General features: G+C 33.9%; 3 protein-coding genes across 5 annotated transcripts; 2 read left to right on the plus strand and 1 right to left on the minus strand.

Annotated features, from left to right (window-relative positions):
- Positions 1 to 11,494: 11,494 nt before the first annotated feature.
- Positions 11,495 to 21,754, plus strand: LOC132546862 (aquaporin-10-like). Its single transcript, XM_060210589.1, has 7 exons — positions 11,495 to 11,557; positions 14,412 to 14,538; positions 15,450 to 15,587; positions 17,128 to 17,246; positions 17,440 to 17,657; positions 21,125 to 21,300; positions 21,699 to 21,754. The coding sequence occupies exons 1-7, from the start codon at positions 11,495 to 11,497 to the stop codon at positions 21,752 to 21,754; spliced, it is 897 nt and encodes a 298-aa protein (XP_060066572.1).
- A 3,141-nt stretch (positions 21,755 to 24,895) lies between these two features.
- Positions 24,896 to 41,106, plus strand: LOC132546842 (aquaporin-10-like). 2 transcript variants are annotated; one of them, XM_060210563.1, is made up of 8 exons: positions 24,896 to 25,117; positions 30,796 to 30,922; positions 31,346 to 31,483; positions 32,319 to 32,437; positions 35,560 to 35,777; positions 36,169 to 36,356; positions 37,597 to 37,656; positions 40,186 to 41,106. In XM_060210563.1, exons 1-7 carry the CDS (start codon positions 25,028 to 25,030, stop codon positions 37,635 to 37,637), a joined length of 921 nt encoding a protein of 306 aa, XP_060066546.1. In that variant the 5' UTR covers positions 24,896 to 25,027; the 3' UTR covers positions 37,638 to 37,656; positions 40,186 to 41,106. The 2 variants fall into 2 exon arrangements, with proteins under 2 accessions (XP_060066546.1, XP_060066547.1); XM_060210564.1 differs by lacking the exon at positions 37,597 to 37,656 and having other exon boundaries at positions 24,897 to 25,117.
- A 5,065-nt stretch (positions 41,107 to 46,171) lies between these two features.
- Positions 46,172 to 63,247, minus strand: LOC132546867 (secretory carrier-associated membrane protein 1-like). 2 transcript variants are annotated; one of them, XM_060210594.1, is made up of 9 exons: positions 63,082 to 63,247; positions 61,173 to 61,283; positions 58,537 to 58,683; positions 58,082 to 58,148; positions 57,081 to 57,209; positions 56,710 to 56,869; positions 56,038 to 56,136; positions 53,438 to 53,555; positions 46,172 to 51,476 (listed from the first exon to the last, which is right to left on the minus strand). In XM_060210594.1, the coding sequence occupies exons 1-9, from the start codon at positions 63,136 to 63,138 to the stop codon at positions 51,312 to 51,314; spliced, it is 1,053 nt and encodes a 350-aa protein (XP_060066577.1). In that variant the 5' UTR covers positions 63,139 to 63,247; the 3' UTR covers positions 46,172 to 51,311. The 2 variants fall into 2 exon arrangements, with proteins under 2 accessions (XP_060066577.1, XP_060066578.1); XM_060210595.1 differs by lacking the exon at positions 53,438 to 53,555 and adding an exon at positions 55,083 to 55,200.
- Positions 63,248 to 72,089: the final 8,842 nt, after the last annotated feature.

Here is a 72,089-nt window from a genome sequence, read left to right on the forward strand (position 1 = left end):
ATAACTCACTGGTCTACATGTACTGAATCCTGCCTTATATCACTTGGTTCATGACATCTTTTCAAACTTGAGATGACGGTCTGTTCTTCATTTCTGACCTTATCTACACACTTAATTCTTGAAGAACAGGGAGCTAGCTGTCATTGGTATTATTATAAATCACTTCTAGGGACAATTTAATGTAAATGTGCTTTTGTAACATATTAAATATCTTAAAAAGATACTGCTTCATTTTTCATTAAGAAAATAAAATCCTTGATCGTCTGACTGAATGGTTTAAACTTATTTACAAATTATAGTTTTGTAAAGATTGACTAAAACCTCACTAAGATTGATTTACTCATGTCAGCATCCTAAAAATATGTTGTCAGCACAAACCCTTCATTTACGTGTTGTTTGTTGACATAAACACATTTGTGTGTGCTATTAAAAAGTAAAAATAAAACTGATGACATTGGCTATACAAGGTACCTTGGTATTACCAGCTCACACGTTTTATGATATGTGATGGATTTTCATTTCCTGATCAAAGTGAAATATGTAGTTTGACTTTACTAAGTGTACACCAGTTTCCTTTCGGAACGTTTCTGGAGGAAAGCATGTATATCTATAAAGGTGTGCTGTAGATTTTCAATCCAAACAAAATATTGGCTTCAAATATTGAATTATTATTGCAATTTACATTGTCTCATAATAGAAAATATAGAGGCATATCTCATCATACATAGATCAGTGAGATATACAATGCACCATTACTACCCTGATATAAGTGATGACAACTGTACACTGACTAACATATCAATCATACTGAATCATTTCATCACATTTTGTATCCTATAGATTCTTTCTTTGTACCATAGAGTTCAAAATATTCTTCACCATTGAAGTACATTTAGTATATATTTTGGAAATGTGTCTGAAATATTCAGAACGTAAGTGTGACTTCTATACACTATTAAATTTTGACAGTAGATTTTGTTATAGTGTTGTAAAAGAAACTTTATTGCACACTGTTCTAGAAAAGAATGGCTAAAAATACTTTAAAATGTATCTAATTCTGTTACCCCTATTTATAAAGTGTTAAGTGTTTATCATCATTTCTTGTTGTGTTCTGATCCTGTGTAATGTAGCTCTTTTAACCTTGTCAATCGTGTTTGGAATTTAGGCTCATCGGTCGTAAATTAGCAGGAAATCAGGTAAATTAGATTTAACGTGTGAAATTAGCACGCCTGTGTAATGTTTATTATTTCTTTATTTCTAAGCTTTTGATATTGAATGATTTGTAGAATTCTTATATTCTGTATATCAACACACCAATTGGTACCAGGAGAATTTTATCTACCTTAAAAAACAATAAGGCTTCGATAAATATTTCATATTTCCTTCATCCATCCTCGATCCTCGGGGAATTTCGATCACTATCAGTCTCTGCACCCATGGAACATTTCATGGCGAAACTAAAGGCACAAGCGAAGTAATTTGATTGGTCTAGAGCAGAATTCAGGAGAAAAAACATGACCAATCACAGACTGATACACTCCATGGAAGGTTACAAAGGAGCAACACCCAACTTCAAAGCCAACATTTAATTCATTTAGAGAGAGGCATGGTTCAGAATAGGCACATGTACTTGGCTTTTCTCTATAGTTATCAGATTTGTAAAACAATCCAAATTTATTTAAGCATTTGGCTAGTGCACCTCACCATCAAGATTTTGATACTGAATATGATCACTTTGGAATTACTGCCTTTGCCTTCTAGTTTTCAAAATTTAAACCTTAAGCATCATTGCAGAGTCATAGAAGCATGACATGAAAGTATGATGCACGTTCATTCATTTTTTGACTCTATCTATTTGTATTAATCGATGCTCTTCACTGGTGTATCTTTTATACAATCTTCTGTATGCAAAATAGTTTGAGTGCATGCTTTATATTTTCTGCTCTGACGATTTTCTATGGCCAAATTTCGTCATTCTTCTATACTCATCTCTCCTTACATGTTAATTATACTGTCAATTTGAAATAATAGCTGCCAGGATTTTTTTCTTTACAATGTTGTATATGAAGAAGCCTTTTGAATGATTAGAAAATTTCATTTAGTTAGCAAATATTTGCTGTAAAATTATATGAAGCAACATGCTGCTTTATGGAAAAATTAAAACCTTGGATCATATTGATCAAACCTTTCTGCCTGTTTTGATATGTTGAGTGACAACTTATTTCTGACTTTGAATTCAGAGATCTGTTTATTACTATTTTCATAGGAGAAAGTCAATGTTGTATATGTAAAAGATTAATATTTAACTTATCCATATATACATATCTTATCATTTTCCATATGAATCAACTTTTCTGTTAATGCAAAATAACATATGTTCAAATTAATCCTTATATCTCCAATGTAAGCCAATTCAACATATTCCTTATTATCAATATGTTAAGATTTCTTTGATAACAGTACAACTACTACTATAGTGATGATAATATTGACAGAAGACAACTTTATTAATGAATGTGTTTTAGATAACCACTTCTTTGCTCCTATAAAAGAATGCACCGCTATATTGTACGATGCCAATGAAACACCAGTGTAGGATGATACAGTGAAACCCATGATAAAGTGAACTGCTGTTCATTTCATCATTATGGTGAAATAAACACACACCCACCCCATAGTAAGGTGAAGAAGCATTATAGTTTGTTTTCAATTGCTGTTTCTTCACCTAATTTTTTATCAGTTTACTTAATTATGTTCCTCAATACATGATAAAACAAAAACAAAGCAGGGGTAGGAAAATTAAGGGTGGGGCAGGAGGCTTCACATTATCATGGCCACGGTAAAGTGGCGGGGGGTGGGGTGGGGGGGGGGGCTTCACATTATAATGGCCAGGGTAAAGTGAAGCATAACACTATTTTCTTACTTGTTAAATTTTTGTCACTTTTTTTACCATGAATTGCCCCCATTTATTTAAACACACATGGATCAAAAAAATGTCTGGGTAGGGGAAATTTAGGATGAGGCAGTGATCATCAATGATTTCAACGTGGCCAAAATCAAAATTGCAATTTATCTGATAACAATTAATCATAAAACTTTTTCAAGAGATTTCATATTAGTTACTAAATAAAAACATAACTAATTAATTATTTGATACTTATTCATTTTATTGTATGTTATCAAGCACCATTTTGTATTTATATAATATCATAAACAGAAACAAACTTTTTAAATTTAGCGTAGATATTTGAGTGATGTTCCACTTCAACAAATGGCTGATGATGTACAGCAATATAAGGGTAAAAATTCCAGGGCACAAAATCTTTAGCAGAGTGAATGATTTCAGGGGTTCATGATACTCGCTCTATGGACATAATGTTATACACTCTATGGACATGTTATACACTCTATGGACATGTTATTCACTCTATGGACATGTTATACACTCTACGGACATGTTATACACTCTATGGGCATGTTATACACTCTATGGACATGTTATACACTCTATGGGCATGTTATACACTCTATGGACATGTTATACACTCTATGGACATGTTATTCACTCTATGGGCATGTTATACACTCTATGGACATGTTATACACTCTATGGACATGTTATTCACTCTATGGGCATGTTATTCACTCTATGGACATGTTATTCACTCTATGGGCATGTTATTCACTCTATGGACATGTTATACACTCTATGGACATGTTATTCACTCTTTGGACATGTTATACACTCTATGGGCATGTTGTTATATCTGATATTGGTGTCCATTGAGAAGTACTTAAAATATAGAACCGTTTTAAAGTTATCTGATCTTGATGAAGAAACATCTTTTTGTCTTTCACAAGTCAGCCAAGATCAGTCCTTCCCTCACATGCTGTCTATACTTTGTTAACATGACATTGCTAATGATTGAAGGATTTTTCTTTAATAAGACTACAGCAGCATTCTGAATCAAAGAATGAAATTGGAAATAATATATCTTGTGCATCAACATAATCTTACAATTTTTTTATAAATCTATTACAATTATTAAAGTTTTCTGTGAACTTGTGTAATAGATGAAGACAGATATAACATTGTATATTAACATATTGTATGCGAATGGTATCCAGAAATCATACAAAATTATACAAATTAAAGGAAAAACAGCTATTCCACCAGTGAAGTGAAACAAATTGTTGCTATGTCACTCAACTAAAATCAATGAAGACAATTCAAAGCACTTCATACTTAATGAAGGTATGGTCATTTATACTGAGATAAAGTCTGAAGAATATCATTTTAACCTTATAAAGTACTGATCATGATAACATGTGTCATTAATTTTCCAATAAATGGAGGGGTTGAATGTTCTCTTTGAAAAAAATGGGGGGAAAAAAAACTATTTTTACAACAACTGCCTAACCAGCTGTCAACTTTAAATGTTATATAATCATTCTTGCTGTCCCCAAGTAGGTGACAGAGAATGGTATTGAATTCAAACTGTTCTAGTAAGTATGAAACATGACTTAATGCCAGGGCTATTTTGATGAGGTGTCATTGACATATTTAGTTAGTTATTTATCAGTTTCATTGAGATCCTACCATCATCACAACAAAGACTCCATACAAATGACCGCCTACTTGCTGTGAACAAGGGGTTTCCACCTTTGTCAACATCTCTGGTGGCACTCCAGGAGCTTGGTTATGAGCAATCAAGGAATTGTCTGAATTGAAAAGATATTTCACTTAAATTATAGGGAAAATTTTGATTATTTTGTAACATCCTTATGGTGCCTGTAGGATTTCTCTTACCTTTTCACATCCATACCTGCTTAATAGCACTTGGATCCTGATAAGTAAAATAAACCGTGATATTTAATATTTCTCTCACAAAATAAAACAGCTAGGATTTCTTCTTTCTTGAATAGATTACAATAAAGGTTTCAAAATGATCAGAAATTCGAATGTATATAGATACTTGGTCTATCATTACCTAACATTTTATTGATTGTGAATTCAAGACAGAACCCATATCTGACTACGGTGAAATGAACCCTGATTAGTTAGAAAATGGTAAAATGCTTCACTTCACTATGAGCTGCCCCTACCCTAAATTACCCCACCCTTGTTATTGTTCAGTTTTGTTATGTATGGTTGAATTTGATTAATCGAAGAAATGATGAAAAAAGGGGGGGTTGGGGGTGGGGGTTGGGGGTTGTGGGTTGGGGGTGGGGGTTGGGGGTGGGGGATGGGGGTTGGGGGTGGGGGGTGGGGGGTGGTGAATGAACTGGGGTCGATATACCATAATCCATAAAGGTTTACTTCACCATGCTTCACAATACCATGCTACACTGGTATGGTTTTCAATGCAAAACATAAATTGATATGTCTATTTATATTATTATGTTTATATAGAAAACACAAAAACAATGTTATGATATAAAACAATGTTATCTTAGATATCACATTTGTATAACAACACACTTGATCAAGACTAAAGACCCAAGAGTAGTCTTGCCCCTCACAATAATTATGTTGATTTGCTTGGATATATAGTAATAGACTTAAAATATAACTGTATTTCTGACAATGGAAACAAATAATGTTAAACATGAAGATATGATGATTTAATAAAAAATGACAAAGAAATTGTAATTTTTCAATGTAGATAATTCAAGCTCAAGCAGAACATTATCAACATCCATATTTTATTGTGAAAAATGCAAAATGTACGAGTAAAAATACCCTATCAGAATAACCATAAGCTATAGATTTAACCAATGTGTCACTCCTGTTTATTATTAATTCCATTTACAGTTTTTTGTTTTCTTTTGCTGCAGACAAAATACGACTATTGAGGGATGGAAAGAAATGCTGGGAACTGGTGCTGGATTAGCTTGTTGTGTACAAAATAGTGAACAAAGACCAGATTTTATCAAAACGTATGTTTAAATGATGTTATACAGGAATCATAACATAATCCACTTTTGTTGTGTAATGTACAAAAACTTTGTTTGTGATATTTCAGTTGTGTATCCAAAGTCTGTACACATATAGTTACTTCTTTAAAGATGTAAAGTACTTATTTATCAGAACCTGTTTTACACTTTTTCATGGTACTTTTCAGAATTGTTATTCACAATGCATGTTAAGGCAGATGTGATTATGAACCTTTCATCCTTTAAATTTATTCCAAGCATAAATGTACCTGTTGACTTGTGTAATCTATGTTTAATTTCAGAATAACATCTAGATTTAACAATAAGTGAGAAAATCTCTGCAGTATAACCATGTATATATAAAACAGCTGTTGGTTATAATTTGTAATTGCTTGACAAACGTTCATGACTTACTAATCATGTTTTCTGATACTATGTCAATCCACTAACTTCCTCACTTATATAGGCACAAACGTGTTTTAAACACATAGGTTGTCTTGAAATTTTCTATTGATTAGTGTGTGAAATATATGGATGTCTGTTATAAATCAAAATGTGTTCGTTTGTGTAGGTGACAACTTTATGCTTTATTTACATGACTTTTAATGCAACAAGTTCAGTTCTGTTTGGATAATATAGATACTCGATTTATAGAACATTTATGAAAATTAATCCACAATCTATAGTATCCAAAATGGCTTTGTCTTGTATGAATTAGGTTTTTGTGTTGAAGCTTTTTGTGTGGTTTTTAAATAAATGTACAAATACAACATATATTTCAATTAACTCACTGTGAAATATATAATGAAAATTTCACTTTCATTGATGTTACAGAGTATCTCAACATACAAACTTGTATTTATATTTAAAACTAGAACTTACATCTACAGTTGTTGATTTCATTCCTGACAAGTTTAAATGATTTTCCAATTTAAACATGCCTGGAAATATCTTAAGTCATTTATAAAATTATATGTGACATTTTGTCAAAGTGCATGTTTTCTTCCATATTGAATATAGTATACATTTTTCATGATAACATATAGAGATATGTACTATAAATTTTATTGTTTTGTGTTACAAACAGCTCATCATTGCTGTGATAAGATCAATTAAAATGACAAATTATCATTGGACAAAGGCTAGTTTTTAATATCATGTATGACACTTGTAATTCACTTACGTATAAACTAGATGAGAATGTGACAGGGGACTAGAGTAAACTGGAATAAACCTTGTTTTAGTAGAGTCAAAGTTTCACTAGATTGTGTGGTGAGAGTTAGTGGAGTAAAATTAACCTACTGTAAGATTATATCACAGGAACAAATAATGAGATGGAGAAAAATAATCATGTTTTACCGAGGAATTCATACCTTTTCAATTTGGTACCTTCACCTCATTAAGACTTTTTAGGTATGGAAACTTGTTTTTAAATTTTAAGATTTTTGATTGAATTGAATTACATGTTACTAAAAATACTGCTCTTTTTGAGGATTAATTTCTAGATAGTTTGTTTAATTGATATTCGGATCACTCTTTCAAATAGAATGCATGTCTAATAGTTGACCAACGATGAAGAAATAAAATAGATAAAATATTGATGTTAAATAAAAAGTTGTACTGTTTAAAAAGACAATTTTAATATACATGTACCAGTATTGTCGCTGGGACTAGATACATCAACGAAACCATTGCCCATTATCATGTTTATTCTAACAAATGTACTTTACATTATACAATACAACAACGAAACCATTGTCCATTATCATGTTTATTCTAACAAATGTACTTTACATTATAGGTGCTTATTTTGATATCACTGTTTACATATTTAGTACATCAAAAAAGAATTATCTTTGAGACTTACCGTTAATACTCTTCAAAGCATAATAGGTGTTTACAAACAGAATACTCGTCTGTCTTTAAAGACGTTAAATATGGATGTCAGCATATAAAAATCTAATTTGTTATCAAACATATAACACAATGTGTTACTTTCTCTTTGTGTGTAGTTCCTCGAGTAAACCAGATTGCAAAGCCATGTCGGGGATATCAGTCTTTAAGTAGATTAACAGGAGTAGATTTTTAGTGAGATTAAATTGCTGGATCCTCAAAGAAGTTGGTCGTACTGCTTGAGAAATGTGGGTCGTTACTAGATTTATAAGGAGAGTAGATTGTTACTAAACTATGTGAGAAAAGTATGTTACTACTAGGTTATTAATAGATCTGTAAGTAAAGTATGTTGTTGCTATATTGTTACTAGATTTGTGAAGAAAGAGTAGATCACAAATACATGTTCAAAACATAACTTTCAGTTTTATGGAACAAATTCTAATTATTATGTTTCAAAAGTAATATTTGTAAAGAGTTTTATAGTAAATGAATCGACATAAATGTGCATGTAACTGACTTAGACAAAAACAAAGGAAAGAAATAAAATGGCAGTTATGTATTGTTGCTGAGGGTTTGATGTCTTTACCTCAGAATTCTGTCCGTCTTTTTATGTTAAATTCCTGGTTCATTATGTAATTAGCATTTGTGAATTTCCTGTGTTATAATCATAATATGATATTTACTAGAGGAAACAAATAGACGTTATTTATAATATCACCACAAATTTTACCTTCGGCTCAGACTGTTAAGTTACGTTTCTAGTGATACCAGTTGATGAAAATTACAAGGAGGTTTTCATGGTCATGGTAGTGATCTCATTGAGAAATATTTTATTCTTCGTGGGATATAAAGATGGAAGTGTTTGATACTCGTTAGGACACCTGTTGATGTTTTCGTTGTTGTAAATTGTTATTGTGTATATCCCCTATTGAAGTTGTGTTTGGTGAATGATTCTGATCATATATTGGTATTTCCTTGGGTTTTTTTTGGTCCAGGTATGATTTCTTTGTTTGTTTGATGTGTTTTTGTGAGTAACAAGTGTCATCCTATAACAGAAAAAGGAGAAAATCACATGGAGATTTATTAAAACATAATTCAAAGACTTCTTCAGCCACAGATACATGTTGTCACAGACAGTGACAGAAGTATGAATTTTGTTCACATATATTTGTGCAACTTAATATAAAGTTATTTGTGAATATATATCAATATGTATATATTTTGTCAGAGACATTTTCATTTAATGATGGAAAGAAAGGAGCCATTATTACATTGATTTCTTTATCTCTTTATTCACTATGTAATATATTATATAAGTAAAACTTTGTATTGTTTTTCATGGCTGTTTATATTCCATTAGATATCCTTGTATTCTTATATAAGACTATATATTGAGATTTGCTTGTTTTCATATCAGCATAATATGATCTTGCACTTGTGTCTGTAGTTATAACAGGGTATTGATGATAATCCTACCTTTTGTATAAAGTCGTAGTTTGAAAATAATTTCTATTATTATATAAGCAATTCCAATCAAATCAAATCAAACGGAAAGAAATTAGAGAAATTTTCTGATGGTACTAAAAATCACGGAAAATATATTGTTTCATGTCTTATAGATTATGTATCATAATCAAGGAACATGTCCCATATAAAGTTCCATTTTTTTAGAAACTTTTTTTATCAATACTAAGGATTCTTACCTAATTATGTGTCATTGTTACACGATAAAGGTGATACAACTGATTTAACAAGTGTTTGCTCAGGTTAGCTTGCATTTTTGATGTGACAATTTTCAGCAACGAAATCCACAAAATAACGCTAATTCACTATGCCAAAATCCCGGAAAGTGATGTTGACTCAAAGTGATTTTTACTGTTGTTTTTATATCAGAAGATTTTATCATTAGAAGACGTCATATCTGTTAACTGTGTATCTTGTATGTATAGTATTTTGTTGAAATTGCATAATAAATTCATGAGTAAATTTTCGTCTTATTTTCACTATTCTGTTGTATATCTACACGTAAGAATAACATTTCTTTGGTTTGCCAGTTTTGGGATTTAAAGTGAATGTTTTCAACGAAAGTGCATCTCCTTAAAAAACCGAGTAAAGCGTAGAGCAGATTCGTTAGTTTTATACTAATTATAATTATACATGTATCAAATTTCATTTCTCTGTAAAATGCTGAAATTTTGAAAGATCTAACGTTAATGAAGAATATTTAAATAAATAGATTGCAGTGTTTTTCTTGGGGAAAAACGTCATTGGAATTAGATCAATGTGAGAGAAAAGATATTGACAAACTCAATTCCAGATTCCGTTGTTGACTGACATATGTAAAGAAATGAACTCTTCTTTGTGTAGTGCACTGAATGTTGATATGTGTGCCAGGTTTGGACTTACACATCCAGCTGAGCTCTACTTGTCGATGACATCGAGCAAATATTTCGCTATAAATGTCCCCGATGTTCCTATTACTTCGCTGTGATTGCTTTAAGTAATCTTCCTCAATGCTCTGGATGTGAAGAAGACTCTTTCGGAAGTAATGTACGTTAATAAACAGGACGCTGAAATAAACTGCAGATGGAGCGATCTCCCACAGTTCGGTGTTTTATACAACGTACTTCGCAAACTATCAAATGTCATTGTAAACTATAGTCAGAGATGTAAACAAAACCCTATATATTAAACCCAGGAAACAAAATAATTTTATTTAAAAAGAAGCGAGAAAATACAAGAGGTGTGTCTGCCAGTCATGCCTGTTTTAGCTGCAGCAACATACCTTTCATGTAAATCTTAGTTAAGTGAGATCGATTTACGTTTTGAAAATGAGAGATATGGTAGTGAGAATGAAACTACTACACAACCTAACAAGCATTGCATACACTGCAGTTACATTGTAGGAGCAGATATGTTTTCTGTGTATTTGTCCCTAACATTGGAGCTAAATGTTGATGTTCACAGATATCATGGGATTGACTTAGATTTTTCTCAATCAACGTAATTTATTTGTTTTTTTTTTTCGCTATTTTTGAAATCCATTTCCGAAAATATAAAAAAAAATGTCACCATTCAAAGCCGTTAAAGCCGTTACTGTATTTTCCAGGGATGGCAGTCATAAAACTAACCCTTTATTCATTCACATCTATATCTCGAAACTTTATGTCGGGAAGATATTCGTCATACTGAGTATTATGTATTTCGTATGTGACAGCTAACAACTGTTAAAATCCCATTTCGTTTCTGTTTGTAGGGGTTGACAATACTTAAAGTTAGCTGAGGATATATCGTGATAATAATAAGGGATCTCTGTCGAGGATAAACTAACTGACATGTAAAGATAACACCTGTAATCTCGACAATCTTCAGGGTGGCGTGCTTACTTTTGCAGCAGCTATAATGCTATTTTGATATTTGTTTGAAGAGTCGTTCGCACATCTCATATTGAAATATTACACATAAATACATATCTATTGTTCCTTCTCGTATTTAATTAATTTGCTTTGATCGTTAAATGTTTCTTTGTTTATTTATATAAAGCTACTTTACCTTTCTGATTTCAAAATAATCGGATCACACACAAAAATGAAAACCCTCGCTCATGGTGTTGTTGCCAACCGAAACATGTGTTTAGGATAGACGCTCGTATATTGATACAAATATGTTGGCAAAATCGATCAGAAGGGAAGCTTTAGCCGAATTTCTTGGCACGTTCATGTTGATGGTAAGTCATTAAATCAATCTTCATATTACGTAAGCAGGCATCGTTGTTTATGTATATAAAAAAGAGAATAACATAAATTGTGCAGATTTTATCATCCCTATGACGTCACTTCTTTGACCTAGTTGGAAAGGTAAATACAAAACACAATAATTGTACATCAGATATCAACTTAAGAAAGAGTGTGTTAAATTTTAAAATAAAATCTTGTATATGTAAATACACTTTGCCTGAATAATATATTGATTTGTTTAACATTTATTTTCAGCAAATAAATTTATTCATACCTAAACGCTGGGAGCAAAAAAAAAAGGGGGATTTCTTACCTGAAAACAGGAAACGGACTATGGTTTTCTCAACATATCTTATTGGGGCTTTTCACCATTTGGTGAAAAGACCTATTGTTTTTGTTCTGTTTCTTATTATTATTATTATTTTTTTTCTTCCGAACTTTGTGGGTTCGTAATCTTTTAAACGGTAAAGATCACACCTAATATGTATTGACTATGTTATAGGTACATACTGGAAGGTGACGATGCAGATTTTTTAAGTAGGTCAAAAATCCAATATGGCCACTATGACGTCATAAGTTAAAAACTTTAAAACGGCCGTAACTCGAAAACCGTTGAGTGTACAGAGTTTGTCCAATTATGTTATTTGTAGACAATTTCCTTATCTAACTTTCCCCCGTGCCATTATAATACAAAATATGTCTAATAAAAAAGCTCGCTGTGGGGTTAATATTTGAAAATTTGAAAACAAATTTTTTTTTTTCAATTTTGATTTTTCATGAAAATTTCTTTAACACATCGATGCAGAATGTCCTTCCGATGAATTTAGTGATTTTAGTTTTTCTGTAACGTTTACCACTTCCGTTGTATGCCATTTTGAAAATTTCCTTCGATCTTTTAAAAATGCCGACAATTTGGAAAAACTCGATCTAGATCTTTACCAACGGGCTTTTTTTGGAATAATTTATATCAGAAAGGTTTCCCCAGATGTCCTCTACCATTTAGTGTCATTTACAAAATCATCAGAAAAACGAAATGGCCGCCATGACGTCATATCCGATTTTACCTAAAATGCCGTAACTCAAGAACTGTTTCAGCTAGTGACCTCAGTTTTAATCATATTAAGTAAAATAATAAAAAAACACTTTTCACAAGAAAAAAACTGGGATCAAAGGTCAACTTCCGGCCTTTGGTAGGGGTCAAAGTTCAAAAGTGTTATTTTAAGTTACCAACTTTGACAAACTTCTTCTCAAGTTCTGCAAAGCCTTGAGTCTTGATATTTCGTGTGTAAGATGTCTGATCAATTATCTATCAAGTTTGTTAATATAAATGACCTTGACCCACTTTCAAGGTCACAGGGGTCAATTATGTAAAAATCGTTAAATGATAATTTCTCCATTGTTAAGCTGCCCAAAGTCTTCAACTTTGAACACAAATATTCTGTGGACATTCCTGTCGAGTGATATAAGAGAAACATACCTCAAAATTCAACTTCCGGTTTGCAGTAGGGGGTCAAAGTTGAAAATTGCTATTAAGGGTACCAATCTTTGAAAAACTTCTTCTCAAATTCTGAAAGGCCTAGAGGCTCTATATTTCACACATATGAAGCATATGTAACTGGCAACGAAGTTTGATAATATAAATGACCTGGACCCACTTTCAAGGTCACAGATGTAAATTAACTCAAAATTGTTAAATGCAAGTTTCTCAATTTCTAGAAGGCATACAATGATGAAAATTGATTATAAACCTTCTGTGGAGACTTCCTAGTGATTGTCATAAGGAAAACTTCCCTCAAAATGTTGACTTTCGGTTTCCCAAAGGGGTCAAAGTTCAAATATACAAAATAGGGTACCAGTGTTCAACAATCTTCTTGTCAAGTCTCACAAGGTCTAGAGAACTAATATTGGTGATATATTGATTATCAGATGTTACATTATAAGGCTTGCAAATATGAATAACCTTGACCGACATTCAAGGTCACAGGGGTCAAATATGTTTGAACCTTTAAAAAGTGTATTTCTTCGTTATTATGTAGTTATATCTCCTTAACGTTTCATGATTCAAAGTTCATCTTTGGATATGTTGTAGAGACTAACAAACAAGGAATCTTTCTCATATATTGTTATCAGGATAAATGTCAATTTCCGGTCAATTTGTCGCCAAAGAAGTGAAAAGCCCGCCAAATTGTTAACAACAATTTCTAGTTTTATATGTTTTCATTTTTAGCCATTTTTTTTCATCCATGAGGAAAAAGTGAAAATCAGACTTTTATCAACCCTTGTTTGATAGTCCAAGTATCCATCACAATATGTTACTGTAGTATTGGCTGAGTGAAAGCGTCATCCTAACGATAGCATTGAACTATCCCTGTCGTATACACTTTATGGGCTATAATTTGTCATATGCACGGGGAAAAATAAATCATATTGTATATATTATTTTTTCGTTATACATCGCGTTTCAAAACCGAGAAATCTATTAATGATTAACATGAATATCATGTATCCTGAATACAAACACGTTTCAAATGTCCTTAGATGTACGGTTACAATGCTAAACATACCTGTATTTTTTCACGTATTGGGTTTCCTGACATTATACTTAGTTTCAATTTTATTCAGAAAAATAGAACAAGTTTGCAAAACAGTTATGTAAACGACTGTATGAAAATAAGTACTGACAGGCTTATGCACTGTCTTCCGCAGCATTCTAATGTATTGTCAATCCCCAAACCACACACACACACATATATATATATACTGAGAATTCAACTTTTATATTTGAATATATATATATTTCTTGGAAATGTGAACATGTATTCATTTTTAACTGGTGGTACCCAGGCGCTAAGTGACGGTGCGAATGCCCAGTTGGTGTTAAGTGGTGGGACCCAAGGATCTGCTCTTTCTGTCCACATTTCTCAGGGGATCGGTGTGATGATGGGTGTGTACATATCTGGAGGGGTATCAGGTATGTAATTTATAAAGTTAAATTGAGAACCTTTGATTGAAAATTTACCCATGATTTTGTTCTAACTTTTATATGCTTTCGTCATAACTGGGAGATACGAAGTGGCATTCAGCCTACTGTGTGAATATGAAACATATTAATGAATTTCCAATTTTGAGATATTTCATCTATACGAAATCGAGTCAATATAATTGGACATCAGGTAATTTGTATAACGTGTCTTCTCGTAATTCTTCTAAAACCAAAAAAAATAGGACATGATTTATCGACTTCGGGAACGTGATCTTATGTATGCTGACTGATTACATATAATGTTTAATATATTCAGTTTCCATTTTACAGTAAGAATAATCAAGCAGTACGTTATTATTTATCGGTGAATAAAAGATAAATACAATGTATTAAAGCATGCCAAATTGTTAACGTCATCAACAGGTAGTCATGTGACAAAATCCCTATACACAATACATGGGCCATCCAATTTCTATAACCGTAATTCTAGATTAACATCAATATTGAAATTACTCTGTTTGTAATTTTCATCATTGATTGTTACGTCAACTTTTCATCATAAACATATGCTGTCTCAGGTGTCCAGATCTATAGCTATACAAATGATCCACAACTGATCGGCGCATTTAATATAAAACTGGATACAGTTGAGCCAAGCAATGTTTTAAACTGTATCATACAGATGTTTCGTCCTTCTATGGCTCGTCAGTGATGCTAGGGACTTAACTGTTAAAGCAAGGGGGCGAATGAGGGAAATTCAAAGTGATCGAAAAAAAATATAAAAATATTTACTGGTGCACTAGTCCCGTAATTCAGTAAATTTAACAAATTTCATCCTAAATAACGATAATGAAAATATGGCAATGCAAAGTTGTTGTATGAAAAAATACCTGTTTCAGGTGGGCATATAAACCCAGCAGTGACCGTAGCACAAGCTGTCAGAGGGAGACTGGCCTGGACTAAAGTTCCGTTCTATTTGGCAGGACAATACGGAGGAAGTTTCCTTGCCTCTGTGTTACTGTATCTCGTTTATAACGGTTAGTATGTAAAAAAACAAATATCCTTTACCTGTCACACGTACAGAGGAATTAAACGCGCAGTTTCTTCATTTCCTTGAAGGGTTAGAATGTTAAATATTTTGCGTCTGTAAATTTTGTTTGGTAATGAAAAAGATGGTACCAAAAACACACAAGTGGACCACACATATACAAGGTTAGAATTAGATTCACTTGAGCTAAATAGGCATACAAATATTTCGTCCCTCTATGACTGGTCAGTACTGCCACGGGCAAATGTTAAAACCTATGGGGCAACTGAAGGATGATCAAAAGTGATTGAAAGAAATGTCAAAACGGGTAGGTGCACCAGCCCAGTCATTCAATACGTTATGAAGAAAAGTCTTGTTCGACCTCTTCTGGGTGCCTTTATATTCACCGAAGTTTATCATTTAGGTGAAAGATCCTTGCTGTCAGATAAATTTTCTTCAATGACGTTATTCGGTTCATGATTCTCCAATGTCCATCCATTTTCCCTTACGATGAAATGGAAGTGTTACCAACAAATTGGAAATATCTATAATATATTTTTCCTGCTGGTAGACTAGTTAGATTTTATAATTGAGTCAGGTGTATAGAATTTCTCAATCTTTCTTTGGTATCTGACCAGTAATACTTTGTTGCTCTTTGGGTCGCTTAAGACCGATATGTTTTCGTCACCTTTGTTTGTAACACATGTTTCAGTAATTATTCCAAGAGTAAAAACATATTATATTCAACAAAAAAGTGCAGATTGCTGCATTCTTGAATAAGGAATTTCAAAACGATGCCAAACATCGTGAAGTAACACACTCGTCTCGACAAAGATATCTGTCTCTATTCTTTCTGCTTTAGAGATTGGCTGTCGGGGTTTACGACATCACATAAAGCAGTGACTTACTGACATATAAGTTATAGCGAGACCGAGGGAAAGCCGTATTTTACCAAACCACCACCCACTGACACTGTCAAATAATTGTAAACACTCATTAATATTCATATTTTGTAAAGGGCCAGAATCCTTTTTTGAATATTTTTGTCATTCCAGGAGCAAAGGTCTTCTCCTGATGTCAAGTTACACTTGTTTCTTGATAAATCATATTAGCGTTACGGCATTAAATGTGTACATAGAAAGGTCAGACCACTCATCTCAGCTATTTTTTCAAATACAGTCTGTCAACATAACCACATATCGTACATAATAGAATCACCATTGAGCGAAAGCTGTGTCACATAACATGGAATTAAAACATTAGGTCAAATGTGATATGATAAGTATATAACAGGTTAAAAAACAAATGTACAAAATATTGAAATATGGGATTGATTTTGCGTGTTAGCTCTACTGGACGTTATTGTCATTCTTACTTAAAGCTTCTTGTTTCCTAACTGTTGCAAACTACACGTGACATGATAACGTCAGACACGAACAGTTTTGGTTTGATATTTTTAGAAACCCATTCATACATATATGTATATTTTGTTCTTTATACTTATATCAAATGAGAGAGAACATGGGCCATGTCCTATGTGTTATTTGTAGATGCCCTGTATCACTATGACGACGGCGTTCGATCCACAACTGGACTGACCAGTACTGCTAGAATATGGGCGACATATCCACAGACTTTCCTATCTGTCACCAATGGCATGGTGGATCAGGTCTGTGAAAACTACATAAACTAAAATCAATCCTTAAATCTTCTAAATATTTGTATTTTTTCGAAAGCCATAATCAAATATTTTCTTTAATAAGAACATTTCTTTTTGTATAAATCTGAACTGATTATATTTTCACAAACATGAATTTACAGTAACAAGCAAACAGAGATATCAATATTTCGTTTCCTTCCAGATATTTGGCTCTGCAATCTTACTGATATGTGTGTCTGCATTGTCAGATAAAAATAACTTAAATCCGCCTTCTGGACTGATACCTGTGTGTACCGGACTTCTTGTCTTCGTTATAAACTCCACTTTCTGTTTTAACTGCGGTTGTGCAGTGAACCCAGCCCGTGACTTATCACCTAGATTGTTTACCGCAATGGCTGGCTGGGGAAGTCAACCTTTTAGGTTAGTAACATTAGGGCACTTGATGACACTTGTACATTGTATTTAAGTTTAATGTTTTTCATATTTTCTATCTTATTTTATGGTCTTTATAAGACCATAACTGCCATTCAGTTTGTATGTTATCAATGAATTCGGTAAAAACTGTCATAGACGGAATAAAAATATTGTCGATTTGAACAAATTAACGTAAAAGTACTTATTTATGCAATGGGAGTAGCATATGCACACACACGTACAAAAAGTTCATTTTGGAATTCAGGACATCAGATTCTTCCACATAAATGAAACCATTGTCTGTTTCTTCTGATTGACCAAACAATTTAAAATTACTATATTTTGCTGCTACATGTAGGTTTTCTAAGAAGACTGATGCGGTTATCGTCGATGAATCAAAAGACGTTTACCCTTCCGGAACACATGATCTTATTCTCGCTGTAATTTTTCATGAGTCTCCGTGTAAATCTCACCTTTGTACACTTTGTGCCCTAATTTTATGGAATTGGAGTTTGGATAATGATATGTTCACATGTTGGTATTTTGTTTCTGTTTTAATACACATCTGGGATTAACAGTATTATGTCAAATGGTCAAATTTGTCAAAAATATTGCGAAAATAAATTACCTTAACTCATGGCATAGGAGTTGAAACACTCAAACGGCTTCATCTAATTAATCAAAAGGTCTCGGTCCATTGTATTTGGGTGAAAAGTTTCTGTGATATGTAAACTGCGAGCAGAACCCCTTGACCCCAGTCCAAGGTTACCTAAATAAGATTTGATAAAATACTAATAGTTTCTACTTTTGCTTAACCAATTAACCTAGATAGTTTTTATAAGACAGCAGTTTAATTTGTTTGTATAGCGTTATATTATCTGTTAAAATATATCATAAGTTATATTAATTACACTTCTTCAGAAGAGGATCAGTTAGTGGAATTTAGGAACACTTTGATTGGCAGGGGCGAGGAATTTTAACATGGTCGTAAAAGACATTGAATATCAGTTGAGCTATACAGGCCCGTTAGACCCCTTGATTTGAATACGTATTCAAGTGCCTCACTCAACCTCCGTGTGTCTGTCAATGTAATAACCAGCTATTTGTGCACTACACAACGTATACATGTAAACAGATGCATAAATATACATGTAGTGTGGTGAATGAGTGTATTTTATTGGAGACATATTCTCACGTCGTCCATAATGTATCATAATATATCTATGTTGAGCAACCACATTGAAAAATATCCTGTTGGGCTGATAAAGTGTTTTTTCCTGTATCATATCAATTGGTTAACTATGAGGAATTTGGACCCGGATGTTGTCGAACATGTTTACAGTTAAATGTCTTTATACTTTCTGATAACCATTATCTCATAAACGATGAGATAGCTTAACCTCTCCCATACTTCACCATTAGCAAACGGTATTGGGGAAATTGGGAAATTTCCTAACCATTGTAGCCAGCCTTAAATCTATTATTGGAAGCCAATAAGTTCAAACAGATTGCATATTATGTCAATTATATATATGTATATTATAAAGACAAAGAAACACTCTGTAGAATCATATTAAATTGTATTTATATATTGACATTATCTCGAGCTAATTAAAAATTCGTTCATCACCAACTGGTTTTCACTGATGAGTCCTGTAAGGACGAAACAACCGTATGATGTTACATCAATTACTAGTTCTACAAGGACGAAATAGCCGTATGATGTAGCATCACTGTTGAGTCCTATAAGGACGAAATAGCTGTAAGCTGTTGCATCACTTATGCGTCCTACAAGGACGAAACAGTATATGTTGTAACATCACTGATGAGTCGTATGAGGATGAAATATCCGTATGATCTAACATCACTAATGATTCCTACAGGGACGAACAGCGTATAATGTAACATCACTAATGAGTCATATAAGGTCGAAATAACCATAAGATGTATTTATTAAGTTTGGTTTATTGTCTCATTCTAATTATGTTTCGTTTGGTGTCTTTTGTCCACTTCTTAGATATAGAGCAATGCTTTATCATTAAAACTATTATCTAGATATTTCTACTGCTGAACGAAGTTATAGATTTTATCTTTTACACTCGTAAAGATATGCTCAAATTAGAACAAACCTCAGTAGTCATTGTGTACAGTATTCCTATTGTCTTTAGCCTTTATCTATCACAACATATTTTATAGCATGTTATTGTGTGTATATTGAGGAAATATGATATCAGATTTCCTCATGGTGTGTTTTCACATTCACAGATTATTATCTGGGAGGTTTATGAAGATCATGTTTACTATTTTGGCTAGCCAACAAAAATGCTGATAACTTGGCTATCTTCTTCTTAGTAATAGTGATTATGTAATTCGTTGGTTTCTCGAACGTCATACTATAGTCAAATAACTTTTCATCGATGCCTGCTTTATCCAAGCATTAATACCATCCTCTGTTTTCGTTTTTCATTACACATGTGATTCATGACAGTTGATTAAAATCTGCGATTAGATTAAGAACTCCCTATCATAGTTATGTTCTTACATCGGTTTTCTAGTTTTGTAATTGGCTATACATTGAAGCTCCATATAGCGCTCAGATCAAAATTTTTCTCCTTCATCATTTCATATTTTGTAATATACTGTCTAATGCATACTATGATATAATGGTCTTCCGAGGTTGGGATAAACTTGCGAAAATTAGGTACCCTAAAATGAAACTTCCATGCAAAAGACATCTTTAAATCCCACCACGCAAGGTGTTGTGGGTACGTTATATTGGTTAGAATTCGTCAGTCCTGTCTCATTGTTATCGTTGTAAATTTATATATATGCTTTTAGAACCTCCTCACCGATCGCTCAATCAAGTTCTAAATCTAATCTTATTAAGATGGCCATTGTTCAAAATTTTTGTTTTTTATTTTTATGGACATTGCTCTACTAAAACTTTTGCTTAAGCCATATAACATTGAACCATATAAGTGCCTTCACAATGTTTGTGTTGCGTGTAGCAGAATTTTTCGAAGAAGAGTTTATGATTTTTATGCTCTCCCTTATCAGGAGAGCATATAGTCGCCGCTTTGTCCGTCCGTCTGTCCGTCATAATTCTGCCCTAAACTATAAGAGGTATCAACATAAAACTTCATAGGTCGATAAATCTCAACAACAAGAAGTGCAATGCACTAGAACCATCACTCTCCTTTTGCATAATTTAGGAGTTACAGCCCTTTGTTATTTTTTCATACTTACATTTTGTTCGGAGCATTACACTAAAACTATAAGAGGTATTAACATGAAACGTCATAGGTAGATATATATTAGCGATAAGGAATGTAGTGCACAAGAATCATAGCTCATTTATTGCCCTTTGTTATTTTTCATACTAAAAGTTTAGCATAACTCGTCTTTAACGGCCCTTGTTTTTTCAGTTTTGCATAATTAGAATGGTAAGATATAATTTATTTCGCCTTTTTCAGTTATAATGGTTACTCCTACTTTTGGATACCAGTCCTCGGGCCTCACATAGGAGCTGTTCTTGGTACCGTTGTGTATGACCTCTGTATTGGTTTTCATTGGCCAGATGATGACAGAGAAAATATTGATCAGAACTCTGTTTGGATTCCACGAAAATATCACAACATCAAACAGAAACGTAAGTAACTATTTATGATTTATGTCATGTAAAACTTGTAAACATGTAAACAAATGAGATTGAGTTATGGAAAAATTGACATCAATCTGTGTATTACACGGGTGATATTCATCTGCAAAATAAAAAATTCCTGAAATTTGAACCCAACAAATATAACAGAGTATTCTCATGTTTTCATTAAATTGGAATCTATTAGGATTGATAGCAATTGTTTTAACAGCTATAAACACAATAGCACTGACAGAAAAATGAAACGAAGTAATTTATCGGATTTGATATTTCTGCAGTTTGAGAAATCATATATGAATACTATAAACCTTGATAGGTGGATTGTAAATTTATATGGAAATTTCATCTTATCACAATAATTCATAACAAACTCAATGTGACATTTTCAGAAAGCTACAAAGACAAATGCGGTGATCTTGACCATCTCTTAGAAACTTCTGTATGACCAGCTATGAAATTGTCATGTGGACCTGCACGTAACAAAACGATACGTTGCACAGCAGCATGGGTAATTAATGAAAAGCCTTGTCATATCCTGCTGGATAACATTGTAACAGTATTACCGTGGAATATTGACCAGAAGATATTGTGACATTGCAGACAGAGCGTTTGAGCACAGGACTAAGTGTGTTATAAAATACAACCTACCATACAAACCTTGATACAAATTGCTACTATTTCAACGAACACATTACCAAGTTTATTTAGAATATAGAATACAACACAAGAAAAATAAAAATACTAAATAAGCAATATTACGATATATAGGACAGAGAACAGACAATAAAATACAGGATTCAATGCATGTGATTTATTGAACTCAGAATACAAGAAACAGAGTAAATAATACAGCAGACAGTGAATACAGACTACAACGCAGTAGATATAGGGAAACAGAAAGCGACAAAGACAATCTGTTATAGAATATAATGTATATCATATTGTAGAATAGAGTATGCAACCAAGATCATCGTGTGGAATATAGAATAGAACAAAGAAAATATAGAATACAAAAACAATGGAATACTGAATACTACGCGGAAATTATAGTGAAATAAAACAATAAGCATTAAGACAATGCCATAGAATACAATCCAGAGCATAGTGTGGAATACTGGATACTTAAAAGACGGTATGTTGTGGAATACAGAATACAATCCAGAGCATAGTGTGGAATACAGAATACAATCCAGAGCATAGTGTGGAATACAGAATACAATCCAGAGCATAGTGTGGAATACTGGATACAATCCAGAGCATAGTGTGGAATACAGAATACAATCCAGAGCATAGTGTGGAATACAGAATACAATCCAGAGCATAGTGTGGAATACTGGATACTTAAAAGACGGTATGTTGTGGAATACAGAATACAATCCAGAGCATAGTGTGGAATACTGGTTACAATCCAGAGCATAGTGTGGAATACTGGATACAATCCAGAGCATAGTGTGGAATACAGAATACAATCCAGAGCATAGTGTGGAATACAGAATACAATCCAGAGCATAGTGTGGAATACTGGATACAATCCAGAGCATAGTGTGGAATACAGAATACAATCCAGAGCATAGTGTGGAATACTGGATACAATCCAGAGCATAGTGTGGAATACTGGATACTTAAAAGACGGTATGTTGTGGAATATGCATCTATCCTGATCATATTGTGGAGTACGGAACACAACACATAAAGTGGAATACAGAATACAATCCAGAGCATAGTGTGGAATACTGGATACTGAAAAGACGGTATGTTGTGGAATATGCATCTATCCTGATCATATTGTGGAGTACGGAACACAACACATAAAGTGGAATACAGAATACAATCCAGAGCATAGTGTGGAATACTGGATACAATCCAGAGCATAGTGTGGAATACTGGATACTTAAAAGACGGTATGTTGTGGAATATGCATCTATCCTGATCATATTGTGGAGTACGGAACACAACACATAAAGTGGAATACAGAATACAATCCAGAGCATAGTGTGGAATACTGGATACTTAAAAGACGGTATGTTGTGGAATATGCATCTATCCTGATCATATTGTGGAGTACGGAACACAACACATAAAGTGGAATACAGATTACTGTAAAGACGATATAATGTGGAATACAGAATACAATCCAGATCATAATGTGGAATACAACATATAGATTAGGACAATGATGCTGTGTCTAGAACAATATCATTGATGTATATCTCGTTACCATTCTCCAACAATAGCTACCTTGCCATACTATTGTTTAAAAGACGATTCAATACCCACCATTGATATCATTTGATATTAATCGGAAATTGGTTTGAGGATCATGATCACTGCGCAATTCAGAAAGCGCACGAATTCGTATACACAATATAGAATTGAGCCATTTATTAAACGATTTTAACGCTGGTTTGTTTTCATGTATTTATGCCATAGAAGAACATTCATATTCTTGGAAATATTGCAAAACAAGCCATTAGAACGAGTAACTATACAGCACCTCACGGTCTAGATTTCGGCTTTTCTTTGAATCAGGAAAACTGACAGAACGAAACAGCTGTATGATGCAGTTTAATTCATTGTTCGGCGCTACTGTATCTAACTTGACATTTGTATGAAAATGTCACTTATGTCTTTCTGCAATCTTTTGAAACTGGTGTTAGACACTGCTGGTGGCCTTTAAGTCTTCGAGGTTTGCCTGAACCTGCACGGCACGTTTCATTTCTTTAATGGTTCAGAATATACACATGTACTTGACGTTATTCAATAGTTATCTGTATGTATTAAAATTAAGAAATTTATTCGATTATGTGGCTAGTGCACCTCCCCATTTAGACTATGACTTTCTTTTTTCGACCACATGGGATTTTCCTCAGTCGCCTCCTAGGCTTCAAAAGTGAGGTCCTTAGCATCACTAATGAGTCCTAGAAGGACGACCAACAATGAACAATTGTATGATGCAGTTTAATTTATTGTTTGGCACTGTTATATCTAAGTTTGTATTAAAAGGTGCTATTCCCTTGTGTGTCTGTTGTACAATTGTACAATATTCCCTTATAAATACAGTTAATTTGTATATTTTCCCATTTCTGTTAGGAAGAAACCATGAATTTCAGCTATGTTGATATCAGGTCCGCTTCCGAAATTCATTTCAGACAAGAAGACCATATTTGCTTTGGATACGCTAAAGGAAAGTTGAATGCATATGTGCTCTTCTCTCTGCGATTTTTACAAAAATGTAGTTTCAATATATGTTAATGGTATACAGAATGATCCCTGTCCCATCAAGATGGTATTAACTGAATTTAAAACATTGATACCTATTTGTACCCTATTGTGCCAATCAGTGTTGTTTATTATTAAGGAAATAGCTAAAAATGCTGGTTCACCATCCGCTCGACATACGATTCGTAAATTTACTACCGCCTACTTCGATCAGTGTATTAAAGTATATAACTAACAAGAGCAAACAGTACATAAGGTGAAATCTTCTTATTTGTTCAGGTAATCGTGGCACTGATATATATATAGACTCCACTGTGCTGACCCAGTCTATAAACAACACACTGCCGCTATTTGTCGTTGAGCACACACGTACTACGACCGCAAGGCAGTGTCGTTCTATACCTCATCAGCAATTCATAACAAAGGCTCATTTTCACATAGTGCAGATATGTGTGCATGTCTTGGATAGAGAGAAGATAGCTTAAGGAAAGTAGGCAGAATGACAGAACGGATGAGAAGGAAGCTGAAAATAAAAAATGACTTGGTGCGAGAATTCCTGGCAGAGTTTCTCGGTACTTTCATTTTAATGGTAAGTGTTAGTGTATATACGCATGTGTTTTCTGTGTGAAGGTTTATAGCTGCTGATGTTTCAACACACTTGTCTGGTATACCAATCAGAGAGGATATAACTGTACTCGACCATTGACTTGCCCATGTGTGTTATGTATTTGCACATATACAAACTACTAGTTCAGCCTTATCTACTAATATACTATTTCAGTAATGTATGGTCTACACAGGTTAATTAAATCTGGTATATTTAAACCATTTACAACAGATGTGTATGCCACGAGGATGTGTACAATGCACCGACATGGCAACTTACATTTTTGCCAACATTTCAGATCTTGAAATACACTTTTATATTGGATTTAGGTATGTTTACAGTTGTGATTCGGGGTTGATGAATAATTTCCAACATAATTTAAACGTTTGTTTTTAGAGCCTGTATCTGTATATTTACCATGCCATAGTAGTTAGCATATTATCAAATGTAACCGAGTATTCTTTACACTAACCCTAACTCCTATGTATGCTATGACATTTGATTTCTATATTGCTACATAAACCACACGGAGACACGTTACAGATTATTCAAAGTAGCACACGCGGTATTCAGACCCATAGCGTGTATTGTTATTTGTGTGAACTCTACGATCGACAAATACAACGGTTTAAATGTTTGGTCATCCAGGCTATTGATGTTCATTGAAATGTGCGAAACACAACACTCTGAGTAGGGAAACAAGGTTACACCACTGAGCGAAGCATTATGTAGGTCTTACAATGAAATAAAGTCAGATGGCTGTGATTGTTAGGTACCTTGTAAGTTTTTAGACTATCTGAAACTAATTCGAAATCTTTTTAAACAAAAACAAATAAAATATAATGTATCTAAATCAAGTTTTATTTCCTCGACATTAAAACCAAGTACTTGTCCACTCAACCTTACACTGTCATATTATATAAATTAATTAATCGGACTACAAAACCGAAATAACAAAGCGTTTCATATAGATAAGTTATAGCGAAGTGTTCGTGTTAACATGATTGACTTACTTGTATTATATATAAACAATTGCGTATAATTGAATTATTTACGTATTACAGGTGTAGAGCGGACGTAATGATGTGATACTTTGATAACATTTAACAAGGATGATTGTAAAATAATACGGAAAAAGAAAACAGGGATACTGAAATGGAACGGTCGCACGAGCCACCTAATTGGTGGAACAAGTCTTCAGAGACATGACGAGAGACACAAGCACTATTAGACAAGACAGATAGTGCATGTACGAAACACCTGATGGGTGGAACAAGTCTTCAGAGACATGACGAGAGACACAAGCACTATTAGACATGACAGATAGTACATGTATCAGACATCTGATTGGTAGAACAAATCGTCAGAGACATGACGAGAGACACAAGCACTATTAGACATGACAGATAGTACATGTATCAGACATCTGATTGGTAGAACAAATCGTCAGAGACATGACGAGAGACACAAGCACTATTAGACATGACAGATAGTACATGTATCAGACATCTGATTGGTAGAACAAATCGTCAGAGACATGACGAGAGACACAAGCACTATTAGACAAGACAGATAGTACATGTACGAAACACCTGATGGGTGGAACAAGTCTTCAGAGACATGACGAGAGACACAAGCACTATTAGACCAGACAGACAGTACATGTATCAGACATCTGATTGGTAGAACAAATCGTCAGAGACATGACGAGAGACACAAGCACTATTAGACAAGACAGATAGTACATGTACGGAACACCTGATGGGTGGAACAAGTCTTCAGAGACATGACGAGAGACACAAGCACTATTAGACATGACAGATAGTACATGTATCAGACATCTGATTGGTAGAACAAATCGTTAGAGACATGACGAGAGACACAGGCACTATTAGACAAGACAGATAGTACATGTACGAAACACCTGATGGGTGGAACAAGTCTTCAGAGACATGACGAGAGACACAAGCACTATTAGACCAGACAGACAGTACATGTATCAGACATCTGATTGGTAGAACAAATCGTCAGAGACATGACGAGAGACACAAGCAATACAAGACAAGACAGATAGTACATGTATCAGACACCTGATTGGTGGAGAAATCGTCAGAGACATGACGAGTGACACAAGCACTATTAGTCAAGACAGATAGTACATGTATAAGACACCTGATTGGTGGAGAAATCGTCAGAGACATGACGAGTGACACAAGCAATACTAAACCAGATGAATGGTACATGTACAAGACATCTGATTAGTAGAACAAATCTTCAGAGACATGACGAGCGAAACAAACAATATTAGACCAGACGGATGTTACATGTAGGAGACACGTGATGGATGGAACAAGTCTTCAGAGACATGACGAATGACTCAAGGAAAACTAGACATGACGGATAGTACATATAAGAGACACCTGATTTGTAAAACAAGTCTTCAGAGATATGATGACTGATACATGCAATACTAGATCTGTTAGGTGGTACATTTCGTACGAGACCGAATTGTTAGAACTTTAAAAGACATTGCGAGTGGCACATATTGCACTAGATATGTCAGGAATGGTTTTAAAAAACTACTTTTATCCTGAATACTTATTTTCACATCTAACCTCTGGGATCTATACCGCCTTTTAAATTGTTTGGGGCCTGTAGATAAGTTTCCTTTTAAACTATTGTACTTAAATACGCTTTCTCGGTCCTTTCTTCTGGTAACTGTGAATGACATTTCAGTCCTCCGCAGAGAGAGAACACCATACAAAACTGTCCCTTAAAAAATCACATGTATGCACTTTTTCGAAGACAGGTTTTAAATTATATCTGAATTAAAAGTCATGCATATTCGCAAATGTAAATTGATATTAGATTGGTTTACATTAGCATGTTCATATGTATTTTGGTCAAAGTTGTAAGGATTATATGTCGTAAACGTAGAAGTTTGACTTTGCTGCGGCCTACGTAACGTCTGTTTGTAAAGCATGTATGTTAAAATGCTGTCAGATGTTTATGCTGTAATTAATGAACATACAGACAATGTAGGTCACTTATGTTAAGCTTGGTTAGTATACTATGTCCACACCACAGTATATAAATTAACGTTCATTGATAAATGATCCTGTTTTGTTTCAATTCATAAAGATGTAATTGATAATTTATATCGTGTATATATATATGTGTGAGTGTGTGTTATTCTTTCTTATTGTTCATGGTTGAAACATTGCCTTTCTCATTTTCTCCACATGTACTCACAAAGGGTTCAGGTGAGGATATGGTTCACTTTAAACCCATTAGATGGAGTTTTTAAAGTTTTCTTTCAATTTGTCCCGGTGTAGCCTTTCATGAATTGACCTTGATTTAACCGCTCTGTTATAATTACACACTTATGCTGTATTACGGCTCCACATATTTCAGACTAACTATGTTTCACAAAACCGAAACAATCCACATTTTCTTTTTTTTCAACATGATAGATTGTAGTCTAGATTATATGGGCTTGCTATTACTTCAGAAGATTCACGCGACTCCGACTGAATGTTTCCCATGTGTTATTTTAAATATAAGTGCTGAGTTGTATGTATGTTTGATATCAGGTCAAATACACACATGTTGAGGATTGGACAGTTACGACGGAATATTCAGAGAGTTCTTAAAGCAAAATGACACATAATATGCATATTAAAGTTGGTGATAAGGTTCCTGTTGCACAGCAGTTTTTTTTAATTTACATTTTTTGTTCATGGTAACGACTTAAATGAACCCATTACTGCAATACAAACGTAATTATACGTCACGATGAATAAGAATTAAAATTCATTACATTATAAATTCATAGATTAGTTTTGTTTTGACATAGCATTAGGCATTATACAGTGTCCAAACAAACAATATTGTATGCATTGATTCAAAACGTTTTTTGACTGTTAGAAACGTCATATTTGCATACCTAATATTAAAGTGCATGTTGTTGTATTTAAATGTGTCTTACGGTATACAGCGTTTACATATATAAATATAAATCTAACCAAAATTGTTTAACAACTAGATAACATGTTAGATTATCCAATCTCGTGTATGTATCAAAACAAACCGGTCTTCGTCCTGTTAATTATATAGTTCATAATATCTTCACTTTTCCTGCTCTGGTTTACTACTGATAATTGGTTTCAGTTCTGTGTATATTGACGTAGTGGTTAAAGCGGTATACCAAATGTTGATGACAAATTGATAACAATTGTTGTATAGTTCTCAATGTTTACATTAACTATTTAGCTAACTTAATATCGCGAATAAATGTTTTTAGTTTGGATGGTAAATGAACACTGAACTGAAGTACAAAACACACCAGAAAACACTAACATGTCAACATAATCATAATCCAAACCCAAAATTCCATCAAACTAGGGCAAAATATGAACAAAAGAAAGATTTACTCCCGTCATGTAAACCTTGGTGATTCCAAGTAAGTAATGTCACGTTCACAAAATGAGAACCAGGTATACAACATGAAGCTTTATGAATTATAATATTCATACGATAAGTAATATATTTGAAATTGATACAAATCGTCTCAGCTGAAATATCTCAAATTTGTCTCAGTGAAAATAAAAATGTCTGGTGAGGAAATCACTATGCTTAGATGTATATATCTATTACAGTGAATAAACAACATACATGTATATTTCCTGTAACAAAGTTCAACGAATCTGAAAATAGTTTTAATAAAACGATTATTAAAGAAATTAATGAAAATGTGGATTGGTGATTCATGTTATCAAGATATAATTCTGTTTATAGAATATTCAATTTAATCATATTGAAATGGTTTGTTTTTAGCTGAAAAGAAAAATAAAAAGATAAATTTATGACGAAAGTAATTTTAGTATCGAAACTGTTAAACTCTCTCGAGGATTGACCGAGATCTTGACCAAATAAATATGGCTTGATAAAGGTGATGATTTATTACTTAATGGATATAGACCGGACAATAAATTCAGAAAATCTCGAGACTTCTTTAAACAAAATCCACAGCGTCTAAACTTTTCATTAATCTAAAACGTACAAAAGACAACCCGTGTGCATCAACACAGAAGAAGATGACACCTAGTGTCGTACACAAAATACTTCTGCCAAGTAACAACTAAAGTCAGAATGTTTTTAACTGCTATTTTTCGGTCAGTCTAGATTTTGCTAGGTTTAAACAATTCAGCAGAAGTTTATAACACTCCATTAGATGATAAATAATAAAATCGTTGATCATCAAGGCGTGAAATCCATGTCGATAAACAGATCTCATACAAACCACTACTACTAAGGATTAACAGATAAATAAAAAGAAACACGAAAATTACGGAATTAATGGTTACTGGGCTACGATTATCAATAATTCGTTAATTACTACTACACTAGATTTCTTTTTTCCGTATAACAAATCAATTCTTTGTTTAATGTACAAGGGAGCCGTCTGAATGGGAACACTTTATGATAACTTAGATGTTAATTCGTTAGTTAGTAATTTAGATTTTTTGATCAGATCGTCTCTTCTTGATGTTAAAGTCTTGACAATATTTATTTCTCCAGAGTCGTTTCTCTCCAGTATAAATAGTACTTATCAAATGTCACGCTGTCACCAATGTGACCAACTTTAACTTATATTTCAGATTTTTGGCGATGGGTCGGTGGCCCAAGCAGTGCTTAGTAAGCAGTCTGTTGGAAATCATATGTCCATCCACTGGTCGTGGGGAGTCGGGGTGATGATGGGCGTGTACGTGGCTGGAGGAGTATCAGGTATAACAGTACACATTATTTACGTGACTGAAAATTGTAAATAAAGTTAAACTGCTTCAAATTTTGATGTACATCGATCAAATAATTCGTTTAAATTTGTACAAACAATTCAATAATACGCGGTATGGAAAAATCACACCAATGTGACAGTGAAGAACAAATAACTACACAAGAATCGTTCCAAAACGCCTACACTGAGGATCCAATGCACCAAATTAACAGAGGGACATTCCAAAACTGCTATTAGACAAACATTAAATCTCCATTAACGCCATATTGAGATCGTAACGTAACCAGTGTTAAGTTTTAAGTTTTAAGGCAATATGATGTATCCACTTCTGTTTCCTGAGTTTAATAGAGATATAATCTAAGTATGATTTTCCTTTGCATAGCAGTTTACAATTAACTCTGCATTTGTTTAAGGTGGACATTTAAACCCAGCTGTGAGTGTAGCACAAGCATGTCTGGGCAGGTTTCCATGGAAGAAAGTACCACTTTATGCTGTAGCGCAGTACTGTGGAAGTTTTGTAGCATCAGTCCTGGTATTTATAGTCTATTTCGGTTAGTACTTAGAGTCATGAAACAACACCTGCCTAAGCTCTACAAGCCATACCTCTAATCTGAGTTTCCGATTTATATTCCAACCAGGGTCATTCAGAAAAAACTTTCTATAATAACATCCCAGCGAACCATTGTATCAATATATTGTTTCAACTATGGAAATACTTGCATGAATAAGAGTGATATCTTTAACTTTAAACCGTCAGCTAAAAACTCGAGAATGTAGCTTTTAGTTGAATGCGTAAGCTTGCTGGTAATTATTTCAGCTTTGGTTTCTTAGCAACAACTTCATCATTCATAAGTTTGGGTTTGGTAATTAACAGTTTAACATGCAATATTCTTGGGTACTTTTGCACGTGGTATAAACGTAAGACATTTTTCAAGGAGCAAGTTTTCGCGGATACTGAATAACTATTCAAATGATTCTTTTATCTGTAGTTTTATTTGCTGTATCTTATTTTCATGAAATGTCTACAACCAAAAGCAACGAAAGTTTCTACACAGCGATCATTTCATGAAATACAAAACTGTATGTCTATATAATGCATGTTTGAGCTTTGGTTTACCTATAATAAGCTTCTTAGCCGAGGGAAGTCGCTATTTATGATGAACTTATTGTTATTGTGTTTTCCATAATAGATATACAGTTTATACTCTTATTTCTAATTAGGTCACAGATACCTGCTTATTAATGTAATGTATCACCTGGAAATCGTATTAAGTGATAAATAGTATGAATTATTTTTTGAGGAATTAAGGTGACATAATGTAAGGAACTACACACATGTATAAAAGCAAATCAGGCCAAAGTTTAAGCTGTTGGCGTGTCTTACAGATGCCATCAACAATTATGATGGTGGTGTTCGAGCGTTGGTGGGTGTGAACGGAACTGCGGGGATATGGGCTACCTACCCTACCTCATATGTATCAGTTGTCAACTGTCTTGGCGATCAGGTAAATATACAGAACAGAACATTAGATTATACAGGCATACTTGGCGGACTTTTCAATCTGTTTTCTGATACTTACTGTTGTCCCAAACATCAATCTAACATTTTTGTCACCTCTTGATCCTTACTGTTCCCTTATTCACCAGAAGCACGTGTTTCAGAAAACTGTTGGATTCAACATTTTTTTTTTTATTTTAAACATAAAGTCATTTTCGTAGTGTACAAGTACAAAAACGTACTTGGTATTTAGGCAGATTAAAAAAAAAAAGAAACCTTTTCACGTTCGGTTGTCTTTGTAACAGACGACAGCGCTAAAATCTGCACCGCTCGATTTTTTTATGATAGTATGCATTTGTAACATATCAATGAAGGAAGGTTGTAAAATGGGTTAAGATAATGCGTAAAACAAAAACAAAACCTACAGCACTTGGTGATATCTTTATGTACACAAGCGTTGTCTAGGACAGTGTAGAGATGAACAAATATTCATATAAAATGTATTTGCAGGTTTAATTTATATTCTCTAAATCAGTGTTCTGTCCATTGAAGACACATTTGCTGGACTTTTCTACAGGCAATCCTTAAACCTATATTTGAGAACCACTTTGAAATTTATACTAAAACTAGCGATTTTAATTTGTTTAATGGGACAAATATTCACATGTTTTTTTTCAAACATATTAATGCACGCAAACCCCTATATTTTCTATTTTGTTCATTATCTGAAGATAATCTAATACTCTAGATTTCGACAGGTATTCAAACCAATGTTGATTTTGCCCAGTCGTATTGAAGGTTTTAACACTCAAGGCCTCTGACGTTGCAAACGAATCCTAAAAGGACGAAACAGCGGTATGATTTAGCTTCATTCAACGAGAGAAAAGTTATTTGTTTTAAGTTAACCTTATTTTAATAATTTGGAAATATCCTATCGTCAGTATTTTTGCAAGGGATTGGCAGGTTTCTATCATTTCTTAGAATTTTATCAAATGTTGAACAAATACTTTTCTAACCAACCTTGATTTGACAGAGGCTGAATTCAGAGGGTAAACGAACGTATATCCACTCTGTAGTCAAAAAGATCTTTTTTTTTTCATTTCTTATCGAATCAAAAGCATGTTATGTTCTGAAGCAGAATTAGTTTTTTTTTTTTTTTTTTTTTAGAATTATTTCCTGTACCTGATCATAAACTGCACATTTTATAATGGAAACAAATTAAGATTAGGACAAGTACTCACAGCTAAAGTTTACATGTCAACTTAAGAATCAAACATTTTTTATCTTATTATTGATATAACTGTGCGTAACCTTGAATGTGTTTTTTTAATAACATGTGTGTTAGAGGGTGTAGATCCCCAAGTATATTTTCATTAGTATTGATTTGATGTCAGCCATCCTGTTGATAAAATAAATTATCAAACGCAGCTGTTACAATATAAACACCTAACATGCTGAGATGTCTTAGCGTGAGGTGTGTTGAACTTTATAGATAAATACATCATGGACTGGTTGCTATGCACACGTTTCACGGCGTCAAACAGCAAATGGACGAAGTGCACTCACTTATTCCCCTTGATTGTCAGTGATTCTAGATGTCATCTGTGACAGGCAATATTTTCTGGTATTCATTTTGTGCTAGGGGTGAAGCTTTGAAAGCCTGTATCTGACGATTTAGTGACACCATGATACATCGTTTTGTCCATTGCGGTTCATTGAATTACAAAGACTCATTCTGTTTCTTTCTGTGTCTCATGAATAACGTTAGAGTTTATGTGATTGCGGACGATCTACAACAATTTCCTTTCTTTGCAGTTTGCTCAAAGATGAATCTCAATATAAAGGGAGGTTTAGAGGGGAAAGTAGCATTCGAGTATACGTCTGATAGAAACAAAATCGTTCAACGTCTTTAAATGTTCTCTTACTGAAAGGGTATCTCAAAGCAATACAAAGTTGAAACAGCAGATTCCAAACTGAGCTGACAGGATCATTTGATTGAATATCCATCACTTCTATTATGTTTATATACTTCCTTAATTAGGAACCATTTGCATAGATTCCCATTTACAGAAACTTTTCCTACCAAAAGTGGACACATACGAAGAGATCGTCTAACAGCACTAGCCAGAAGTTAGGTATTTGCCGCTATTCATTCTTGTTGACAAAGTTGACATAATGATTAAAACCATCCTCATTTTTTAATTTCCATTGGAAATATTTCAAACTTGTTTAGAATTATGAGTGAAGGATGACGGCTTGATGGTATGCCCATGTTCACCCAGACTGACCCCCACTGGCTGATGAGCTGATGAGCTGATGCCAAATTGAATTTTTGAGTTTAACGTTGGTTATATTCCACTGGAAATAACTTTATTAGAATTATCAGTATTGTTTTGATGGTATGCATGCATTGATAATTGTTACAATTACTGTTTCATAACACTTGATAACTATCCATTAACTTTTATATTCAATATTGCTTATCCCAGGTGACCGTCAAGTCCGCTAGGCCTCTTGTTGCAATCTTATAGTTAATTTACTTTGCCTCTTCAATAAAGGAACAAATTTAGAATTATATACATTAGTGACATCATACAACTGTTTCGTCCTCCTCGGACTCCTCAATAAGGGCCTAAAATGTTGAACCAGGGAGGCTATTGATGAAAATCCTAAGGTGGTCGAAAGGAGTTTAACTAGCCCCATCATTTTTTCTACAACTAATGATTCAAAACGAATTCTGAGACGTGTTTCTGGTCGAGTAAGTTAAGACATGGCGTGCAGGTTAGTGGAGTAAACCTTAAGAAGAAGAAGAAAACAAAAAGAAAAAACCAACAAGCAATGTGTGCAACCTGTGATCTCGAAGATGCGATGTATTCTAGTAGAACATGGCAGGACTCGTTGACATCCACATTGACAGTAGTCTTGTGTTCCACTCAAGTTTGTTCTCTTTCTTCATCAATGCACTTTCTTGTCATTGGTTTTTCCCAGCAATCTGTCAGTTAAGTTCCTTACCTACATTCTGCAACAAAAAACATTGGTCTGTTTAGGTTTTCAATATGCGTATTTTAATATCATAAGTTGTATTGTTCATTTTTCATTTTGTCCTCCGTGTTTGTCTCTGTTCAACAGGTTTTCGGAACAGCCATCCTGCTGATTTGCGTACTGGCCATTACTGACGACAGAAATATGACCCCACATAAAGGTCTCGTCCCGATCAGTATAGGTCTGGTGGTGTTTGTTATAGGTATGACATATGGACTTAACTGTGGCTACGCAATCAACCCCGCGCGAGATCTGGCACCAAGGATATTTACTGCTATAGCTGGTTGGGGAGCAGATCCATTTAGGTATGACTAGTTTTGAGGATGTTTTACCGATTTGTCTTTAAAAAATCAATAATCCATGAGTTCGGTACCAAAAGTGTTATTGTTTATTGCTTTTTCTTTGAACCGAGATATATTAAAACACTATGTATAATTAATGGAACACGCGTTCTTCGTCTGCGTTTTAATATTTATAAGATAACGATTTGTATGTAAAGATTATACAACTTTTAGTTACCCAGCCATTCAATCCGATTTCAAAATTGTTGAAGGCTGACGAATAAACTGACAAAAATTAATGTGTTTTAACACGTGTTTCACAAAATATATACGCAGGAAAAGACTATGTCAGCACCACTCATAAGGTCAATATGATTTGGACTTATGTTACCATGAAGCCTATTTTTGTATCTAGTCACAGATCTTACACGTACTTCTGGGTGCCTGTCATTGGTCCACACGTAGGTGCAGTAGTGGGAGCCTTCACATATCAACTATTCGTGGGATTTCATTGGCCGGATGACCTTAACGAACATGACACGGAATTGCAGAACAATATACGAAAGAGTCGAGAGGCTGTTTACTCGGACGGCGAAGACAGAGGTAACGTGTTGGACAAAGTCTTCTACATCAATGGGATATTTAACGAAACATTTCTTTACTTATTTCGATGTCTGTTTGTGACACCATCAAAGTTTTGTAAGGCAGGGTTGTTATATTTCCTACAATCTAGAAAAAGTTGCTTGTGTTTATCTTAAGACGATATAGCAAACAGGTTTTTTTTTCTAATTGTTTAGCTAAATGAAAAAATCATTAGATACTGTTTTTTAATAAAGGCTCCGCTTGGTAACACAATGAATCGCCAACTGATTGGAATAGAATATTCTTTATCCTCAGCAGGACGATCAAAGCACGTCTTCTCTATCATCAGTGATGCTTTCTTGAATGTGTTGTGTGTAACAACTACATCAGAGAACATATATATACAAAATACATTTTTATGTGTAAAGTTTCATGTGAGTTTTTTCATGTCAAGTATTCCATGAAATTTGCTATTCTCGATTTTCAGAACTGATTTGACGCGAGATTGCAAATAATTTTGATGTAGAACATATATTGTGGTATTTGTTAAGATTGGTTTAATGATTGCTGTATGTTGCAAAAGGATTGGTGGGTACAGGTTTTCAGTCCTCTCCATTACATTGCTATATATAGATGTAGATTGTACATGTGTATAATTGCATGATGTATTATATTAAGATACATCATGTAATGTTATACTTGTAATACAGTTATCACAGTCGGTAAGGAAACAGAAGGGATTGTGTTGGGGAGGAGGCAGGTGTTTCACATAATGGCGAAGAATGAGCTTGTCATAACATGCGACAGTGATATATTTAAGAGTATGAGATAGAGATAAGGAAGAAAATATGAGAGACAATGGGGAAAGGTTTAATTGCATCAATCCGTTCAGATGAGCCGATGGTATCTTTATAAAGTTTTCAAAGCAATGAATACAGGTACATTTTGTATATACTATTGACTACAGCCTGTACTATTATACTAAATGTCTATAACATATTAAAGATTATCGCTTAATCATGACTTGCTTTACCTTTAGTAATCTTCCCCTTCGGGGACCCCACGGGTATGAGTTAACTTCTCAATATATTTCATGTATGTTACAGATGTAATGCTAAAGGAGAGCGAGCTTTATGCTTTATTGTTATGAAAATTAATTAAGGTTTAACTTTAACAAAAATCACTTGTATAAGATATCTGTTCTGTTATTTCTCTCATATCTAATGTTAGAGTTTCGTTTGGATTGTTTTATTTAATGCAGTCCGCTTAAATCCGCCTGGAGGATTGGAATTACAGGAATGACGTCACTGCTTGGATATAGGTTGTATAAACGTCACATAACAAAATAACCTCTGGTTCTGGGCACTGTTTGCACTCACCCATAAGATGGTTGCTTTTGTTGTTATAGTGATGAAGAATTTGGAGAGAATTATTTTGCCGCTGCATGATAGTTTTCTGCAAGTCTCGCCTATCTTTATGCATATAAGAAGCTGCACGGACGACTAGTCTGCGACATGGCATTAAGAATGCTAATCATGATGCAGCGTAGTCATGAATTGATGTGTAAATGGCAAATCGTTGAAATTTCATCTAAACAATGCAACCATTCTTATATATGATTGTTTTATAGTTTACACTAATACATATTAATACAGTAACAATGTTTATTTTTTGGTGAATGAGAAAGTCTTTGTTTATCATGTAGAGAAAATATTTGTTTATAATGTAGATCAATATAGTGGTAGATATTACAATAAGTGTATCTTGTAATCGATTTCTTAAATCGACATGCACTGAAAATTAGTTTCAATTTTTATGAAAATCATTGATTTCAGTTTAAAGGATTTGATAGTAAGGACTGTGATACAAAGCACGAAACACGGTATTTGGGAGTTATGACGCGGTTAAGTGATCAAATGAACAGCAAATCGTCTACGTTTCGCCAAAACTTATTTAACGTTTATGTTTTGCATGAATTGTTCTCAAAGATTTGGCCCAATGATAGAAACATGACACACATACAAACACATGTGATGAATGTGTATATTTTGGTTAATGTGTCCTTCATTTCATTTTTTATTAAGAGATAAATGAATACGCAGTTACAAGCTCGCCAAATATACGTGTTGGTCAGTTGTAACGCACGACACGACCTATCCCCTGCACTGTACGCACGGCCCTGAAAATGCTACTGTAAAATTTTATACTTTTCATGGGGAACAAATTTTAATTCACTTGTATTAGAAATCTATGTAGAATTTAACGGTCAATAATTTCGCGGACCCACGAAATGAACAAATACAAACCCCACTAAAATTGATGGTTTTACAGTATATCTTTATGGGTCAGGTCAGAAGATGGGAAAATAATTGTAATGGTCATATTCGGTCAGATCTTTTCTTCATTTTCTATCACATTCCATGTTCTTCTTCGCAAAATGATGTCTTTTTATTTAATAATTTCGCAAAACTATGGATTTGTCTCTTCTAACTAATGATAATATATATATAAAGTATATACAATGATACGTTCAAGAGCACAGAAAACGACCTCTGCAAAGAGCAAAATGACTTTGAAAAAGCAAACATTTGTTGCTGTCATCAATTTAGTATCAGCTTTGTAATTCTTGCAAAGTGAAATTATATGTTTAATATGAGGCGTAAGCAGATGTTTGCTGTTTCATGACATTAGGTACACATATATATGTATTGTGGAAAAGAAAGTCTTTGTGATGTATTAATAGTCAAAACCTTGTTATTACAAAGCATTATAAAAATAATGATAAACGCATATTTTCTTAGATTAATATGACGAAATAAAGGTTTATTGATTTTAATCTGAGTTGTCTTTGATACGAAAACGTTTCCCTAACATGAAGTGAAAATTGTTTCAATGTTTGTGATGAAATACCTTAACTTTGCTAAAAAGTCATTTTTCTCAGTGTAGCCAAGTTCATTATGACGTTAGGTTGTAATAACGATTTCCCCATAATCACCCTTTTCCTGAGTTTCTTTTTTCGTTTATCCCACTAAAAGGTGCACCTGTTATTAGAAACGGTTTGAAATAGCAAGGTCTGAACTTTCTTGTTTCTTTTCATTACATTAATGTACGTTTGGTGGCTGTAAATGTATTTCAATTATGTGTTGTTTTATTAACACGCGTTTGCGCTCGGTTCCTTTTCAGGTAATTGTGATTAGTATGATTAAATACTAATACTTTCTGGTTAGAAGTCTTAATTATCATTAACTTGTTGTATCTTCGTAAATACTAAATGCTAATCCGTTTCTTCTATTTATATTTTGAAGAGTAGTTTTGTTTACATTTAATTATATTTGTCAACACGTTTATTACAGCATGCAAGAATATTTCAAAATTTTGAAAATTGGAAGATACTAACGAAAATAATTGTTTGGCGTGTTGTTACAATAACATCATATCAATAAGATAGATCCACAAAAGAGTATAAGTATTGTATTATAATATTCCCCCAAAAATAAGAAAATCAAAAATTAAATAATTATATGAATTGAAAAAGGACAAATTTATTTACTGTAATGAAATGATGTAATTACTGTATTTTTTAAAAAGTTGATGTTGTGTTTCGAAAGAAAAGATGAAAATATTTGCAGTAATGAAACTACAAATCACAATCTTAAATCAAATTTAATTATCTAAATCTTAAACATAATGTTAAATTTGTAGACCATACTTTTATCATGCAATTTCCATATATCAAGATAACACCAGGCGTATTTTGCTATGCCGTTTAAGTTTCTTTAAAAAATATAGATATGCAGATGCAATGAAATTGTCAACATTACTAACATATTTGAATTGTGGTTTATTTCAGATACAAAATTTTAGATTCCAGGAGACGATGTGTGACATGCAAGGAAAAGGAGGAAAATCTCAAAAGGCAGCTTTGTCCAGGTTACTGATGTTAATCAGGGCGATTTCGATATCAACAAACTAAACTTGTCATCGCCTATGGCTACTGCATACAAAAAGAACTTTCTGAAAACATTTACAATAATCTCTTGCAGCACAGCTGTCAGTATCGGTTTGGTTTCTTATATGTGAGGTGTATGACGAAAAAATGGTTTTCCTACCTCACGTGAACAGGTGCCCAGAACCCAGAATGGGGAGATCCCGGAAAACTTTTAAATCACTCTAGCAACATTTCTTCAAGAATTTTCTGTCACGTGATGTTTTTATCGATTCCCCTGTGGTTGTATTGAGTTTGAGTATAATGAGAAAACTTTAACGTATATAGAAAGAGCAAACAATTAGTTTTTGGTAAAAAAAATGTGGAAAATCGAAAAAAAGTAAGTTATAGTTAAGTTGCCATGAATATTACATTCTGACGCTAGTACAGGTAGTTCTTTTACGTTTGAAGTTACAACTTATCATTTTCAAAAACCAATGTGACAGTGCCATTTCCTACCAAACGAGACTGTTACTAGCTATATTGATTTCAATGCATTGATATCTCTCTGGTTGTTTTATCGATATTTATTTTTGGATATTTTGTTTTTGAAAGAGAGCGAGAAAGTCAGTTTGGACACTAGTCTTCTGTATAATAAATACGATTTTTTATGTCGCAGTAAAGTTGAGGAAGTCGCACAGCATTTATTCTCAAATAGTTTAGTGTATATCAAATTTATATTATTAATTCGACTCAAGACTCTAGCTATCAATTACATCAGTTCATACTAAGTTTGATAACTCGGAATGAAATACAAAAGCTTTGTATATAGCTTTGTTAAATCGCTGCATGTGTTTGTGCGACTTGTGTAATATTGAGTAGAAATACATGGCAGCTTTATATACTCTAGGTGCCATATACTTAACTGTTTACTCTGTACGTTTGGAATACTCGCGTACTTATATGAATTATATATTTTAAAAAAACGCATATCTTATGCCACAAACGAAATTATCAACACATACCTTATTAATACGGAAGTTTCTGTCGCTGACATTAAAGTCTTATACAAGATTCTATTAATTCTATTCTGGGGAATATTATATTTCGTTGTCGATATGAATTAAACGTGTTCGATGTTCGTCAGTATGTTTGGTGGCTCCGTCATTAATAACCTTCGTCTTATTTGAGAACGTGACATTATTTACTTTGATTAAGATCAACATGGCAGTGCCGTCGATAAAGCAGAAGACGCTTAACATTCTGGAACTCCTTAAAGTTTCTTGTAGTCTCTATGAATCTCTCGTTTCGTCATACATTGATCTACTTAACCGGATTTGAGTTTGACTTGTTGGTATTACGTTGTTCTAACAGGAGATTCGTTTACAAATCAAAATGTCTAGTAAACACTGATTCAAGTTATCATTTCTCTCTGTAAGATTCTTTTATCAAAAATTGACAAAATGTAAATATATCATGAATCCTGAATTAAAACTCTGTAGAATATTGAATTCTAAATTCTTACAAAGAGCATGACGTAATTATTGTCATTAAAGACAATATTGATTTATTTATGATAAAGTTGTAATTCTTTTCTGAAAAATATGACTTGTATATCTCAACTAATACAAGTCAACGCATTTTATTAGAAAAAAATTGCCTTAAACGAGGATGAATTAAAAGATAAAGGTGACGTATCTTTAATTACTGAATTGAGGTGAGCAAGATGTTGTTACATAGGTGTGAAAGAAATTCGAGTGATATATGTACAATAATGTGCTTGATTTCATAAAGCGACATATCATATTTAATATATGAAGATCACATTTGAACACGTATGTTTACTAGTTGTATATAACCTGTGGGAGTTTGTCTAATACAAAAATACACCTGGAGATTAATGAACAGTTTTCCAGTGTAAAAATAGTTTTAAACGTAAATAATCTGGTTTGAAAAGATGAGTTGTTTTCATACATCAGCGTAACCAATCGATTCAACATTCTACATATATCATGATGGATGGAAGAATGGTTGTTCGGTTCATCGCCCCGTGAACAGCCACGGTAATTTTAAAGCGGGCCCCCATTGAAGTAACTCGTGCCTACCTCACGGAACAACAGCAGCCAGTCATAATTCACCCAAAGCCACAACTGAATTAGGGCGAAGTGCTCTGTCCTAGGACACAACCAAGTTGTGACAGACCAGTCCGTTTCACAACTTCCTGATAAACATAAACAAAGAGCAAATGCCAGTTATTGCTTTTGGCAGACAGCCTTGTTGAATGTGGTGATATCATATAAAACAGGGGGATTGGCATGAATTCTCGACCCACGGTGCATATATATAATGACAAGGCGTGTAACTCTCGGAAAGGAAAAACTTAACACGTCTTTATTTCAATTGTGTTTTTTGATATTCTAAGGGCTGCAGATCTTTATAATACATACATAACCCTGAAGAAAAATGTTTTATATTTCCAATGAAATTTGATGAACAAGATTGACCAAGTGTTTACCAAATCATGACCTGGCAAATTCGGAAATATAGACAGAATGACTTGGTAGACATTTTCCTTTCCGGTTGAAACACGTTCATCAAGCATTCATTGGAAATACAAAACATCTCATAAATCAATGTAGGTGATACTGAAATCTACAGCCTCTACAATAAACAAAATCATAATAATTGAAAAATACATTTATATATATGTTAATTTTTCCATATCGGGAGTTACACCCCTTGTCACTATGATATAAAAAAAATAGATCTTTGGTCGGGAATTCGTGTCTAATCCCTTATAAATTTCTACTTAAAATGATAATAATATCAATATTTAAATTCATTATGCCTATAGGAATAGATAATTTGTAAATTAAAAAAAAAAGAAAAAAAAAAGGAATATTGACATTAAATCAAATCGTCATTTTAGAGACAAGAATTTTCGGTCTGATGCATGTTATGCATTCTACGAGGACTGATTAATAAGTTACGTGCCTTGTGTTGAAGAAGCTTTACTATTCCCTTATACTGTAAGGCTGTGTCCCCGAAGACTGGTGTCATTTGGTCAGCCTATGTCGAAGAGCTAGACAGTGCGGGTGAATTTTGCAAAATGGACAAAAACGCTGAAACAATAGTGATTCAATATTTGCATTCGAAAAGTCTAGCACTTAAAAATATCCATACTGATATTGTAGCAACACTACGGAAAGCTGTCAATTCGTATGCTACAGTGAAAAGGTGGTTGGCGGAATTTAAACCTGGCAGACAAAGCCTTGGTGATGACGCCCGTCCTGGAAATCCTGAACTGTTGCAACCCCAGAAATGGTCAATAAAGTCTATGATATTATAATGTCTTACAAGTGAGTTACAGAGAGATATATAGCCAGCACAGTTGGGGTTTCGCAGGAAAAGGTATAATCCATTCTTCTTACGGAAGACCTAACAATGAGAAAGCTCCCAGCTCCTCGAGTACCACGACTTCTGACAGTTGATCTGAAGCACACCAGGCGGACTTTTTCACCTGCTAATCTGAACCTTTTAGAGGCAGATCGAAGCTAACTTTCTGCAGCAGTTTGTGACTATGGATGAAACTTCAGTCCATCACTTCACCCAAGAGGCCAAACAACTGTCTAAATAAGGGGCCAAGAGGGCCTGTATCGCTCACCTGGATCTTTACGACCAACATTACTATATCTGTGCATATGTTCCACGTTTAACCCATTTGACCCCTGTGACCATGACTATGGGTCAAGGTCATTTCTTTTATTTTCTTGGACTTCATAAAAGGAATATACTGGCCAAATATAATGATTCTAGGCTTTTCGATATTTCAGATGAAATTGTTTAAACGTTTTAACACATTTGACTCCTGTGACCTTGAAGATTGGTTAAGGTCATTTCTTTAAGCAAACTTTGTAGGACACCATAAGAGGAACATAGTAGCCTAGTATAATGACTCTAGGCCTTCTGGAAGAAGTCGTTTAAAGGTTTTAACATATTTGACCTCTGTGACCTTGAATATGAGTCAAGGTAATTTCTTTTTGCAAACTTTGTTGGGCTTCATCAAAGGAACCTTCAAGCCAAATATAATGATTCTAGGCCTTCCGGTATTTTGGAAGAAGTCGTTTAAATGTTTTAACACATATGACCTCTGTGACCTTGAATATGAGTCAAGGTGATTTCTTTTTGCAAACTTTGTTGGGCTTCATCAAAGAACCTTCAAGCCAAATATAATGATTCTAGGCCTTCTGGTATTTTGGAAGAAGTTGTTTAAAGGTTTTAACACATTTGACCTCTGTGACCTTGAATATGGGTCAAGGTCTTTTTTTTTTTTTTTCAAACTTTGTTAGGCTTCATCAAAGGAACCTTCCAGCCAAATATGATAACTCTGCGCCTTTCGGTATTTCAGAAGAAGTTGTTTAAATGAAAAGTTGACAGATGTTGGACGGACGGATGAAGGACGATGGACAGAAGAGGGACTCCTATGGAATAAGCTCACTTGGCCCTTTGGGCCAGGTGAGCTATCAATGGAAGCATCCCCGCTAAAGAAGGCAAAGACTGTTTCCTCAGCTAGAAATGTTATGGCCTCGGTTCTCTTAGATGTTGATTGTATTCTGATGGTGAATTATCTCAAAAAGGGACAGACAGACCCATATTATGCATCACTTCTTAAGCAGGTAAGAGAAATTAGTATACTCAAGCGCTGCGGAAAACTAAAGGTGTGTTGTTCCGCCAGGACAATGCCCTTGTTCACAAGTCTGTCATTGCCATGGCTGACATTAACGATTATGACGTCATACATGTAGCGGACGGTCAAAAAAAACTTCTTTAAAAGTTGCATTGATACTGAAGGGGATTATGTTGAAAAATAATGCAATATGTCATATTGTCAAACCCTTAAATATAAGGCTCACAACTTCCACTGTCCCGGTCCTCGCTAAAACATTTTAAAGTGACGTACGGTATTTAAGTTTAGCTTCAATACATAGCGCTCATAGCCTTGATGTGCGCAATGACAATTCAGTACTTTTAAAGATTTTAAATTTGAAAAAAATACCTATGAGAACAAAAATGATCCTTCACGATTGCTAACTTTTTTTCTTTTAAAGGCAGTGAAAATATTTTTTACAATCTTGGCTATTTTCAATTGCTCCTTGCTTTTCTACACACAACACGACAATTCTTCAACATAACAATTCTCTATATTATTCGAAGCATAAATAAAGAGACGAGTGTTCTTTCTTTAAACTTTGATGTAGCCTAAAACATTAGCCAAAATTGGTTTTCTCTATCCTCCAGGATTTTTCATCACATTATCTATCCGTTATCAAGTGAATTATTCTCCTGGTGATACTTGTGCATATAGTGTGATATATCTTGAGCATTTTTCATTGGCTGTGGCAGTTAGAATCAATTGTGATATCATAATATTGATAATGAAGTTCTGTCAAATGGTGCAACATGGCTGGGTCCTTTACATTTTTTACTTTAAACCCAGTCAAAATTAAATTTTTTTGACTGTCATTAAATTTCTTTTCATTTTATGTAAAATTTTCTGAAACACATCTCGAAGTTTTAATCTTTGCTCACTAACACTTAGAAAAATAAAACTTTTAAAATATCATGTTTAAATATTATGTCCAGCGTCAAGAAGTACAAGCCCCTTCCAGAATTTGTAACTCATATAACCTTAACATTTGTTTCATTCTCCACGACCTCTGTTTTTTTCTGATTGCATATTTAAACTAGAAAGCGCAAACTTATTTGGTCCTTTTGTTCCCTTGGACAGAATATCAAGACTTTCATCGCTTATTTTTAGGAAATCTATTTTAATACATGGAATTAGCATATGATCCTGCCTCTTGTTTAAAATGTTCTAATTAGCTATTAACAACAAGTTTAATCACAATGCCACACTGTAATGTTTATTTACAGATAAACTTGACCATACATAAAGTTAATACGATGAAGAATACTATAATATCTATACATCTCACTCACTCAAACCTCCTATCACTTTATTTGTGAGGTTCATTCTCTCATGACCTCATGTGCTAACTAGCCTATACTCTTATAACCATAACAAAAGGGGAACAAGTTCATAGAATGACAAGTCTCACACCCAGATACATACTACACAACCTGAAAGTGATTTGGAACCTGACCATTACTTCCTTGGTTAAATAATTGGGTCTTTTTTCTTAATTTCTGCAGTTGTATCTGGATCTGACTTGAATGCAATATGAAAATATTTACTAGAAGGTGAAAAATATATCTGATGAATTGAAGAATAATTTTGTTTTCAATCACAAGATATTCAAAAATTAACTATCAACTGTGATGAAACAAACACTAATAAACAGGAAGGAATACTGTTATAGAGGAATCTTGTATCATATACACAATAAATAGTTTCCCTCATCAGTGAAATCTGTCTAACCAAGCAACAGGAAAAATCATTTTCTTTAAGCAGAAAAGAGAGGTTTTAGATCTGTTTTAATTCAAAAATGTAAACAAATTGCCAATAGTAGATCTATTTTTTACAGATGTCCATATACAGTTTTGGCTTAAGACAGGTTTCACTGTAGAGGCTCTACTCAAAATCTGATTTATATAAGTGTCTATCCTACACAAGTTCCTGTATAGACAGGTTAAATTGTCTTCAGAATAAGATGAGAAAACTTTGAAGAGTTAAAGCTCTCTAATAATTACATTTAAGAATTGCTCCTACCTACACATGAATACACAGTAACAAGGGACTGGGTGTACTAAAGGGAGACAATTACATAAAAACAGAGACTTAATGTTGAACAGACAGTAATGATGTGGAGGATATTGTGAACTGTACATATGGTCTAGGTCAGAATTTAAAATCGGAGAACAAGAGTACATATACTAAATACAAATATTTACAAACAACACATGATAACAATAAAGCCTGAATATGTGTGACAGCCATCCACACAACTCTTAGTAAACTGTTGACACTTTATAACCTGTACCTTAACAAAAACATTTATGCTTACAGGTATAGCTGGTAATAAAATTTACTTGTTATAGTCAATTGTGAATCTATTTCCAAACATTTGCACACTACAAGGAACGAATTGTAGCATACAATTCAACATAGTTTACTTTCACACAAGCACTGAAGTACAAATGTAAAACAAAAGCAATGAAACAGTTTACAAAGGCATGTATTAAAAACCAACAGTTGAACAGACATTCCTTTCCCGATTTGATCTTATTGATAATGATTTCATTGCATAAAATACAATCCAATATATGAGTTTGACCACCACCGATACCTTAAATCTTTAATGACCAGAGTGCACTTATATATAACATTACATAATATCACATATAAAAAACAAGCTAAGTTTTATTGCAAACCCCATGGTGCAAATTTCCAGAATTCACAACACTGACAGCTGTTCACCTGCTGTCTTCATCCTTTTCCTTCCATCAATAACATTCTCGCAGAGAATCATACTCTGTGCACATCTCTCAGCCTAGTCCTTGGTACAGATGTTGTAAAAAGTGTTATGCAAGGTTACAACAACTTCTAGAATATGATTAAAATGAACTGTTGAATATCTTATTTATAAAAAAAAGCATAACATGAAGTGCATTAGCCATATGTTTTCTATTTGTAAATTATTGTACAGATATCTATTTCAGGACTAACTCTTGTTTTAGTGGTTTTCATAATTCAGCAATTACCTAACAAAAACAGTAATCTTACTTCAGAAACACTAATAGTGTTAAATCTTTTTTTTTAAACTGTTCTTCTTACAACTTAGGCATATGGTGTTTATTCACTTGTATCTTCATCAATGTTTGAAAGTTATTTGAATTTTTTTATTGACCCTTTCCTCAACTGAATATACATTTACATATTTTCCTGCATTCAGGTTGTTGGCTTAACTAAAACAGGGTCTTCCTGATGCAAGAATATCAGCGGTAGTTGAATGAGCACTGTTAAGTGATTATGGGCGATGAAAATCTGGAATGTTTGTCTCACCTTTATATATCAATGGTTCATGGTCATATAAATATAACCCAACAATCCTACAACTTAATACAATCAGTACAAACACTCGTTCTTCTTCAGAATTTGAAATCAATACATGTACCATAAAAATACTCAAATGAAAAGATTGGTTTAATACTTGAGTGTAAATGAAGTTTTACGTGACTAAAGTCTTTCTAGTTACTAGTTATAATCCACAGAAAATCAGTACTTCATTTGAGACTTAACTAGACACTCCTGGAATCTGAGACTTACAGAAAAACTTTCTATTACATCTTTCAGGCAAATCTGAAAACTATCAAAATTCAAAATGTGTCAGAAATGTAAAATAGTCAAGCTTTTAACAACACAATAAAACAAATTAGAAAAACTGATGAAGGTATCAATGTAAGAAGTTCCTTCTGAACTGCTGACAGAGAAACAGATCCCTGTGCTAAATGTTACCAAAGTCTGACAGACTGAGAGTTAAATACTTTGATCCCAGTTTATTTCACAACAAGGACATAAAATTCTTACTTTTTGCCCAAGAATGGGTCACATACTAAATTAACTGTTTAATCTGTTTAAGAGGGTTTGATTCCACTTTATAAAGAATACCTGTTAAAGAACATGATATTAAGTACTAAAACACAGCATTAACAATGTACTTTCTAACCATACAATAGACATACCTAATCATCTGCTGCTGAGTAAGAAAGTTTCTATACACTAGCACAGTAACATTCAGATCAACTCTACCAACTCCATACCTTCATTTATGAGCTTGAAAAAATATGATATTGTTTATCTTCAAAAATGAAACATACACGTAACATGTGCCTTTAAAGGTTTTTAATAATCTCAGTTCTGTAATACCAATTACAAGGGTTTTTGTTCACATCACACAAATTGTTCATCTATCGGTGACCAAAATCAGCATAAAACACTATCAGGCCAATGTGTTTGTCTATAATCCAGTCTAACCTTTCAGAATTTGATAACAAATGTAACCCCTGTATCTAATTTAATAGATCTGACTGATACAGATTCTATAGGTATTTCCAACAGCAGAAATCCGATTCAACAACAATGAAAAGCAAAATGTTTTATAAGCTTAGTTAACAACCGCTTAAATAAATAACATTTTGTACTTAAGTTTGAATTTTAGTTATAACTCAACTTACAAAAGACAATTATTCCTACTGCTGTTACAAGTAAGTCTCTTCAGATGGAATATAAAAGCAGCACTTACACTATAGACATTGCATCTACAGAAAATAGAAAAAAAACTGGATTATTGAATATATATAACGTTAGTTATGGGTGATAAAATCTGTGCTAACACACATGTGTACTTAATTAACAATAAGAAATGATTCAATCAATGAAACACAGCCAAGTAAAAACAACAGCATTAATATCAAAATGTTACCTGATTGAATACAAACAAAACTCCCCAATCAAAACTGAAATCAGACAACTTCAGTAAATAAGAAAAAAATGTTTTAGCTTTGGCTTCACTAGTTTTTTAAAAATCCAATTTTCACTGTTAAGTAGTTAAAGAATAGTATTACTTCATTTGATCCTAATTCCTTTACTTTGAATGAATAAATCATGAATAAAGAAAAAAAATATACATATTTATAAATCAGCTTAATGTGAAAAGTCTGAACTTCCGTGTCAATGGACAATAATGTACTTGATAATTGAATAGCACTTCATATACACCAACCTAAAACCGCTTTACAAGATATATCTTAATTCATATCACTATTTGACATCTTCACCTAAAGAGAATAAAATGAAACGGGAAAAATGACGACACCTATCTGGCTAAGAGAGTGACAGATTGTAACATTTAGACACATCAGAACATCAACACCTCAACTACATTCCAATCCACAAACTCTAAAATCTCCACATTTCATTCCAGGACACCAAATCTCTGGCTACATTTCTGTCTCCACAAACTAAATTTTCCAGATAACTCACAAGATTTTATCATAACCAGGCAATGCCACATTGATTATTTTCTTTATATTCATAGTTGAAACAAATCAGACAGGCAATTATACTTTTAACAATTAACTGCAGAGTAGTGTTATGTGATAGATTTCACATCGATTGGAATCTAGTCTCTATCTTTCCTATTTCTCTTGCAGAGCAAACATTTAACAGGATTACAGTACTATAATATCACACTACATGAATAAGTTAAGCTTATCTTTCATACCTCACGACTGTCTACTGACACACGCCCATATATACACATCATAATATAGTGTAAAATTCAATTTGTGGAATATAAGACTGAAAACAATCTCTTATATTTTGTATCTCATGATAGACCTTAAATAGCACTGATATGTTTGTTGGCAATATATCAGGTGTTGTAAAGACCTAGACATAATGTCATTTTATGTTTCCCTTCATGTACTATCTCGCCATTTAACATCTTTATGTTTAATGTAGAAAAGTAAAACATATGCATTTAATTATGAATAGGTTTTGCATTATGTTACAATATCAAAATTGAAGAACCTTTATGACAAAATTCTATTTTAACCATTTATTTTCTATCCCCTGTTTTTCTACAAATTATCTGAGTACACCTCTAATGATAAAAGAAATAAATCAACTACATCCAATCAGCCAAAGGGTCATATAAGCATCAATTTCAAAGTAAACAGTTTCTAGTCAATGTTTGTTGTAACAACAACAAAGTTTTTCATTTCACAGTTAATCAGAACATTTCATCAGGTGTATGTGTGGCATTGAGAGCTTCCTGCTCACACAAGGGAGATAACTGGAGAACAACCACAACAATGCTATTTAAGAGTACCATCTCACATCGTCCAGGTCCAGCCTTCACAATTACCATAGCACGTACTCAATACCTGGCCATACACACCAGGTAAATTTTCAGCAACATCACAAGACAGTACTATTCCCGAATATCTTGTTCCCTCTACTGTGATGGTCACAGTCATTAAGAACTTGTATGCTACTGGAAAGGGTGCAGTTGGTTCCTCAGTGTAGTCTAGTACTTGTTTGACGTGCCATACTGATTGGCCATTCCTTTGACTGCTCCTTGTGCTGCAGTAGATGCGGCATTTTGCACAGCTTCATTCTTCATTACACCTTGAGAGAACTCCATCTGAGCTTTGGTAAAGCTTGCCCCTGTGCTTCGGTATATTCTATGCACCTACATGAACAATCAAGCAAAAATAAAAATTCAAACATACATTATCAGAATAATGGCTGTTAAAGGAGATGTTTTATATATATATATAAAAAAAAAACATTTCCAAGAAAACATATGTTACATCCTTAGATATGTTTAAAACATAAGTACAGATGTTAATACTGCCAAATCACTTCATAAATTCTCAAGTGGTTAGGAAATAACTTATCAGAAAAACTTACCAAAGAGAAATTTTCTATGAAGGCTTTATCAACTACTTTTTCACAAAAATGTTTTTTATAACAAATGAGTGAATATACAGTAGACATCTTTAAACTCGTATAATTGAATACAGCTGTTCGTTACACAACACCATATGAGGTACAGCTGGTCAGTGTATGGTGTTAATGAAGAGACCACAAGAAACTAATAAACTTATATAAAAATTTAGCAAGTTTATATTTCATAAATTGTTTAAACAATTACATGCAACAACACTTCATGTTTTTCGTGCATTTGATTTAGTTTCATCCTCGATGTATCAAATCCTTGCAACAGGCTTGATCAGATGTGATCATATGAAACAGCATTTTACTAGGTGAACATGGACAAACATAACAATACAGATAATGACTTTCACCAATGGACATACTCCAAAACATGCTGGAAATGACATGCAGAAAACCAGGAATGACACCATATCTAATACCACCAGTTGAGAGAAATAACCATTGTTCATGTTAGTTTTTTAACTTCCCAGATCAAGCCTCAAAAGAAAATATATAGATTTAAGTAAGGAGCTGACAACAGAGACATCTTGTGGAGCCTATCACTATTTATACAGGAATATGAATGAATATAAAAAATTTGTTTTATTTTCAATTCTTTATTAAATATGATTGTAAAACTGGAAAAATGAATCAATTAATAACATCTAATGAAATATCACTTTACTTAACAGAAAAGCTGTAAGGAAATTCATATGGGTAATTTTAATTACAAGACCTGTTGTTTTGATGAGTTAAGTTTAAACTGAGAACTGCTATACAGTGTATGACCAAATTATACCCATTCTCCAAGACTATTGGTCAACAGCTATTCCTAATGTTTAGGTAGCTTTAGGAAACACATTTATTTGAAAGAAACTACACTCCCAGCATTGTCATTTGCTGTATAAAACATAAAAAGCATGCACTATCAAAATCAGGCAATGCTTAAGCTTGCTTCATGAAGAAACATCTAGGCTATCATTCTTTCTCCTTGAAGTTTCATTGGGATTTTTTAGTGAGCATTATTCCATAAATTGTAACTTTAAGCACAAATGTTACAATTTTGATGAAACTCAAAAAGGCTGTACTTAACAAGAGACTAATCCTAAACTCTCTTCTGGACTTTTTAAGTCCCATATGCTGACGAATCAAAATGTTTTTGATTTATTAATAAACTGCGGTTGTGCTTGTTACAAGTCAAAGCGTCATATTCTGCTTGAGTGCCCATTTGTTTGAGCTTCTATTCCATTTCCACTAACCCACAGGCAAAGGTTAAAAAAATGAACTAAATTTTCACAATGCAGACTTATAACTTTCAATTAGATTATTTTCTATGTAAAAATGCTGTAACAAAAACTGCCTTCTATCCAGTAAGCAATTTGTGCCACATTGTTTTAGATAAAGGCACACTATATACCATCCATTATTTCCAAATGAGTGTAATCTTCATCATTGGTTTCAACCTTGATACCGATTAATTTGGTATCCCACTAACCCCAAATGTTTACCATAATTTGCCCATAACTTATCTAAAAGTAACATACTATTTGAGTGTGGTTTGACCCTAATCAAACTAATTAACCCTAGCATAAGCTACAAGAATACTATCATAAAGTGTTCAATTAGCCCTTCTTTATAGTGGAAAGTGATGTAGGAGCAGAATTCATCACTACATCCCCCTCCCCGAGCCAAGCTAACAACCACACTACCCACCTTGATCAGCATGACGATCTGTATAACAGCGCATATAGTAAAGAAAAATGAAATGAATAACATCACTGCTCCCGAGAATGTGTGTTGGCCAACGATACCGAGAGAATTAATCCACCCTCTACAACGAAAAAAAAATAAAATAAAACTTAAAAGAATAACTTCTACTTGGAAGAGCAAGGTGGAGGCAAGGAAGCTTTTTGTTAGTAATTATGATGCATATAATAACCTGAAAATAAAGTGTGTGGGTTTTTTTTTTTAAACCTTCAAGAATAAAGACCAAGTCACTTATCTGTTAATTTATCACAAAGTCAAAGTTGGGCACTTAAAATGTTTACTTTTATGCTTTCCCATTTTTCCTTTGACAGAGTTGATATTAAAATGTTGCCTTCAGGTCTACAGAACAGTCAACTTTATTCTGAAGACAAAGACACGAAGAAAGATTATTTTCATACTTCCATAAACACGTCCAGAAACAAATTCATTCATCAAATTTTTTTCATTGCTATGAAATAAAAAAAATATTTTGATTTTTTTTTAAAAAGAAATGCCTGCTCAATAATTTCAATTCAATACAGCAGTAAATGGTTTGTGAAAAACGGTCTTGATCAATTTGTACACTTGTTCTTTTATTCATGAAAATTTTTAAAATATCAAGAAATGATCACTATCTATAAAATCTTGTGTACTGTTGTATATTAATATCATAAGACATTTCTTTCTCCAATGACAAGATTTTGCTCAGAGTAGCAACCATTTCATAATAAGTGTTATGGCAATCCATACTTTCAACAAACAATTCATTTTATCTAGAATTCAAATGTCAAGATGTTTTTGAATCATATTACTGTATCTTTGAAATGTTTGTTGTATTGAGGAATACCATTAAAATTACACACATTTTCACAGGACACCAACTAATAATGTAATTATCAAATCATTCGGTTGCTTCACAATTGTAAAAGAAGTGCACTTTTAACAAATAGTAATCTCATGTCCAGAAAGATATTATCAACAACAATTTAACTTTACTTTTTACAGCATAAACATCAATATATTTCTATTTCAAAACATCAGCTCTTTTACATTAAGTGTGCACAGAATTTAGAAAATTTCTCATGAGTTTTTATAATTACATTTCTTAAAACTAAAATGACATTTACATGCACATTACAACATTCAAAGGAAATTGGTATTTTCTGTCATTTCCTGTGAATGCTTTTGGAATAGAACCATGTATTTACTCCATTCCGTAATCCATACAGGTTGTTATAATACAGTGAATGCCATGCCTGTCCCAAACAATCCACTCAATAGAGTAAACAGATACTGAAATTACCTTTTAGCAGATATACTTTTTTCTTTTTGAAACACATTTGAAAGTTCATACCTTATACATTGGTATTGAAAACAAGTTTGAATGATGTGACAGAACAAGTTCTTTGAACCAGGCATTTGCATTTTTCATGATTTATAACATCCAGCAAGCATTTTTCTATTTTAGTACACAAAGCACAATTACAACATAATGTGTAGAACAAGTTTGGTGATATCTAATGCATCCCGCAGCCAGTCACTGGGAATAGTCAGCAAACATTCCACTAGGCAGATGATCTTGATATAGATCTAATCATAATGAGTTATCTACCTTGCCCAACACAAAAAGCCCAACAGTGGCTGTCAGACCAAAGAATATTCCAACAAATATCATGATTAATCCTGCCGCTATGTTGTGCCCAACAATGGACAGGCCACCGATGATACCACTGAAAAAAAATAAGATTTTAGGGGATTATCGTTCAGTTGATATAACTTGTTTCAATGTTGTTTTTTAGTTGAAAAAGCAAAACAGTGAACATAAATCCTTAGTGACACCAATGCTTCAGACTCTTTGATACCTAGATACATAAGCAGGAGCATTTTGGTGAACGGTGAAATTTCAGTATGCAACAATTTGACATCAATTAAAAGAGATTCACATAGATTCATATACAAAATTTGACAGCTGTATAAAGTATCATAGGTTAGAAATCTAAACAAAGTTACACACAATGTGCAAAAGATTAAATATATCTGAAATAAAGTAAATGGTCCATCAGTGACAAAGTTACCTAAAACCACACGAGAGTGTTGTATTGAAGATGCATCTCAAGCTTTTATGACCGAGTTCTTCAACATTAAAAAAATAGAGGTAATCTAAATATTTAACCACAGTGATGTATGAATAGAGCGACACTGATTGACAGACAGAAAAAGTGAACCATTTTCACTCTTCCTAAGTGTAAAAATTAAGATATTGTTTGTTTGCCCAAACCTAATTGGGAAGTTTAGGGTTAGGTAGGTAGGTAGGAAAAAAAATTTTTTTTTGGTTGAAATTTTATAAATGTGTACATACTACTCCAAGGCAAAGACAATGTTGTTTGCATTCATATATAACTGATCAGAATTCAACTACATTTTTTCATAAAGCACAAATTTTTATTTAATTTTCAACTACATTTTTTCTTCGAGCACAAATTCTAGTTCAACAAATGGAATTAGACGATATTATGCAACAGCAGAATGAGGAAACTAAAAAACAGTTATCGATAAAATATACTTACACTGTAAAGTTTGTAATTCCTAAGGCCTGGATAACACAGACAATGAATTGGAAAAAGAAGATGAAGAAGAAAACAAAGAAGTTGAAGGAACTATCACTCCTGAAAATAAGAAAAATAAACAAGTTACATTTTACCAGTCTGCATAGTAATACTAGTAAGGACATGAGGTCTTTTATAAAATGTGATTTGGGAGACAATGAGTCATCTACTAGTATAAAGACTTTCTATTCCCTATTTCTCAACACAACATAAAGAAAAATAACAAGAACAAGATTTAGCCAGATCTCTAGACACCGGTTACAGATATGAATCATTTTACCATCATTAAATACCTTAAACAGGTATGAGGAGAATCTTATTGAAACATTGTTCTGTCCCTCCCCTAATGACCTACATGTTCTTAAGAGTAATTCAATGATGAAAAAACACCAAAACACATTTTCAGGGATTTTGTCTACTTCTATACTGCAGCACAGAACTGTAGAAACTTTGAAACAATAATGAACATTGCTTTTCATGTATGTCTATACCCAATACAGCAAATATTGTATATATATCTTCCTCTCCAAGTCATTGCATTCAAAAAGGAATAAAAATCTTTTCCTACAGAGTACATCACAAAGACATCATAGGAAACTCTTTTATTCCGCCTAATTACTGTCGTGGAGTTACCTGAATGCTTTGTACAAGGGTCTGTACCAACAGATGAAGGAACAAGGGGTAAACAGCACAAACCAGACGAGAGACAACCCAAATGTGGCACCACCATCCCCGTCCGCAATGAAGTAGGCAAGACTTCCTAGCACATTCAGGAACAGAGTTATACAGTAAACTGAAACAGAAGGATTAAATCTTGGATATATTTAACAATACATGTTTCACCATATGATAACTAATTGCAATCAACAGCAAATGATGTAATGAAAAATATGACAATTTTAAACAATTCTACCACAAAGCTTAAACAGACCTGCAAACATCTCTCATCTAGAAAACAAGTGAAGACTGTTTTTCAGCTGGCTACCACTGTTATTGATACTTACACATCCATAAATAGTAGACAAGTTTGACTGTCCTTTGGAATTCAAGAGGAATATCGACACTGAAGTCTTGGTAAAAGCATGGGCCTACTGGACAACAACTAGGGACTGGGGGCCAGTTGTTCTGTCGCTCTGGTGAAAAAAAGGCATCACAATATAAATCAATTAAAATTTTCATTTAGAATCAAAAGCTAATGACAAATTTTCAATTTTTCTATAACTAATTTATACCATATATGTTTTAGCAATGGTGTGATGGTCGTATAATATCCATTGTCATTGCTGAAGACCTTCCTTAGCATGTTATCAACAATAGCAATGTATTAGACTATTACACAAAAGTAAAGACAAATACAAGGTAAAAACAAATCAGGACTATTCCATTAAAATATCTCCACTTAACCCAATGTTTCAAGAAAAAAATCCACTTCTATTCATGGTTTAATTTCATGCTATTTACTCCAGGCAAATTATCAATGAAATTCTAGGGTACAAAACCTGGAATCTCAGTGAAAAAGATGTTTTAGTGGAATAGCTCTTGCTTAATGTTGTATAATGTAATACCTTACAACAGGATTTTGGTTAGAATCTGCATATAAACTGATCAAATATGGTACACTGTAAAAGACTTTTTGCAATAATATTTGCAAATATATCCAGACTAGATTGAATTGCAAACAATTACTCAAAAAGTACAACTGTTGACAATTTTACAGGGATGCAAACTCAACTTCAGATACAGAACTACTGGGCCAAGATCTTAAGAATTAATCATAATATGATACATTGATACGATCCTTCTGAAGATTACAAAGGGAGCAACACCCAACTTCAAAGCCATTACAATATACCGCTAGGAGACCTCAAGATTCGTTCCATGTACGTCAAAGGATCAAACTTGTGTATCTGTAAGTTGTCTAATATGTAATTTTGCTATGAGATGTTCCAGAGGTGCAGAGAGCAAACGTGATTGTAATCTGCTGGAATATCGAGGATGCTGTTACCTTGAAACTGCATGTTTCTCATTTCCTGTTCCTTTCTCTGGAGTTCTGCTGCCTTCTTTTCTAGTTCCTACATTAAAATATTAAAACTAAAACTGACAATTCAATTCCATAAAGACATCAATTGCTTTAGAATTGAAAATGTACTTTAAGGGAACTTTTATGATGACAAAAGGTCAATTTGAATATTTTTTTCCATTATAGAGAAAAACTACACATATGTATTTGAAATGATAATATGATTAGATATGTACAAATATTATTGCTTTATCAAATCCCAAAAGAAATAAATTAAAGAAAAAAGATCAAGATCATAATGTTTCCTCAATACGTGGTTGCTATCGTCCAAAACTACCTACAAAAGCTGTAGAGATAGGGTGTCATTTTAATTTTATATTTGCTAGTCTAGTTTTCCTCTTCCTGACCTAAGAATTCTAGGGAATGATCGTATACCCTACCTCTTGTCGTTTTTGGAGATCATCTGTATTGACTCTCTGGGCAGAGGTGGCAGAGTACGGTGGAGGCTCTTCTGATGGCTGCATGATGGCTGGCTGACCCCCAGGCTGTGAGGGTTGGGGAGGGGGAATACCACCTCTGTTCTGTCCCTGTCAGCAGGTACAATGCATTTAATATAATAATGTGTAAACAATGTGTACCGTCCACTGGTAGGCTTAGAAATAATCGGAACAATCACAACAACAACACAACAATGAAATTGATGAATTTAATGAAATTTGTTGAATTATGGGTCAATCATCAACTAATCAATATATGATTGGATCATTAATTACAGATACATAAAATCTTTTTAATACACCAAAGCTAATCATGACTACAAATATACAGGTATATTCTCATTTTTCCTCATTCCAAATTTTTCTTAAAAAATATCTTTAGCACTAGCTATTGTTAGGAGTCATTCTCTTTCCAAAATAACCAAATTCAAAATCATCCAATCAAAACCTGGCACTAGCTACATGATACAAATAACCCAAGGTCAACGGAACAGCGATCCATACTAATTTATGCTTTCCTCAGATTTTCATGTCACAATGAGTACAAAATGAAGAGGTGAATTACAGATATTACAATAAAACTTGATGCATATTTGTACCCTAAAATGAATCTATATGACAATAAGAAACTGATCAAACCTAATTTAAACATAAACCACCACCAAAGCAGCAATAGAAAACAAGTATAAGGTACAATAACAGTAAAATTTCCACCAATATTCCCATTAATATATCATACACTGGTTTCCAGTTGAAAGGGTATGTATTTTCATCATTGCAACAGAGTAGATGGGACACTTACTAGGTAACAGTTACACAGATATTTTCCTAAACACTCATTTTTATGACAAATGGAGACGAAATTTGATACTCAAACATATAACATGTATATAACTGAAATAAAGAATTCATAAATTTAGAATGAATTACCAAATATAAACCCAAGCTGGACACATCAATATGTCAGCAAAGCCAGGTAACATTTAATACACATGTCTATCTTTTTCAACATCCAAAGTCTTGGAATGTCATGATCACTGTAAATCAGAGCTGCATGTCACTGCTCAAAAGTTAATTCAAGATCAATTATCAAATAAAATGTAAGTAAAGCATGTACTAAATATTGGTATGGTAAGAATATGACCATAATACTACTGAGTAATTCTGTGTGAAGAAAAAGTCTAGTTATATGATTAATCAAAAGATGAAAATTACATTCTATTTTGTTCAAAACTCAATCAATTCAATGATAAGATGCATGTTTATCAATCTACTTGCAATAAATTATAGGTTATCCACATACATCTACTTTATGCCATTTTGACTGTGGTGAAAGCTCAATTTATATTAAGGATTTCCCACCATATGAAACCATTCCAATTTTACATATTATCCTGCTACATAACTTAAAACTACTGTCAACCTTTACATTCAGAAATACCTCAGCAACAATACTCTGAATTTGAATTCATCATGACATCACTTTGACTCTGAATGCTGGAAATCAAGGGAATCAGTTACTTACTATATATAAAACCCTTTTTGCACCAAATAAAAGAGAAAGAGTAGTAAATAAAAATCCCTTTCCCTGCTACTAGAAATGGCTATCTAACAAGTTTCTGGTAAAAATCCTTTACCGTTTTATCCTCTTTTTTCTTTTCCTTTGATTTCTTGTCTTCAGTCTTAGAAAAAATCATGACATGTAAATCGTAATTAAACCCATTACGTCTGTCGTACACATTGTGGATGTTGGTAGAGTGATTTAAAGGAGTGACACTACTGAGAAAGCTTTGATATTTATTACAATGGGATAATAACTAGCTGTGTTAGTGGAGGCAATGGGAACATGCCATAAGTGCAATCACTGAAGAAAATAAAATTTAGGGATGTAAAAATCCACTTGTCCAGGAATTCAGATTTCACAAAAACAAATTTGTGAAAATTGAACACACTTGCCTTAGTTACATATAGAGGCATGGACAACTTCTTACCTTTTATATACACAGCAATAAAAATTTACCTCAGGCAAATGCATTTAAACAAATTTTTACAACCCCAGATGTGTGTCGGGAATAGTGCAAAATGAAAGGACACTTAAAATGTGTATACCGGTAATAAAGGTTCTTCACTCATTGACTATAGTCCAACAGAAAAGATACATATCTTTAAATACTATACATTGGATCTCAAATTGAGATTAACAAAATTATCCTCCAAACTGTAGGAACAAAAAGTTGCTTCTCAAAACCTTTTTCTCTACACCAAAAAGATTTAACCTACTTTTACTTTAACTTATCATTGCAGATAATGAAGAAGAAAAAAGGGACATCTAACTTCATCTGCAAATTGTTTCAATAAGTAATGACAGCATCTAACATTTATAAACGAATATTACAAGATCTAGACAGTCTGCTATCATTTTGTCACAGTTCAAGTTTTTCCTAAAAAGACAAAAAAAATATAAAATAAAATCAACTAAAAAAAGGTGTCTTGTGAGTTATATTAACCAAATGCCTTGCATTGTTCAGATACTAAATAATTATAACTTTATTTCTGTCGATTTTACCACTAATACTGACCCCTGCCGCAGGCCGTGTCTGGTTGCCTCCATCAGCAAACGGATTGTAATCATCTAGTCCTCCTTGTCTTCCTCCTTGTCCTCCTTGTGTTGCCTGCTGTACCGAAGGGTCCTGAAAGATTAATTTCAAAACTGAATAGGAGAAAATCATTGGACAGTTTGCTAAAATGTTTTCAAGCCTAGTTCTAATTGTTACATGTATGTGCATTACTTATTTACTTGAAAATTAAGGGCTGCAATCGTTAAGTTGGTTAGAGTGTCTACATAACCTTGGGTGAAGATCCAGGGTACATAGTTCAACACTCAGTCCCTAGCCAAGGTTGTTTGTGTTTCTCAGGAAGCAGAGAAACAGAACATTCTGTGCTGTCATTGTTGTGTCATTAGGCAAGACACTTTACATAAATTGCTCCGAATGGCATGGCACGGGACAGGCCTCTTATATATTATTCAATAAGGTACCCACAAGCCACTAAAAGGAAACTGTTTGCGGATTGATCAACACAGAAAACAAAATCACAAGAAAATTGACTTGATATAATCACCTAGTCAAAACATTTATGCACATTTCCTTCAATCGCTATGAGCACTGCTGGTAATTAAAATTTGTAACAATGAATCAGATTATATACATAATACAGCTATTATTATGAATTCAGTGAGTATTTATATATACAATAATAATAAGTGAGGATACATCTTTATCACTTCTGAAGATGTCCCTTCAATGAACATAACCAGTTACTATACATCTTTTGTAACAATACCAAATGGGACATACACAAGAGACTAAACACGACTTGTATACATGGGCTTTTTTACCTGAAAAATGTGTATGATTCTGATTCATGGAGGTATGGATGATAGAACTCAGTTTGTAAATTATACATGTAACGCCATGTGCGAGAAATTACCCAAAACTTCACCAAATCTACTTAAACCTATCCAAATCTGACTTGTATTTACCCAATTCCTGCACACATGAGCCAAAATATTTTTGTTGTGATGTGATCATGACCAGTAAGGAACATTAACATTTTAATTTGCAGTTGCCTCCCTTCCATCTGTCCAAATTCATAAGTACAATCATTTCTCAACATAACTATTTTATTTTGTTTTCTTCCAAAAGTTAACTTTTTTAGATAGAAGTTCAACTCAACACAGACTAGTATCCTAGCATTGGAAGAGACAAATGATAATGTCAATGATAAATGAGTTGTCCTGAATAATAATTGATAAAACAAAATATTTGGGCAAATTGTTGTGCCCATGACAGCCCTACTTGATATACTTAGAGACATGTTATATACCTCTCATGGTCTCTGGTATATACTGTAAACAATTTTGCCACAATGTTTGGATTTTTCATAAATATTTATGTTCCAGTGTGCATCGTTGATCAGTTTTCAATTCTCATCACGAGACAGGATTGAATATTGAGGAACCTGATCATGGGACACCTTTTAATTGATCCATCATAATTATAAGAAACTTACATATTACATATATCGCATTAACGTTGACCTGTAAATTACTGTAACTGATAAAGAACTCGAGAAAATTCATTTTTAATCTCTCTATCGCAATGGCCTATTATTGACCCCTTCGAGATTACATTCTTTCTTGCTGACCCAATCCAGCCTCCGTCTCATTACGAAGACAGGTTACAGAGAGTGTTAGGGGAAAGTGGGAGGAATCACTCCATATTTTCCATCAATTTGTGTGCATTACAGTTGAAAATCATTTGATGAATTATTCTGACAGAAGAATGGCATGCATGTGACCATGATGAGTCATATCTAATGATACATATTGACCCAAACAGAAAGGTATACTGTAGATTCTATGTAAAAAATATATATAACGTTCTCGACTGACAGCCACATCACATTTATTACGATTAAATTTCTTACCGCAAACGGGCTTGCCGCATTTGGGTCGGCGAAGGGATTGCTGTCAAAGTCTGACATGGCTAAATATCAAGCAACCCAAGACCGACGAATTAGTAAAGCTTGCGTCTGACTCCCACAATTTCCTGGATTTATTTACAGGTGTCGGTGAGTTGGAAAGATGGCAGATCACCTACTTCCGCACACATGCGCAGTCGCAAACGTCACATGAAATGACGTCACCCTCAGAAAGAGAGAAAATGTCACTCCCTGTAATCGATTAGCTAGCACTTGAATGTTTTCTATGGATGACAGGATCGCTCGTGACGTTTGACTCATATATCGAAGGGCTAGTGTCAGTTTTCCAAAATAAAGATAATGGCATTAACGAAAATGAAGCGTTCGACGCCCAACGGGAACGCAAATAATATATATCGTTAAACATGATATTTTTTTTCATTTCATTTTGTCGTCTGGACATCGGTTCTCGGACTACTACACATTTTGGAACGGCCATTTTGTCGAGCCGTATAATATAAACTATTAACCTTCGTGACCTTGTACCCGGATAAATTTGGTTGTTGTAACGTGTCACGCTTCCAGAAAGAAATATTATTTAAATTATTCACTTTAAAATATGAGTACAATTTTCATTAGCAAATTTGTGTATTTTTTCTTAATACACATTTTTACATGTGAAACATCCCCCTATACATGATGAAATAACCTATCAATTCATCCGCAGATTTTAAGGTTCCGTTGTCGTCTGGCATGTGAAGAAAAACTGCCATGAATAAAGGCCACGCCTATTGGTAATGTTTTGGCTACGGAAGTCCAAACTTGCACGTCTTCTATAGAAAAAAAACGATGATTTGTACCACTTTTAATAACTCATTTCCGATTTGTAGCGAGTTGTAGTACGAGTGATGGAAATCAACATTATTCAAATTGTTTGTGTTGGAAAAAAGTTTACCAAGAAATACGGCTTATCTGAGAAAAAAAGGATAAAAGAATAAAAACCTTGAATGTAACACTTTGGAAAAGGTGCACACTGAAACGCAGCTGTCCGCCACTTTAGCACTATAAATGTATTTTTATTTTCATTTTTATTTTCATTAAAACGTCATTCCTGTTCTAATAATGAATTTATGTAATACATATGAACTTCTGGATCACATTTAGCTAACCGAAGCGTCTCTGTAGTAATGTCATCAGAAATGGAAATGAAGTTACATGTCTGATACACATGTTGATCATTTCACTGAGGTCAGCGAGTTTGAGATCGTATCTGTGGATATTTTCTATTTTTAAAAGATGGCCTTTCATCGGTCAGTTTTTACATAAATATTGGAGTATGAACACAGTTTTGGTCATTTATGTATTGTTTGATGACAGTTCATCGACATAGTGCACGGCAGCTAGCGAAAAATGACTCTTAAGGATATCTAAACATAAACAATAATTATAGTCTGCACATAGTTTCTCCTTTTTTTAAATGGAATAAATAATATCATCTGAAAGTAATGTTGAGCTAGCAAAGTAAATTAGCTAACAGGTTTTTGTGATGGTTCTAAACTGATATACAAATAACAGCTTTATCGTCATATTTATGGATGTCATTTAGCATATCTAACATCAATAGCCACGTCTACGATCAAATTTAATAACTCACATATTCAATGGAAAAGAATTTATAAAATCCTTTTATCACACGACCGATAATTGTAACAAATATTTCAGAAAATGCTTTCAGCTCTATAATCTACAAATTTTGACTTCATAATACAATTTGCGGATGTATGACGTCATTTTAAATCTAATCCTGACGTCACAATAGGATATTACATGATATGATTAAATTCATATTATTCATTGATATAAGAAAGATTTAACTTAGTCTGTAGAGTGACTTCTTTTATCAAAAGCTCTCTAAAAATATTACAAGACTCGTTTCATAAACCACTTAATCAATGAATTCGGTTTACCCAATCGTTAAATGGTGAAATCACACCACTTGAATGGAATTAGTATTTAACAATAGCTGGCGATGACTTAATTTGTTTACATAAACATCCGTCCCTGTATGTGTATGTAATATCACGAAGTGATAAGATTTTTACCTGTAATGATTAATAAATGTGTAGATATAATGTACAATTTTTATTGATGTACATGTACCATACTTTTTATCTTGTGTCACGATTGTGATAAAATATCGAGATCGATGTCATTGTTTAAGCCTTGTTTGGCCAGGTAGTCAAATTACCAGCAAATAATCACCCCTGATAACAAATGACGTTGTGAAAAGTTTACTGAAAATTTCATTTAGTCATAACGATTCGGTTTGGATGATTTAAAATAAAAACAGTTCAAGCAATCTCATGAAAAAGAATGCAGGCCTGGTGTGCTTCCACGGGGTCTTATACATATACATATACATGCGTCTTTGAATTCAATAGGAAAAATAACAGAGTTCATTTTCTTTCTTTATACAAAATATGAAGCCATATAGATATTATGATAAAAACGAAATGGTTCCTAAATTACCCTAACAAAAACCATGTCCAACAAAATGTAGATTTTGGTGACATTTGTTATAACGTTTAACTCTCGTAAGTTTTACTCAGGATAACAAGGATATTGAGTAAGAGTAGACAACCATTGGTCCTCTTGAGACTGTGAGTTTTGGAGTCTCCTCCTCTATTACCACTGGCCCTCCTTAGACTCTGTGAGTTCTCGAGTCTCCTCCTCTATTACCGCTGGTCCTCCTGTGACTCTGTGAGTTATGGAGTCTCCTCCTCTATTACTACTGGCCCTCCTGACACTCTGTGAGTTATGGAGTCTCCTCCTCTATTACCACTGGTCCTCCTGAGACTCTGTGAGTTCTCGAGTCTCCTCCTCTATTACTACTGGCCCTCCTGACACTCTGTGAGTTTTGGAGTCTCCTCCTCTATTACCACTGGCCCTCCTTAGACTCTGTGAGTTCTCGAGTCTCCTCCTCTATTACCGCTGGTCCTCCTGTGACTCTGTGAGTTCTCGAGTCTCCTCCTCTATTACTACTGGCCCTCCTGACACTCTGTGAGTTATGGAGTCTCCTCCTCTATTACCACTGGTCCTCCTGAGACTCTGTGAGTTCTGGAGTCTCCTCCTCTATTACCACTGGCCCTCCTGACACTCTGTGAGTTATGGAGTCTCCTCCTCTATTACCACTGGTCCTCCTGAGACTCTGTGAGTTCTGGAGTCTCCTCCTCTATTACCACTGGCCCTCCTGACACTCTGTGAGTTATGGAGTCTCCTCCTCTATTACCACTGGTCCTCCTGAGACTCTGTGAGTTCTGGAGTCTCCTCCTCTATTACCACTGGCCCTCCTGACACTCTGTGAGTTATGGAGTCTCCTCCTCTATTACCACTGGTCCTCCTGAGACTCTGTGAGTTCTGGAGCCTCCTCCTCTATTACCGCTGGTCCTCCTGTGACTCTGTGAGTTATGGAGTCTCCTCCTCTATTACCACTGGCCCTCCTGACACTTTGAGTTCTGGAGTCTCCTCCTCTATTGCCACTGGCCCTCCTGACACTCTGTGAGTTCTAGAATCTCCTCTATTACCGCCGGTCCTCCTGTGACTCTGTGAGTTCTGGAGTCTCCTCCTCTATTACCACTGGTCCTCTTGAGACTCTGTGAGTTCTGGAGTCTCCTCCTCTATAGCAACTGGTCCTCCTGAGACTCTGTGAGTTCTGGAGTCTCCTCCTCTATTACCACTGGTCCTCCTGAGACTCTGTGAGTTCTGGAGTCTCCTCCTCTATAGCAACTGGTCCTCCTGAGACTCTGTGAGTTCTGGAGTCTCCTCCTCTATTCCCACTGGTCCTCCTGAGACTCTGTGAGTTCTGGAGTCTCCTCCTCTATAGCAACTGGTCCTCCTGAGACTCTGTGAGTTCTGGAGTCTCCTCCTCTATTACCACTGGTCCTCCTGAGACTCTGTGAGTTCTGGAGTCTCCTCCTCTATTACCACTGGTCCTCCTGAGACTCTGTGAGTTCTGGAGTCTCCTCCTCTATTACCACTGGTCCTCTTGAGACTCTGTGAGTTCTGGAGTCTCCTCCTCTATTACCACTGGTCCTCTTGAGACTCTGTGAGTTCTGGAGTCTCCTCCTCTATACCACTGGTCCTCTTGAGACTCTGTGAGTTCTGGAGTCTCCTCCTCTATAGCAACTGGTCCTCCTGAGACTCTGTGAGTTCTGGAGTCTCCTCCTCTATTACCACTGGTCCTCCTGAGACTCTGTGAGTTCTGGAGTCTCCTCCTCTATTACCACTGGTCCTCCTGAGACTCTGTGAGTTCTGGAGTCTCCTAACCCTATAAAATTATTGAATTTTCTGATACAATTTGATATCTTCTATAATTTGGTCAAGAACCTAATCAATATTTTTCCATGAATGAAAATAACAACTTGGCTTGTCATACAGAATGCTCGCCGTTATAACTGTACATGTAGAATATTTTCTTCTTAACAGACACTTTCAAGCTATTGACATTATTTCTACAAATATCGCAACATTCATTTATAAAGATGCTGGTACCTCACATCCTGGAAATAGGATTCCTCCCCTAAAGTTCCTCACATCTTATGACCTGCCATACATTTCACTTAGCATACTTTCCTATCAACAACCCCCTAACCCCCATCCTCTTCCAACCTCCATAAAAGTGGGAAAAAAGTCTACTTCAAGTTCGACCAAGAATCGACCTAAACGTGTAAATAATGATTTTCCAACAGCACATTAGCTATAACCTTCCAAGCTAACACAATTGGGCACTTATAGCACAGGGACTTGTAACATTTTCCCTAGGGGATGAAGACTTGGTATACTAGATGTATACGATACAAACCCTCATTACTCAGAAACATTGTTACCGGCCCCTGTGATTTATAGTACTATAAAAATGTCAGAATATAGAGAAGTTTCATGTTATGTCTGGATTTATTGAAAGAAAGGACTTTATTAACAAGAAGAGTTCAAAGATTGGCACTTTTCTACAGTCTGTGGATCTTCAAACTGAATTCTCTATGTACATCAAAAATAACAAAAACACAATTGGTCTAAACATGGGAAAATGGTGTCTCGAGTGATGATGTCCATCTAGCACTATAAGGACTCAATCCGGGTAATGCCGATGTACCTGGTCTGGAGGGGACATTTCGATTCCATCCTTTTAATCCGTGAGAATTATTGTGCAATTTTCTGCAACAGGGATCTCATGACAAATGTGGAATATCACCATCTATTCTATAAGTACAACAGCCTTTGAGCTTTATATAATGTTAATCCGATATTGATGTTTTCTTGTAGCTGTGAATTAGAAGCGAGTAGGATGCCAGGATTTTTTTTCTTTTTTTCTACTAGTTTTCTTGATCCAATCTAACACATAATGACCGTTGTATGATAACAATGGTAAACATTTGAGTCCATTTTACATCTTATATATACACAGTAAATATCGAAATATTGGTTCAAAACAGAAAGTGCTTTAAAATTTCAATTTCCAAATATCTACATTGCGTTTGTTATTATTGAATCTGTGCTTCTCTTTCAGAGAAAAGGAAGAAATAGATTGATAGAACCAAACATATACTTCCGGAGAAATCTAAAATAGGATGGTCCTATCTGTCTTCCTTAGCTGTACAAAACACATGGCCTTTACGGCAGTTCACGACAATACAACTCGTACCAACATGTTTCAGCTTTATTAGCAAAGAGTGTCTGACTTTGTCAAAACCTCTGGTTTCGTTACACGTTTTTTCAGAGAGTGAATATTTTTCAATGATGCGTAAATTTGATATAAGAATAAAATTAACAGAAAAGGACACGGTTCTTCTTTATTACGATTACACAATAACTGCAATACACAATGAGAAACAGAACTTAGCTTGGTGACATTTCCCGTAATCTGACATCTGTTTACCGCTAACGGTTTGGCGGATACTTTAGTGCAGGGTATTTTGTATTGCTCGGTGTTTCTGTATTCTTTCATAAAATGATCCAAGAAACAATTTAGATCAAACCTAACAATCTGGTTCTGAATAAGTTACCCGCAATAACAAGTAAGGCAAAGCTGTGTCTAATTACGGGTTTTCTTGTCATGAACTCAGGTAATTATTAATCAGGTGAGCACCTGCTCACACCAGAATTCCAGGAGGATAGTTTGTGTGTATTGTAGTCGGATTTGGGTACTTTTCCGAACTTACAGACCATGTCCATACCTGATTTTAAGGAAAGTTAAAAGGCCGTTCAAGATACAACCACAACAAAAGTTTGTTTACGTTTGAATTAGTAAATAATGTTGTAATTATAAAAAAAGTCACTTCACAATTAATTTCTTGTGACGTTACTTTATTATGGCCACTTTATTAAAATCATATAACGTTATTGTACCTGATTAATATAGTTCATTCAGGCGATAATTTGTCCGAGGTATACTGTACACTTTGTATATTCAAACAGAGATACGAAATCCTCGTAGCTAGCTAACTCGTAATAACGAGATCACTTAACTCGTAATAACGAGATCACTTAACTCGTAATGACGAAATAACGGAATCACTTAACTCGTAATGACGAGATCACTTAACTCGTAATGACGAGATAGTTTTAATTTTTTTTATGTAGTGCTGATCGATTTTCGTAAACTATTTAATTCTACTTTCATTTCTAAACCAAACTTCGGCAAAACAGGACCCCGTTTGTTCTTTCAATAAAAAGCTAGATTACCCATTTCTTTTAATAAACTTTGAATTTTGTTCTGATGTAAGACACCATCCAAAAGTAGGAGCCTAGTTCTACAACACATTTTATTGAGCAATAGCTGCTTAGAACATTGATTGACGACATATTCTATAGATGACAGTCGAGTATATCATGTATATAGTAAGCAATATGTTTCTATCATTCATCATTTAATTATTTACATGTTCGTTTAACACAATATCGATATCTGTAACCGGTTATTTTCACAGGTCAAAACTTTCGCTGCTAAATGAATTTAAGAGGATATCTAATTTTTGTCAGATATCACTCCTAGTTTCAAGTTTCAAATACATGACTGCTGGTTTATCATTCAACCATTAACATCATTGATAGTAATGAAAAAAATCTATGATTTAAATTGAAGTTTTCTGGTCCATATGACATAATGCCTCCGGTATCGCTTAATCCGTTCAATCACTTTAATTATAGAGATGTTATTTAATAATTGACGTGTCGGCTAGTGAAACCAGCTGTTAGACAACGGTATTTATTTATAATGTTTATATTGCGGATATTTAAACTTGTCTAATTCACTGATGAAGTTTCGTCATCCGTTTATGCTTAACGAAATAGCGAAAATATCATCCCTCAAATATAACCGGCTACATAGTAATAATTCCAGTGCCTCATAAGCCAGTTCTAGCTGGATATCAGTTCTTTTAAAATATCATTCATTAAAGGTCTGCAATATAACGATTCAAATTTATGTTTTGTTCAATGATATATGGAATATCTTACACGACATGTTTTATTTTCCAGAATCGAACAATTATTGCAGTATCAGCAGTTATGTTTTTTTACCTATCACTTTGTGATCAGTGTTTTTGTTATCTCATTCTCAGTTGAGAACGTATCCTTACCTACTGGAGTGGTTTACATGGCTAGTGCTGTTTTACGATGAAGCATAAAGCTCTTTCCCTTCCGTAATACTTGGTCTTATTTTTCTTGTACATTTTTAAGAGGGTTTCATATTGTGCCCTCGTTTCATTAATTTTACGTTTGAATATTCTTGTCTTTCTGACAGGTTTTTAAAACAAATATCTTTAAAATTCTAATAATGCTACTAGTCCATTATATTCCTTGTCAAAATATTTCGCGACAGTGTATGTGAACTGTTTCATAAATGTATTCTTTGGGGCAACGCAGTGGAAGCGCATTCATCTTTCACCTAGACTTCCACGGTTCGATTCCTCGTGTGGAAATGAAAAGGTATAGGGGTCACCTGTCCGACTACATGGGCTTTCTCCGGGAACCCCAGTTTCTCCTCCACAGAGAGACACTTCCCGCACGCCCATCCATGTCAACAAGAGTGATTGATATATGGTGATTATTAGTTGTAAAATAAATAACTTTTACATTATTTATTATATCCAGTACCTTCTTTCCTACACATTCATTTATAACACCGTCACACTTGAAGTGTATCAATCATAACACTTGTATTCATTGTCGTTTCTTAAGCATCAAGGAACACTTTCGGTCCTGCATGCATTAATGTTTTATGCATTTGTTTGTTTGTTTTATGTTTTATTTTCATTTTCATACATAACGACGGAAACAAAATGTTTCCATGCACTTTTCTCTAAAACGTTTCCCGGAAAATACGTACAGGATAAAATTGATAGAATGATTTAAGAGAACGCAAAAGGGGTTGTAAACTGGGAATTCATCAGCTAAAATGTCTACGGACATGACGTTACTTATCGGATACAAAGCTACACCTAGCAATGAAAGAAAGAAACAAAAACAAAAACCACGATAACAGTTATCAGTACAATGACTGTAGTGGCTGTGTCAGGAATGCGCTCATCATTTCCATACTGCATCGTTTTTATCTCAAGCATGAATCCAAATATCAAACATACAGGTAATAAATAATGACATTATAATATTATTGGCCATGTCTATGTAGTCTTTATATTTGAGGCGGTAGTTGTTGGCATATTCAGGAATAACAAATGAAGAGTAGCTGTCATCCCATTGTTAACATATGTCTGGAAACCTGACAGCAATGACAACCAAAAAAAGCATGCTGATGCAAATCAGAGCACGTTTTCTACCGCAGTATTGCTTGAATTTAAACGCATGACAGACAGCTAAACAGTGATCGACAGACACAGCTACTATAATCCAGACAGAGAGATTTAGTCATCTATAACCAGCCTCTACGTAGGACGACATTACAAAAATGATCAAGCATTGAATACGTCTAACTTCATATTGCAAAAAGAAACAGA

This window comes from Ylistrum balloti, unplaced genomic scaffold (genome assembly GCF_031769215.1).
Source record: "Ylistrum balloti isolate Yb309-2 unplaced genomic scaffold, AGI_CSIRO_Ybal_v1 Utg369916, whole genome shotgun sequence".
Taxonomy (NCBI): Eukaryota; Metazoa; Mollusca; class Bivalvia; order Pectinida; family Pectinidae; genus Ylistrum; species Ylistrum balloti.

Bases quoted from the DNA above. Each gene is read 5' to 3' on its own strand.
- LOC132546842 (XM_060210563.1), top strand. From the start codon at position 25,028: ATGACAGAACGGATGAGAAGGAAGCTGAAAATAAAAAATGACTTGGTG. The intron at 25,118-30,795 runs GTAAGTGTTAGT...CTTATATTTCAG, and splicing joins TCGGTACTTTCATTTTAATG to ATTTTTGGCGATGGGTCGGT. The intron at 35,778-36,168 runs GTATGACTAGTT...TTTTGTATCTAG, and splicing joins TGGGGAGCAGATCCATTTAG to TCACAGATCTTACACGTACT.
- LOC132546862 (XM_060210589.1), top strand. From the start codon at position 11,495: ATGTTGGCAAAATCGATCAGAAGGGAAGCTTTAGCCGAATTTCTTGGC. The intron at 11,558-14,411 runs GTAAGTCATTAA...GGTGGTACCCAG, and splicing joins TTGGCACGTTCATGTTGATG to GCGCTAAGTGACGGTGCGAA. The intron at 21,301-21,698 runs GTAAGTAACTAT...TGACATTTTCAG, and splicing joins TCACAACATCAAACAGAAAC to AAAGCTACAAAGACAAATGC.
- LOC132546867 (XM_060210594.1), bottom strand. From the start codon at position 63,138: ATGTCAGACTTTGACAGCAATCCCTTCGCCGACCCAAATGCGGCAAGC. The intron at 57,210-58,081 runs GTAACAGCATCC...TTTTTTCACCAG, and splicing joins GAGAAACATGCAGTTTCAAG to AGCGACAGAACAACTGGCCC. The intron at 53,556-56,037 runs GTAAGTATATTT...TTTTCGTTGTAG, and splicing joins GGAATTACAAACTTTACAGT to AGGGTGGATTAATTCTCTCG.